This window comes from Rattus norvegicus, chromosome Y (assembly GCF_021556685.1).
Source record: "Rattus norvegicus strain SHRSP/BbbUtx chromosome Y, alternate assembly SHRSP_T2T, whole genome shotgun sequence".
NCBI classification, from domain to species: Eukaryota; Metazoa; Chordata; class Mammalia; order Rodentia; family Muridae; genus Rattus; species Rattus norvegicus.
The window spans coordinates 34,822,185-34,894,273 of NC_141555.1; the positions used below are offsets into that span (position 1 = coordinate 34,822,185).

The 72,089-nt window shown below is 36.7% G+C and overlaps 1 long non-coding RNA gene across 2 annotated transcripts; it reads right to left on the reverse strand.

The window, feature by feature from the left end:
• Nucleotides 1–11,544: 11,544 nt before the first annotated feature.
• On the reverse strand, nt 11,545–51,984 carry LOC147998007 (uncharacterized). 2 transcript variants are annotated; one of them, XR_015647437.1, is made up of 5 exons: nt 51,943–51,984; nt 30,937–31,001; nt 26,283–26,342; nt 24,769–25,764; nt 11,545–12,334 (listed from the first exon to the last, which is right to left on the reverse strand). It is a non-coding gene; the product is annotated as an uncharacterized LOC147998007 (long non-coding RNA). The 2 variants fall into 2 exon arrangements; XR_015647436.1 differs by lacking the exons at nt 24,769–25,764; nt 51,943–51,984 and having other exon boundaries at nt 12,250–12,334; nt 30,937–31,004.
• Nucleotides 51,985–72,089: the final 20,105 nt, after the last annotated feature.

Genomic DNA, 72,089 nt, shown 5'->3' on the forward strand with positions numbered 1-72,089 from the left:
GAGAAGCCATGGCAGGTGAGGTTACTATTATGCTCTGTGTATTTACAGGTTGTTATTAATATTCCTAAGGGATGGATGGTAAAGTGCTTTGTATATTTAAGTGGGCAATTATATCTTATCAATTGGGTCAAAATGATTGTGTTATGTGTTCTTCTATGTGAGAGTTTGAATATAGAAAAGTGTGTGGCGGCAAGGGAAACTGGACGGACAGGGAGTAGGGATGTGTTTTCACCAAGATATGTACCAGATATATTGGGACACTCCGGTGCTAGTGATAGCAGGGTAAAAAAAAACAAGTTTTCTTTTTTCTTTTTTCTTTTTACAACAACAGATGGCAAACCAAGGTGATGGGCAAGAATCCACTAGTAATCATAAAAATAAAATTTTTATTTTCTAAGTAAGAGGACTCTGGTGCCCTATTAATTCTTGATAACTTAAGAGCAGAAAATCAAACAAAGAAATGGGGAAACATCCTGGGCTGACAGGATGTTGGTACGATTCTGTGTAATAAGTAATGGCAGCTCAGAGAGTTAAGATATTAAAGCTGCTTTTTAAATAAAGTTGTTTAGAATGTCTTTCAGGATACTCATTTTCTTTTTAACATGGGCTCCACATGGGAATTTTGGGTGGAAATCCTAGTTACACAAGGTATTTCTTCTTTTCAGGTATTATTAACAAGTGATTAAGTTTGTTTTTAGAAAGAAGAGAGTAGAGAGATTACCTGAATTAGGTGGGGATTTTCATCTACTGCTCAGAACTTAGGGAAAAAATTAGGCACTACCAAGTAGAGAGTTGTGATGAAATGTCTGTAACACCAGGGAAAGTGAATGCAGACATATATTGTAGAAGTTATTAAGGGTAAAGAAAAATCTGTGGCTTCCAGTTAGAGAGCTTAACAGATTGAGATATTTTGGGCAAAAGTCCTGGTTTAAAGTGTTCCTTATTGATATTAGAATTGATAGAAGGTATGAATTACCCCACTATATGGCTCGTTGATGAAGTCTAGCGATGGTTTTCGGTTACTTTTGATATTTACGACAATAGCAAGCTCAAATTCTCTTAACATGGGCTCCATGGGAATTTTGGGTTTATTTCCTGATATCACCAAGAACGGATTTATATCAGAATCATTTTTACATAAATTCCTTTTTTAAAAATTGTTTAATCTTTATGATGGGTGTGAATTTGAGTTTTATGCTTATATTATTACTCTGGGAGGGAGTGTAAGATACAAGCTTCTCTTGTTTCAGATTAAGTAACAGATTATTTTGGGAGAAAGATTTTGTCCTTCTGTTTTTAAAATTTTTGCTTAGGATTCTGGAAACCTCACAGAGTCATACTGATCAGGTTTGATAGTGGTAGACCGCCTGAAAAATATATTCAGGAGAATCAAACAAAAAGATATCTCGATTCTAAACCTTTGTCTTGAGAGTTGTGTTTTGCAGACTGTGACTACTTGGAATCCTGGTCTCAATGACTTTCAGCTGGGACCAGTCAGGACATATCGGCTATTGCATTTGCTTCATTCTTCCTACCCCCTACCCCTAAGGATATCTCAACGCCCATGTACAACTCATTTCCCTGGAATATTTGGGGTGGGGCTGGAAGTGTTTATTCTAAAGTTGTTTTTTATGAAGAATTGAAAAATTGGTTGAAATTTAGCAAGGAGTAATAAGCTAGATTGAGTTATACAGTCATAATCGCCTTTGGTAACTAAGCTTAATCTTTTCTTTGTTTAGGTATAGAAATTATTGGACAGAAAAATTTAAAATTACAAGAGACAGTCCTATTATTGTTTTCATTACAGACTTCTGAGGTGCTTACACCTGTGAGTTAAGATTCAAATAGCGAAGTCATGGCTCTGACTTTGTAAGAGTACTATCAAAACAAAATTAATATATAAAGACAACAGTCCAGATTGTCTTAGATAGATAGATGCTTTTCAAAAATGTCAGAAATCCACAAAATTTGAGATTTAAAGTTATTACTTATCTTTTGTTATTACTTATCTTCTCCTAACTGTTCCACTTTGGCAGATTTAATGATGAATTTGAACATCTCTACCTCCAAGTGAGGCAATACTTTGTGGCTAGGCAGTCACTGGAAAAAAATGCCTGTTTCATCTGCAGATTAATACTATCCAGAAAAGGACAAATTATCCAGAGGATTTGACTGATAAACCCTGCCAATACAGGATAGTGAGCCCTTCCGAGTCTACATTTCAGTAGGCTGTCAGTTGATCTTGTGTCAGAAGGCTGAAGACTTAAACTCACCTGTTGTTAACAGGGGATTGTGCTAGTGGAGATTTGTCTCTACAACCTCTCAGTTCTAGAAGTCCTCTTAGGCTTCCTATGTGTATAGATATTTGGTCATTCTCAGATTTCTGACAGGGTTGGATACTGATTATAGTCTCATTGTTTATCAGGCTGTATAACTCTGACTATACATATTTTATTGGATAGTTATCAGATAGTATACAAGCTAGCCAAGACATAATATAGATTTTAAGCCTTGATGAAGCTGGAATGAAAAACTAAATGTACTTTCTAACTGGTATAGTTTTGGACTGGGTGTTGAGTATATCAAATGCTTTATAAATTGCAGAACGGTAATTATCTTACTCAATTGATATATAAATGACAAGTCTGTTTAACTGGACAAAAAGGGAGAAACGTTGTTTACAGTGAAGTTATCTGTATTTTGATCCTGATCCACTGCTTCAAGGACAGCTGCCTTGTCCTGTACTCAGAACTCAGGTGAATTCCCCAGAACCACTTTCCCATTAAATTTGTGAAGTACAGGTGAGGGGCAGGTACAGGATAGAAGGAGGCCTATCATTGGAGGAAAAGGAAGGATGGGCAGGAAAGAAGTTTGAAGGAAATAGAAGAGACTAGAGGAAAAAGGAGAGACAGGAGGAGAGGTGAGAAGCCATGGCAGGTGAGGTTAGGATTCTGCTCTGGGTATTTACTGGTTGGAATTAATGTTCCTAAGGTATGGATGGTACCAGGTTTTGTATGCTTAAGTAAGGTATTAAATCTTATCAATTGGATCAAAGTTTATTGTGTTGTGTGTTCTTTCATGTGAGGTTTTGAGTGTAAGATCATGTGTGGGACTATGAGACACTGGGCAGCTGAGGAGTGGGGATGTATTCAACCAAGATATTTAGCAGAGACTTGGGAAACTACAGTGCCAGAGATAGCGGAATATAAGACAATTTTTTTTATTTTTATATTTTTGCAACAACACATTCACTTCTGTATTTGACATGCTCTTGGTGTGTCCCTTAGGAAAGATCTATATCTGGTTCCTGACAGAATGTGCTTCTTAAGATCATCAATCTTATCTAGTTTTGGTGGCTGATTATGTCTAGCTACAGGAGGCAGACTCTAGTGGTTCTATCTCTTTGCTGCTTGGTATTTCAACTACCATCATCCCATTAGGTTTATCAGAACCTCTTGCATACCTGGCACCTGTGACTTTTCTGGGGATACCCAAGTTCACCCCCAACCACTTATGTTTATTGTCATTTATTCCACTTTTCCTACAGCTATGAGATTAGATGGAATTTAACATGGACTCTGAGCAGGTATATCAAGAATGTAGAATCCACAAATGGCAATGCCAAATAGACTCGCTCCTGTTCTTATGATACTAATAAAGTTGAGGATTCATTGGAATTCAAATTCTTCCCTCCCTGGCAATCCTCCTGTATCTTATCTTTGGCCTGAAGAAAGAATCATCTTAAAACATCCAAAATCCTGAAATCTCACCCTTGGAACAAGGGAAGGTAGATTTTACAGAAATGATATCTAATGGGACTACATAGTCCACGCTGTCCTTTGATTTACTCAGGCAGTTATTTTTTTTGCATAAAATAAAAATTTGGGAGTTTATCATTTTATGTAGGTACACAATATTTACACTGTTAAATTCACTTCATAGTTTGGCCATGTTTGTTTCCAAAATCATTGCCAAAAAACTGGAATTTGAAAACAGTATATTTGAGTACACATTCAGGAAAATCTATAAAGTCCCCTTTCAAGGAATGAACAATTAGAAAATGAAATAAAAAATTCACTCAATTAAACATCTGTAGAGAAAAAATAGCCTGTGGGAAACAGGGAAAACCTAGGAAATTGAACTGTTTGTCACAGGAATGGACCTGGGAATAGAATTATTATCCAGAAGAATCTCCTACATCCCATGTTTCTAGACCTTTTCTACTCAATATAAGCCCGTAACTGACTTTCTCCATGTAGATCCTGTAACCACTGATGAAGCAAGAGAAGTTTCCAGCTGTAGAGAGGTGTAGTACATAAATGTTACCACTGTGTCACAGTAGACATTCCTGGAAAAGGCAAACTCGAACCTGGTGAATGTAAAGAAAGCTGTTTAGCAGGTAGGTCATGGCAGTTCTAAGTGACATCGTCATTTGGCCCTCCCTGAAAAATATCTTGTACCCTGGAGAGCCCTAGCTTTTGTGATGTCACAAAAAAAATGCATAACATATATTCCCGCAGTACCTCTAGGGATTACTAAATGGCCTCTATTTCAGTGCAAACAGCCATTTGGGAAAGAGAACAAAGACGATGTACATAACAAAATGAGTAGAAGAATGTTGGCCTTCTGTTTCAGTTTAAAAAAATGAAGAAATATGTGGAAATATTTAGGAAATACATGGGAAAGCTCAGTGAGTGCTGAGCAGGGTTTGTGAGGGTTCACTGAACACACAACCTTGATTTGAGCCTTTCACATATGGGATTGAGGAAGTGGTAGCCTTTTAGTAGCATCTGGATTTCCTTGTTTGTTATGGTTCCTGGAAGTCAGAGATTTTATTATCATTAATTTCATTATTACAAAAGCCAGGTGTTGGGACGGGTACAGTTTTTTTTTTGTTTGTTTGTTTTTTTTTTTTGTTTTTGTTTTTGTTTTTTTTTTCTTTCTGAGAGTGCATGGGTTTTATTTTTTCTCCCAGAAGGAAAAAGTCCCAAGGAAAGAGGGAAAGACAAGTATTGTATCCTCAGCTCATAGTAAACTCCTCCATGTTTTTGATTCCTACATCGCAGTTTGTGTCTGACACAGATATCTGGGAGAGAGAAATACTTCTAGTTGAGAGTTCATCATCTCAGTCTTTCCACTAGTGTTATGCTGACTACCATTCCCTGACAGTGTCCCTCTAGATTTATGAATCAATATGTCTGATTACCTTGCAGTTTTATTTACTTTTATTTCTTTCATTTTTTTTAAATTTTAAGTTAATTTTAATACTTTTTGGATATTTCTATATCTATATTTAAATGTTATTTCCATTCCCAGTTTCCTCTCCGTAAGAGACCTAAATGTTTCCTTTCCTTTACACTTAAACCACCCTTACTACCCGTTGAAATTTCCTTGAACTGGGAGTCAAACCTATGGAGAACCAAGGGCCTCTCCTTCCTTTGGTGTCCAACCATGCCATCCTCTGCCACACATGCAGTTGGAGCAATAGGTCTGTCCATGTACAGTCTTTGAGTATCTTTATAGTACCAGAAGGTTCTTGTTCATTTGCATTATTCTTCTGATGGGGTTGATAATGTCTTCAGCTCTTGTAATCCTTTCTAAAAATTTAACAACAAGAGGTCCGTTACACTTCTCTGGTTTGCCACTAGCATTCACTTCTGTAATTGACATGCTCTAGCTGTGACTCTCAGGGAAGATATATAACCTGTTACTGGCAGCATGCACTTCTTAGCTTTATTAACCTTAATCGTATCTAGTTTTGGTGTCTGATCTATCTATCTATCTATCTATCTATCTATCTATCTCTGTCTCTGTCTCTGTCTCTAGCTCTATCTCTTCTCTATCTCTATATCGATTTATCTATATTATATATAGATAAATATATATATATATATATATATATATATATATATATATATATATAAATATATATATATATATTTGGTGGCTTATACATCTATGAATTTAGTTGAAATTTTAACATGGATTCTGAGGTCCTAGGTCAAGAATGGAGAATCCACAAATGACAATATCAATCCTGGTCTTATGTACCTATTGAAGTTTAGCTTTTACTGGACCTCAAGCCATTCCTCTCCCTTCCCATCATCCTGTATCTTTAGTATGGCTTGAAGAAAGAATCATGGTAAAACATCCAAAAGCTTGAAGTCTCACACTTGGAACACAGGAAGGTAGATATTACTGAAATGATATCTAATGGGACTACATAACCGCATTGTATAGTCCATGCTGCCCTTTGATTTACTGATATCAGGTAATTTTTGCATAAAATAAAAATTTGGGAGTTTATCATTTGAAGTAGGTACACAATATTTACACTATTACATTCACTTTTTAGCTTGGCCAGCTTTTTTGCAAAAATCATTGCAAAAAACTAGAATTGCAAAACGGAATTTTTGAGGACACATTCAGGAATATCTATAAAGTCCGCTATCAAGGAATGAACAATTAGAAAATGAAATTCAAAATCCACTCAATTAAATATCTGTAGGGAAACAAAGGCCTTTGGGAAACAGATAGAACTTAGGAAATTGAACTGTTTGTCACAGGAATGGAAATGGGAATAAAATTATAATACAGAAGAATCTCCTACGTCCCATGTTCCTAGATATTTTCTACACATGCCATACCCTTTATAGCTTTCTTCATTCAGAGCATGTAACCACTAATAAAGCAAAGAGAACTCTCTAGCTTTAGAGAGATGTTCTACATAAAGTTTTCCACTGTGTCAAAGGACACACCTGGAACATCACCCTAGAATCTGGTCGATATAAAGAAAGCTCTTTAGGAGGTAGGCCATGCCAGTTCTCAGTGACATGATCATTAGGCCATCCCTGAATAATCTCTTGTATACTGGAGAGCCCTAGCTTCTCCTGTGATGTCACTAGTGTTTTCCTGACTGCAACTTCCTCTCAGACATTCATTCAGTACCTCTAGATTTTATTAATAGGCCTTTATTTCAGTGTAAACAGCTATTTGGGAGGGAGAACAAATAGAATGTAGATATCAGAAATGGGGAGAAGGAAGTTGGCCTAGGGTTTTAGTTTAAAAAACGAAAAATATATGGTACATGGAAAAGCACAGTGAGTGCTGTGTAGGGGTTGTGAGGGTTCACTGAACACATAGACTTGATCTGAGCCTTCCACATATGGGATTCAGAAGGTGGGACCCTCTCAGTAACATCTGGATTTCCTTGCTTGTTATGGTTCCTGGAAGTCAGAGATTTTTTATCATTAATTTCTTTATTCCAAAAGTCAGGTATTAGGAAGTGTACAGTTGTTTTTCTGATAGCTCATGGCTTTCATTCTTTTTGCCCAGGATAAAAAGGTCCTAAGGAAGGAGGGATGACAAGTATTGTATCCTCAGCTCAATGTAAACTCCGCCTTGATTTGGATTCCTATACTGCACTTTGTTTCTGACACTGATATTTGGGACAGAGATGTGCATCTAGTTAATACATCGTCATCTCAGTCTTTCCACCTGTATTACTCTGATTACCATTCCCTGATACATACCCTTTAGATTTCTGCATCAATATGTATGATTCATTGATAGTTTTCTTTTCTTTTACTTCTATCATTTTTTAGGAATTTTTAATGCTTTTTTAATTGGATACTTCTTTAATTACATTTCAAATGTAATTTCCTTACCCAGTTTCCTGTCCATAAGAGCCCTAACCTGTCCCCTTCCCCTTTTTCTATAACCCATCTTACTGTCTCTTTACATTCCGTTGAACTGGGAATCAAACCTAGGGAGGATCAAGGGCCTCTTCTTTCATTGGTGCTCACGAAGGCCATCTTCCGCTTCATATGCAGTTGAAGCCATTGGTCTGTCCATGTGCAGTCTTTGAATATTGATTTAGTACCAGAAAGGTTTCATTCATTGGCATTGTCCTTGTGGGGATTAAAGCCCCATTCAGATCTTGTAATCATTTCCCAACATTTACCACAAGAAGTCCATTTTCATTCAGTTCATGGGTTTGTCACTATCATTTACCTCTGTATTTCACATATTCTAGCTGTGTCTCTCAGGAAATGTCTATATCCGGTTCCTGGCAGAATGCACTTCTTAGCTTCATCAATTTTATATCATTTTGGTGGCAGATGTATATATATACTTTTTGTGGCTCCTACAGCCAGGTGGTTAGTTGGAATGTTAACATAGAATCTGCCCAACTAGGTCAAGAATGTAGAATTCAGAAATGACAATGTCAAATAGACTCCCTCCTGTATTATGAACATATTGAATTTGAGGTTTGACTGATAACCATGCCGTTTTTCTCCCTGCCTATCCTCCGGTATCTAAGGTTTCTACTTAAGAAAGAATAATGATAAAACATCCAAAACCCTTAAGTCTGGCCATAGGGACACAGGAAGATAGGTAGTGCAGAATTGATATCAAATGGGACTATAGAACCGAATTCTGTACCCCATCTTGCCCTTTGCTTTGCTGATGCCTTGTAATTATTACATAAAAGAAGCATTTAGGAGTTTAATATTAGAAGTGAGTACACAGTATTCATACCGTTATGCTCACTCTAAAGATGGGCACACTTTGTTGTCAAAATCATTGCAGAAAATGGAATTGGAAAACAGAATTTTTGAGTACACCTTCAGGAATAATTATGAATTCCCCTGTCAAGGAATGTACAATAAGAAAGTGAAATACAATATTCATTTAATTAAAGGTCTGCACGGAAAATACTGGTCTTTGTGATACATAGATAACGAAGAAAATTGAACTCTATGTCTCAGGAATGAACCTGGGAATAAAAATATTATCTAGAATTATCTCCTACACTACATGTTCCTAAATCTTCTACCCATGGCAAGACCCTGACATACTTTCTCCATCTCAAGTAACAGCTAATAAAGCAAAGAGAAGTCTCTACCTTTAGAGAGAGGGAGTACATAAAGGTTTCCCCTGTGTCACAGGAGACATATGTGGAATGGGCACCTTTGAATCTGGTCAATGTAAGGAAAGCTTTTTAACAGGTAACATCTCAATGACATAATCATGAGGCCCTCCCTGAAACATCTATTGTAACCTGGAGAGGACTAGCTTCTTCAGTGATGTCACAAGTGTTGTTGTTACTGCAACTCCATCCAGATATCCCTTCCGTACCTCTAGTATTTACTAATTAAACTCTAATTCAGAGTATCCATTGTGGAGTGAGAAGAAAGAGGATGAAGAGACCAGAGATGGGAAGGAGGAAGCTGGTCTTCTGTCTTGGTATAAAAAAAGGAAGAAATACACGGTCCTTGGGAAAGCTCAGTGAGTCCTTGGTAGGAGTTCAGTAGGATCACTGAAGAGATAGACTTGTTCTGAGCCTTCCACATATGGGGATCAAAAGCTGTGAGCCTCTCACAAACATCTGGACTTCGCAGTTCTTATGGCTCCTGGAAGTGAGAGATTTTATATCATTCATTTCTTTATTCCAAAGTTTTTGGAAAGTCACAGATGTTTTGCTGAGAGCTCATTGCATTTATTCTTTTTGTCAATTATAAAAATGTCCTAAGTAAGAAATGAAAGACAAGTATTGTGTTGTCTGCTCAGAGTAAACTCCTCCATTCTTTGGATACCAATAGTGCAGTTTCACTCTTACACTAATATCCTGGAGAGAGAAGTGCTTCTAGTTGAAACATCATCATCTCAGACTTTCCACAATTATTTCCACTGAATAAAACTTTAGATTTCTGAGTCAATTGGTGAGATAAGCTTGCAGTTTTCCTTTATTTCTTTTCTTTCCTATTATTTCTTTCTTTTTTTAAATTTTTTAGCAAAACTCTCAAAACTCATCCTTGGTGATGATGTACATTAGACCCATCAGATGAAATGAATTGAAAAACTCTCTAGGGAATGAGAGTGGTAAGGAAATCACATTGATGTATCATAAATGCAGTGCTAAGAGCAATATTCAGACTAGTCTGTGGAGATGCTGCCTTCATCAGAGACCACAGACCTTTAGTGGAGAATGATTCAGAATTAAACTGGGAAGGGAAAATGATGGTTGATATTGTTCTAGTAGATCTCACAACATTAAATAAGTGTTTCTTCCAGATCACTGAATGATTACTGTAAAGCAAATACCGGAATGAACTTATGAGACCCACCATCAGAAATAATTTGTGAAAGAAGAAATCTGTGTCTCTCCAGGGACAAACTGTTGCTTTCAAACCAACAGTAAAGTGTCCATTCTATGAATGATACATAGATATATACATATTATAGCAGGATGGATACAGAGTTTCTTCAGATCCATGAATGAAGTATTCAGCAATTGTCCTGGCTCAGCAATAAAGGTAATTTTTGCCAACTCTTGAGAACTGAGCTCCTTCACTAGGAGCTCCATGATTGAAGGAAAGAACAAACTTCAGACAACTTGTTTCAGATTTTTATGTAGTTCAGGTTTCCTGGTCTTGGTCCTCAGAAGGAAGGACATCTTGCTTTCCAATTCTTGTTTATCCTATAATCCTTCTCTCTGCTGCACTCATGCAAATAAATTACTGTGCATTTCTTTAATAGGATACAATGCTCTTTTAATTCGGTTGACAAGAACTATAGAATATAAGTAGGACTGTATCAAAGCAGCGTATGAATATCAGACTAAGGGTATGTGGCCATTGGAAATTTGTAACTGAGCTGAAACTCTTGCTAGACTCAAACTGCAGTAAAAGGTCTTCTCTAGATACCTGGTGTAGTAGTTCGTGTTCCCTAAGAGATAGTAAAGGATGAATCTCTCTGTACAGAGCTATCGAACTAGTCACAATTATCACACACTATGGACCACATACTTTAACACTGGCTGACTATTTTTAAAGTCCTAGAATCCATTATTTTATTAGTTCAAAAGGCTAGATGTCACATCTGGTCATTTGTATATGGATACATCTTCAGTATGCAGGTTCTTATGTCTTTGAGTGTTTGGTAGCATTGTTAGTGCAAAAATGAAAAAGTAAATGCTTCTTTCTTCCATGTTTTCTATAGGGATTCTACTAGAATGCATGGTTTAGAATACATTGGGTATGCCACTCTCAAACAGACCAGTATCTTCAACTGAACATTCTATTCTGGGAAGCTGCACCCTGTCAGCATGGCTCATGTGTATGTGAACTGCAAGATCAAGTCTGAGAAAGCGGTCCTGTTCATCGATCCCACCTGCCCCTATGAAAGAAATACCCAAGACTTCCTCAATCAACTCCTTTGCAAACATGGTCTTCTGGGATTTGAAGACATTACATCTACTAACAACACCAATGCGATTCAAAATTACTTTCAACAGCTGCCTGGAGTGAGATTTGTTCCTTGGGTCTTTATATGTAGAGAAAGACTGCATAGGCAGACACAGTGATCTAATCTACCTGCAACAGAATTAAGAGATGATGATGTGGCTGAAGCAGATTGGAGCTCTGCAGTTATAAAAGGGATGTCAGTAAAAGCCCATGCTGACAGCAGACATTCAGACATCCTGAAACCATGCTGAGAGTTGATGTTTGTCACAGATGATTTCAGTATTTTCTTATGATTGGGATTTTCAACAAATTGGCTTTTATTCTATTCCTCAGTGCAAAAAATCTGTTGCTGTTGGCCTCAAACCATGGGTTAGGGAAACTTAAGAGACAACAGTGTTTTCATTATCCAGTCTTCATGTGCTGACATGTCTCTACCTCTAAGTCCATGTTTCACAATCCAGTGGATTTAAATCTCCAGGGAATCAGTTACTGTTTTTCTACCATGCTGGTCTGCTGAAGTCATTTTACAGAAGTCTACTTCCTAGTAATTATTAAAGTATTGAATATTGTGAAGTTGTTTATGATTTACACACAGGCCTTTCATGATCCAATCATGTACCATCCCACTTCTGCATTTGCAGCTCTCAGCCAGTGTTCTCAACCTATCCATCCAACGACCCACAGAAGTCCACAGTTGCATGAGGATGCTGTTTGAAAAACAGATGAATAGCTTTAGCATAGTTGTTCTTCACTGTAGCCATATTAACACATACCGCAGAGCACTGATTCATAACAGCTCTGTTTGTAGTATTTTATTGCCCATAAAGCCCCAAACAGTTGTGAGTTGATTTTTTTCAGAGTACCAGCAAAGTCAAATATGAAATGCAAAATTTCAGAATTCTCCTTCCAAGGCTGTTTGTGAAAGAAGTTGTTTGCAAAACACTGTACTAATAAATTTATTCCATTCTCACTTTGATATTTTGATTTGATATCTTGAAGTGCCATTTAATTATCATTGAAGTGCAGGTTCCGTCTATTGTCTCCTGAGAAGGATTCATTCCTCAAAAGGTAGTATCTGCAGATGCCTGAAAAAATAAATATAAAGACGAGATATTGATGAAGTTCTAGGTTAAAGAAGCAACATCCCACCCCAAAGATCCATATAAGAAATACATTTTACATTGACCTTATATTATGCAGAAATTATTCACATATTCCCTCTATCTCTGGGGTTTAATTAATCTCAGATGAATAGTTGACAACCAAGAGTAGCCTTTAGTATCATTTTACCCTCTTCACTAATAATTTTGAGCAAATGGAACACTAAAAGATCACAAAGAAGAAATGGTTATATCAAAAGATACATGTGGGTCAGCTTTAACTCTCATGGTCAAGGTGACTTTGGACACGGTCGTTATGGTCATGGATTGCTCTCATAAGACTCTGCAGAAATTGTTCCTACTGCCTCACTTTAAGCTCAAGGAAGTCCAAGCTCCCAGAGCTGATCAGGTTCCCTTATAATGCACTTGAAAGCCACATACGCTTAAGAACATTTGATGTGCTTTAGCTCTATTTTCAGGATTTTTAAGCCTCTACCAAATAGCAAACTGTCCTTTTTACTCCCTTCTCAACACCTCTAAATCTGCCCTATCTCAATTGCTCAGTTGTCATTAGTCATAGTGCAGCACCCCAAATATGAGCTTATCTTACTGTGTTTCTAACATCCTGCCTGCTACACCAATGGCCACTCCATACTAGATCTCACATGACTGGTAGCTCTTACTCCACCCTTAAATCCTTTCTCCACCCTTGTGTCTACTAGCCTGTTTGCAGGAATACTAGATATCCTCACAACTGGTTGGCCAAGAGCATCTTTATTGAACTATAGAGAATCAATTTGGGAACAGGACCTTCAGTGTTTGCAGGAAGATTCCCGATCTAAGAATCAAAACGTGACCAAACAAGACTCAATCCATGTCTCTGGTTTTGTGTGGGAGATAGAGGAGTTAGAATTTCAGAGTTGAAATTCAAATAATTGTAATATACATGTAGTATTAATTATGCCAGGATAAAAGGATCCAAAAAGTGGAAATGGGCAATATGAAAGGCAAGAGAAAAATCCCTAGTACAGCAAACAATGTGGACCTGCTAGAGAGACTGGGCTCTTTCCAGCCATCTGAATTTGTACTTGAAATTCTTCTGACCACTTCTTGATCTCTGCATGTAGAAAAGAACAAAAAGAAAAAGAAAACATAATAAAACAAAAAAAAATCACCAAAATGAAACTAAAAGCAAAAGCAAAAGCGAATCAACCCCAATCCTAAAAGAAGAGGACCAAGTGAAGATTGCTTGAGGTCCTCATTTTTAACTACAACTACAAGCGACCAATAGCTTTCAATTCAAATTTTTTTTCATTATTTTATTTGAAACTTCTCTGTGGGTCAAAGAAACAAGGTTTATAAGCTGCAAAAACAGGAAACAGAAACAAACCATACTATAGAGCTCACCACTGGTATTACTATGGTGACTGTGGGCAATGCGGAGAATACTGCTGTTTGACAATGGGTCTTTTGGTTTTATATATGCTGGCAATATCTATGATTCTGAAATGAATTAGAGTCATCACCGAATCATGACTAAATCAACTGTTCCTTTTCTTTGGATAACAAGATATGGCAAACTATTGACTGACTATCATTTGTATTTTGGACCTAGCCTCTGTGGTAAAGCTAAGGTTTTTGATGGAAAATCCTCCACCAAAACACTGTTTTGTCAATGGTGCTGCCAGCCAAAAACCATTTCCTGAGGCTAATCTGCAATCTCCAGAAGAGGAGATTTTATTTCTAATAATAATCTTCTACCAGAGAAGCTTTCTTCAAATCCCAGACATACAAGAGAGAAAAATTTAAAGCAGGTCCACTACAAGCAGCAAGAAGACAAGAATATACACTGGTTTCACAACTATGTATTACAGTATTTGGAATTTTAGCTAGAGGAATATGACAACCGAAGATGATCCAGGGAATACAAATGAAAAATTAAGAAATCAAAATGTTCTCGTTTGCAGATGTCATGACACCATTTTAAAAACTCTAAAAATGTATCAGTCTCTTAAGACTGAAAAAATACGGTCATAAAATCAGAATATCATACGAACACACAAAATTCCTTAGCCTTCCTTTATTAATTAATCAAAAATTGACATTATTATGCTATCTACTTATTCTTAAAACTATAAAAGTTTGATTTATTCAAGTCTTTAAGGTCCTTCAGAACATCAGCTGGAATGTTCTTATATGTTTTCTGGATGGATCATGGTTACTTCGTATGTCTTCTCATAGTATGCTTTATATCTATGCGAATTCAGGGTATTTTGTTATATATTTTAAGAGTGTTTCAAGTGGAATACTTCCCTTGTTTCTCTCCCATGGTTTGAAATTGGAAAACAGAAACGATAACGTGTTTTGAGTTTTCACTTTGAATTGTGAATATATTTTCAGCTTTAAGAAACTTAAACTTTTAAAGAACAATTGTCTCTATTCAGGATCACGTCTAGCTAATTCATAGTGGTCTTTGCATTTTTAATATTTTCATCCACAATATTTTATTTATATATTCAGATTATTGTGCGGGGAATTTGACCCATATTTCCTCAAAGTATGGTTTGGATTGGCATAAAGGAAGGCTAAGGAATTTTGTGTGTTCGTATGATATTCTGCTTTTATGACCGTATTTTTCAGTCTTAAGAGACTGATACATTTTTAGAGTTTTTAAAATGGTGTCATGACATCTGCAAATGAGAACATTTTGATTTCTTAATTTTTCATTTGTATTCCCTGGATCTTCTTCGGTTGTCATATTCCTCCAGCTAAAATTCCAAATACTGTAATACATAGTTGTGAAACCAGTGTATATTCTTGTCTTCTTGCTGCTTGTAGTGGACCTGCTTTAAATTTTTCTCTCTTGTATGTCTGGGATTTGAAGAAAGCTTATCTGGTAGAAGATTATTTTTAATGTTGACTTGAATCTGTTCACAAGTATTTTATTGAGAATATGTGTGTATAGGTTTAAATTAGTGTGTAAAATACTCCCTCTTCCTCTCTTTGTGTCAGTGGTCCGTACCTCTTTCTCCCTCTCTCATTACCTTCCCTTTTGCCAGATTGTCCCCCTGTCTCACTCTCTCTCCTTATTTTCTCTATCATTGTTAGATAATACCAGATTCAAAATAGAATTTTAATGTATTAAATCCTTTTGTCTACTTTATGAATTAGTCCTAAAAACTTTAAATGCTATTTAAATGTATATTCATTTCTTTTCAACTGAATACATGTGAATCTATGATGTTTGAGGTGGGAGAAATTAAATACCTGATTCTATGTAATTATTTAGTATAGAGCTGTTTTAATTATGCAAAGTGAGCTGATTTAATATTGCTATACCCAATACATCTAGTATATACTCTCACTTCCAACCCCGACCAGCAGGAAAGGAGCAACACCACACGTTCTTCTCAAAGCAGTTTATTCAGGAACCCTTTTGTCTGCAAGCAGGAACAATGCCTCCATCCAGCCCCCGAGGCCACTCCCTTATATCCTCCCTCAACGACCTCACCAGTCTGTGTAACCTCTGTTCATAGGTCCACGTCATATAATGTTATGGTGCTTCTGCGCAGTTCTCACAATGGGGCATGGGCTTAATTTCAGGTGCTATTCGTGAGACGTGGCAGCAGTCCCGGAATCCATCTTGGGATTGCCACTACGCCAGCTCCCCACAGTAAATCACGAATGCTTTAAAAAATATTCTAGATTTGGGACTGTAAATCTAAATAATCTGTGTTTTCTCCATGTTTCCTATATTCTCTATCATTTTATTAATTCAACCCTTTCATTACCTAACATGGCCAGAGGTTATGACGATCTTGTTAATACTTTCCAAGAGTGACCCCTTCCTTTCATTCATTATATAGTTGTCTACATTTTACTGATTTCAGCCATGATGAGTTGGATATACATGTTATACACCTTCCACAAGGCCAAAAAGTCATTCTGAAACAAGGTGAAAAGAGACTTTAGGTGTAGAAAATTGTGGGAGGGATCAGACATAAAGTGTGTCTTCTGGATACAAGAAGTATTGCCCTCATGTCACATAGCAGCTGTTGTTTCCTGCACAGCTTCAAACCAGTCAACAGGGAAGAATGCAGGGAAAAGGCCTGAAAACTGCTATACCTATCTGACATACTATGGACAGTTAGTATCTTCAGTTGGAGGATTGAAAATTATTTGTAAGGGTTTATCATAGAGTTATTAAACAGTACTTTAATGTAGAAGATATACACAGGAAGGATTCAAAGAAATAGAGTGATGTGGAAAAAATAAATGGAAAATTATCATCAACATTCATTGGTGGAAATTCTCAAAGAGTAAAATATATAAACTATATTCCTCAGTATAATGTATGTAGAAAATGTTTTATTATATAGGGATATTTCATGAAGCGACCTTATGATTTCAGTTGGTTAAAACAGATCTGCCAATTCTGTGAGTTTAATGAGTGCATTATGTAATTTGATCTTAATGATTTTAAAGTGGCTATTTTCAAAAATAGTAAGCATTATTTCCATGTACATGTTCAAAAACGTGCTTCTATAAATAATATTAGAAAAACTAAAACACTATATATCAAGAAACTAAATTAAATTAGGCTACATATCTAAACAAAATATTCAAAAGTGAAGAAACTCAAGTGACTAAGAATCGAAAGTGAAATATTTATCATCCTTATACAATACAGAAATGCAAAACAAAATTATTCTGAGAATTTTTTCCTCCCTTTCAGAAATTTTAGTTTTATAACACATGAGTCAACTTATGTTTGCTGTGTTATGGAGAGAGGGGAACATTACTATTCTCCTGGTTGGAATGCAAACTTCTACAGCACCTTTTGAAATCAGTATGATGTTTCTTCAGGAATCCGGAAATGGATGCGCTTAAAGATATAACTCGAGGAAAATATATCCAAATTTTGATTCATCCTAGTATAGAGACCCTTGAATAATTAGAAATATTCAAGTTGTTCCTTTACAAATGAATGCATAAAGAAAATGTGGGTCTTTTACAGATTGAAAAAGGAAAGCATGTAATTTTCAGGACAATGAATGGATCTTGTGAAAGTCATCATAGATGAGATAATCCAGATCAAAAAAGAAAAATGGGAGACATTTTCACTTTAATCTGAATGTTAATTCTCCACACTATTTCGGTTTGATTAGTTTAGTGTAAATTCAAGGGATGCGGTCCAGACTGTCCTCACTTTGGGACGTACAAATGAACTTATGGATTGCAGAGGAACACTGTCAAGAACAGGAATGTCAAACGTGAAGAAAGAGGGAAGAGGATGACAATGGAGGGAATATAGAGATGTACAGTTAAGTTGGGAAACATTTGAGGCATGGAAAGGAATCCCAATGCAACAGAAATAAAAAATATTTTTTTTTGCAGTGGTAACTAAAGATTTATAGCTATAAGGACAGGAGATAAAACATTGATTGGGTGTATCTATGTGATTTTCAATAGTAAGAAACTCACGAAAATTATGGATTTCAACTCTCAACAAACCTATAGTACAGAAAATGAAATATATAGTCCTTAAGGAGACAGATGTGAATATCTCTGTTGTAAACATAAATGTGTTATATTGTACACATTATATGTATAAAATAATATATTTATTTGTTTACATTTCAAATGTCATTTCCCAAACTGGTTTTTCTTTCTTAAATTCCCTAAGCTATTCCGATCCTCATTTTTCTAATATGGTGCTCCCCACTTCGACTTTTGCCCTCTAACATCCCCCTTCTCCTTGATATGACATCTCCACAGGACCAATTGCTTCCCTTCCCAGATATGGCAGTTGAGGCAGTTGTCTTCCCCATATGCTCTGGTATCTATGTAGCAGAAGTCTTGGACTGGCCAAAGCATATACTAGAAGGTGGAAAATTTCCTGAACCTCTGAAGGGTAAGCTTAATTGATACTGTTGTTCTTCATATTGGGTTCCAAATCCCTCCAGATCCTTAAGTCATTCCCCTATCTCTTCCTTTGTGGCTGTCAGGTGCTGTCAAATGCTTAGGTGTTTCTGCATCTGTCACGGTCAGGTGATGGCAGAGCCCCACGGAGGACAGACGTATTAGGCTCTTATCTGCGAGCACATCTTGACCTCAGGAATAGTCTGAGGATTTGGAGTCTCTGGATGAAATTGTTCTTCTGGTCGGGTGGTCTCTGGATTGCCTTTCCTTCAGTCTCTGCTCCATTTTTGTATTTACATTTTTTAGATTGGATATTTATAGGTAAAAAAAAATGTGAGCTGTGTGGGCAGCACCACCCCTTCACTGGGGGGCATGTCTAGCTACAGGAGGAAGTCTCTAGTTGTTCTATCTATTTTCCTGCTCGGTATTTAAACTACCACCATCACAGTAAGTTTCTGGGATACACTTGCATCTCCGGCATCTGGGATTTTCCTGGGGATACCCAAGTTCACCACCCACCACTGACGCTTATTGTTATTTACTCCACGTTTCCTCTGAATTTCTCTCCTGTCTCTTTTAATTGGTGCAACTCCCACCACTTTATCCATCATTTTCCACATCTAGCTAGATTCTTCCACTCCACTGCATTCCATGACTATTTTGTTCTCCCTTCTAAGTGGGTTCCAAGTATCCGCCATTTGGCCTTCTCACATGTTACCCTTCATGTTATAAAAGATTTGTATAGTGGGTATTCTGTTAGCAGGGCTAACATCTACTAGTCACTAAGTCCATCCCATGTTATGTCCTTTTCGATTTCTGTTACTTCACTATTTTCATGTTCCATCATTTGTCTACAGAGTTCTTGGTGTCCTCATATTTAATACCTAAGTAATGTTCCATTGTTTACATATAGCACACTTTCTGTATTTATTCCTGAGTGGAGATGAGGTATATCATGGTTCTTTCCAGCATTCGACTGTTATAAGTAAGACTGCTGTGAATATCTTCAACCACATGTCCACGTTATGTATGGATCAAGTTTGAGTATATGTGTTGAAGTGAGTGGTAAAGCTGGGTTTTCAAGTAAAGCTGTTTGCAATTTTCTCTGGACCTCCACACTGATGATATCCAAAGTGGCTATCAGCTACTAATCCCGCAAGCAGTGGAGGAGTATTCCAATTTCCCTACATCCTAGCCCACTCTGCTACTGCATTAGTTTTTTTGTCTTAGCCAATCTGATTGTTTTAAGGAAGACTCTTATGTTGATTTTGATTTGCCTTTATGTGAACTAAGGATGTTAAACATTTCTCGATATGTTTTTCACCTATTGAGATACCTCAGTTGAGAATTCTTGGTTAGCTCTCTAATCCAGTTTAAAAGTTGGGTTCTTTGTTGTGTGGGAGTTTACCTTTCTGAGTTCTTATATTTTTAATTTTGGCACTCTCTCAAATGTAGGGTTCGTAAAACTCTTTTCCAAATGTGTAGGTTGTTGTTTTCCTATTGGTAGTGTACTTGGCTTTAAAGAAAGTTTTCAGAATGATGGGATTTTGTAAATTGACTGGTGATCTTAGAGCCTTTGGTGTACTGTTCTGAAAATTTTCTCCTGTGTAAATGTGTTCTAGGCACTTTCTGACACTGCCCATTCTATTGGCTTCTGCATATGTGATTGTGTGTGGATTTCCTTGATGTGATTTGACTTGAACTTTGAAGAAGGAGATAGAAATTGTTCAATTGGCACACAGCTATATACAGAACAACAGTTAGGGTAACATCATATCTTAGAACGATTTGGTTTATGTATAACCTACTTAGTCATAAAGGAAATGCAAATCAAAACAACCCTGTGATTCTATCTCACATCAGTCAGAATGGCTAAGATCAAAGACTCAGGTAACAGCAGAGGCTGGAAAGGATGTGGAGAAAGAGGAACACTCCTCCATTGTTGTTGGGATTGCAAACTGGTACAACCTCCCTGAAAATCAGACCTGAGTTTCCTCAAAAATTGGTCATTGCACTTGCTGAAGACCCAACTATACCTCCCCTGGGCATATACCCAAAAGATGCTCCAACATACAACAAAGACAAATGTTAAACTATGTTCATAGCAGCCTTATTCATAATATCCAGAAGCTGGAATTAACCCAGATGTGCTACACGAGAAGAATGGATACAGAAAATGGCCTATATTTACACAATGGACTAGTACTCATTTATCAAAAATAATGAGTTCATGAAATTCATAGGCAAATGGATGCACCTAGAAAATATCATCCAGAGGGTGGTTACTCAATTACAGAAAAACAAAGTATGCACTCATTTTTAATTGGTTATCAGTGCAAATGCTCAAGTTAACTATGATACAAGGCACACACCACATGAAACTCAAGAAGGAGGACCAAAATGCAGATGATTTACTCCTTCCTTGAAAGAGTAAATTAAATATCCATAAGAGGGGTAGGGAGATATTGTTCTTTGGAGACTGAAGGAATGACCATTCAGAGTCTGCTGGACATGTGACACACACACACACACACACACACACACACACACACACACACATATGCACCACAACTATTGTGGATAAAATAAGGCTTTCAGAGTCTATCATTTGAAGGAGGTACACAATATTTACACAGGGAACTAGGAGAATTCAGCTGAAGGACTTTTTTGTTTTCTGGCTGTACTGAGAGCTGAAAACCAGTTGGTAAGAGTGCCTACACACTTGAAGGCAGAGATAAGACCACCTTTTCTGCTCCAAGTTACCTGTTGTTTGGACTCAAGGACACAATGAGAAGATTGAGTGTTAGAATAAGAAGTATAAAAGAGAGTGAAGAATCCCAACTTATAGGGCCAGTAAATATCTTCAAAAAAATTTGAAGAAATCTTCCCCAACCTAAAGACAGAGATGCCGAAAAACATGCCAGAAGCCAAAAGAGTTCTAAGTAGATCTTACCAGAAAAGAAATTCCTCACATCGCATGATAGTCAAAATACTAAATGCACAAAATAAAGAAAGAAGTTTAAAGGCAATAAGGGAAAAAGGTCAAGTAACATATAAAGTCAGACCTATGAGAATTACACAATGTTTCTCACCAGATACTATGAAAGTCAGAAGATCCTGCAATGATATACTCTAGACCATAAAAGAACACAAAAGCCATTCCAGTCTACTATTGCCAGGAAAATTCTCAATTAACACATATGGAATAACAAAGATATTCCATGACAGAACGAAATTTATACAGTATCTTTCTACAAATCCAGCCCTACGAAAGATAATAGGTAGAAAACTCTAACACAAGGAGGGAGACTACACACTATAAAAAGCAACAAACTAATCTTGCTATGAAACCAAAAGAAAAGAGACACACAAACATGATTCTACCTCTAACAACAAAAATGACAGAAGCAACAATCACTATTCCTTAATATATTTTAACAACAATGGAGTGAATTTCCCAATAGAAAGACGTAGACTAAATGAATGGATACATAAAGAGTACCCAGCATTTTGTTGTATGTAAAAAGCACAACTTAGAGACAAAGACAGACACTACATGAGAGTATTAGGCTAGAAAACAAATTTTGAAGCAAATGGTCTGATAGACGGAAGCTGGATTTGCCATTCTACTATGGAATATAATTGATTATCAACCAAAAGTTTTCCAAACAGGTGAGGAAGGAAATTTCATATTTATCAAAAGATTATCACAGCAATAGGAACTCTCACTCCTAAATATTTTTGCTCCAAATACATGGGGAACTGCATTCCTAAAGGATACCTTACTAAAGCTCAAAGCACCCAATGTTCCTCACATAATAAGAGTGGGAGATTTCAACACCACGTTCTCTTCAATGGACAGATCATGGAAATAGAAATTAAACAAAGATCTAGACAAACTAACAGAAGTTGTGAACAAAATGGACATTACAGATATTTATAGAATATTTCATCCTAAAACAAAATAATATGCCTTCTTCCCAGCATCTCATAGTATTTTTTCCAAAACTAATCATATAACAAGTCACAAAACAGGCCTCAACAGATCTAAGAAAACTGAAATATGTCCATTTATCCAATCAAACCGTGACAAACAAAGGCTGATCTTCAATATCCACAAAACATCAGCGAGCCCACACATACCTGTAAGTTGAACAGTGCTCCACTCAAAGATAACTTGTCAAGCAAGAAATAAAGAAAGATTAAAGACTTTTTAGAATTTAATAAAAGTGATGGCACAACATACATATGCTGTACTCAACAATAAAAGAACCTCTGGGAGAATCACCATTCCTTACCTCAAGCAGTATTACAGGGCAATAGTGATTTAAAAAAATCAATGACAAAAAAAAGTTGTATTTGTACAGATCTAGGAATGTTGATAAGTGGAATAGAATTGAAGACCCCAAGACAAACACACACATCAATGGTCACTTGATATTTGACAAAGAGGCCAAAACCATCCAATGAAAAAAAAAATTAGGATTTTCAACAAGTGGAGGGCAGCATGTAGAAGTATGCAAATAGATTCATTTTTATTGGTCTAATCAAACCTTAAGTCTGAGTGGATCAAAAACCTCTACATCAAACCCAATAAACTGAAACTATAAGTAGAGAAGAATCTTGATCACATGGGCACTGGGAAAAATTTCCTGAACTAAACACCACTGGTTTGTACTGTAAGATCAAGAATCAGAAATGAGACTTCATAAAACTGCAAAGATTCTGTAAGTCAAAGGACACTGTTATTAGGAGAAAACAGCAAACAAATGATTGGGAAAAGATCTTTATCAATCCTACACCTGATACAGATCTAATATCCAAAATATACAAATAACTCAAGAAGTTAGACACCAGAGAGCCAAATAATCCTATGAAAAATGGGGTGCAGAGCTAAACAGAGAATTCTCAACTAAGGAATAACAAATAGCTGATAACTGTGTAAAGAAATGCTCAACATCCTTAGTCATCAAGGAAATAAAAATAAAAATAGTCCCGAGGTTCCACCTCACGGCAGTCAGAATGGCTAAGATCAAAAACTCAGGTGAAAACAGATGTTGGTGAGGTTATGGAGAAAGAGGAACACTGCTCCATTATTGGAGGGATTGCAAACCTGTATGATAACTCTGGAAATCATTCTGAAGTTTCCTGAGAAAATTGGATAATGCCCTAACTGAGGACCCAGCTGTACCTGTACTCTGCATACACACAAAAGATGGTGCAACATACAACAAAGACACATGCTCCACTATGCTCACAGCAGTATTATTTATAATAGCCAGGAACTGGAAAGAATCAAGATGCTCTTCAACTGATGAATGGATACATAAAATGTGATACATCTGTACAATGTTCTACTACTCCACATTAAAATCAATGAATTCATGAAACTTATAAGAAAATGGATTGACCTAGAAAGCGTCACCCTTAGTGAGGTAACCCAATCACAGAAAAGGACACATAGTATGCACTCTCTGATACGTGCATTTTAGTCCAAAAGTTCGAATTCGGCAAGATATAATCCACAGACCACATGATGTTCAAGAAGAATGATCAAATTATGCAAGCTTCACTCCTTCTTAAACGGCGGAACAAAAAACATTCACGGGAGTTTATGTGGAGGCAAAGGTAGAAGTAGAGACTGAAGGAATTCATGCCCCACCTGTGGCTCATATACATATATACAGTCACCAAAAGTATATAAGATTATTGACGCTAAGAAGTGCATGCTGACTGGAACTGGATATAGATGTCCCTGAGAGACACAGCGAGAGCAGGTCAAATTCATAGTTGAATGCTAGCAGCAAAACATTAATCTGAAAATGGAACACCAGTTGCAGGAATTAGAGAAGCGGTTGAAAGACCTGAAGGGGCTTGCAACCTCATAGGACAACAATGCCCAACAACGAAAGGCCCCAGGGAGTAAAGCATCACCCAAAGTATATACATGGATTGACTCATGGCTGTAGATGTATATGTAGCACAAGATGGCCTTTTTGGGCAACAAGGGGAGGAAAAGCTCTTAATCCTTCCAAATGTGGACTCTTAATATAAGGAAGGTGAGAAAGATTAGACGGGTGGATGATGTGGATGGGAACACCATTATCGAAGAAGGAGTGAGAGCAGATAGATGACGTATGAACAGGAAACCAGGAAATGGTATATTTGAAACTTAAATTAAAAAATCATATAAATGAAAAGAGGATCCTCAGATTCCTTTGAATAGGTGGAGGAATATCTAATTTCCCTGTGTGCAGAAGAGGAATTTTTGCTGTCCCTCCAGGAAAAGGTGATAGATTTTTGATGTTTTAAAGTATAAGGGTGAAATAGGATCTCCCCTGGACTGTATGGAATGTGCATAGCTTCTCTTCCTCTTATGTCTGGAGTACTATTGAGCAGAAGTTGAAGGTTGATTGATACCTTGGAAATTATAGAACATTCCAGCCACACACTACTTCAGCAACTCCAAACTGAAAATCACAGTAAAGAATACACACCTGAATATCCATGGTAGGCAGTCAACAGTCTTAGAAGTCTTGTACGAGGCTCTAATGCAGTAGTCTTAGGTTCAGTATCTTATTCAAATATATGTCCATCTACACATTCCTCTGCATGTGAAAGGACACCTCTGTGTAAGGGAACACAATGAAGATAGTAGTCTGATTTGTGCTGGCTTTTAGACTCTTGTTTGAGAACTCAGTCCAGATTTCTCTGAGATCTATTCGTCAGAACAGTGTTTCTCAGGACAATAAACTTAGAAATTTTAGAGAGGAAATGGATTTGGCATATGGGGAATGTGTCGTAATTCCTTGGCCTTCTGGAGTCCTCTTAATTGTATAAGTCTAAATCTTACTCAGTAAGATGGTGGAGGTAGGGAACTTGCACAGAAGTAGGACTGTTGTGTCAGTCATCAAAAAGGTAATATACCAGACTTCATGGGAAAAAGTTGTTATTGCACCGTGGACATCACCGGGATTTCTGAGAAAATGTGCAAAGGAGATATTGTATACCGGTTTGTTAGAAGTTTAAAATCTCTGGCTACTTCTAAAATTATAAAAAAAAAACATTTTATTCTGGAGAAAATGTTAGTACCTCGTGGAGCAGAGGAAGATCCAGTATTGCTTGATCAGCTTCCTATTCTTTATCAGTATTTAGAATGTCCATATATTTTCATGGCATTTGAAAGTCCAGGTAGCAATTCTTCCATCAGTCCTATAGGTTGCATTTCATTCCAGCAGTTGTCTTTGGGCTTTGAAGACTTTTGTCAGACAAGAAAAGATCAACACCCCTTCCTTCCATGGAGGAATGTCTCAGAATACATGTAGCAGAAATAAGTTTGTATGTAATCCTAAACAGTTGGGATATAGCAGGCTCACAAAATCAAGAGAAGAAGTGCTAATGATGGCCACAAGAGAGTGCAGGCATGAGTACGCCTTGGGCAAAAGAAGATATTTCAGGCCAATGTGGGCCTTTGGTGAAAGTGCTCTTGTCCACTATACAGAGAAAAAAGGTGAAATACTTGTGAGTAGATGTGGAGTGTTGATGCTCCCATAGGGAAAGGAGAGACACTGAAGTTCTTCTATGAAATGGTGACATTACAGATCCCATGGACAGAAGATGTGAATTTGAGAACAACTGGAGCAAAAGGTATCATTCTGATGTCCCTCCTAGAGGAAGTTTTGAATGTGAGACACAGTTAAGTGTTAATTTTGTGACATCTTTCATCAAAAGTAGCATGGTTCAGAATCATTCTTTGTCAAATAGGTTAGCTGCTGAGGACCTTTTTGAGTGGAAGTGGAGTTTGAGACCTGGGTGCCAGAGATGACTTCAGGAATTGTAAGTCTTATAAGACAGATATCGGACACTCTTATATACAGAATGTACATTTGATATATACTGGACATAAATCGATGATCTAAAGTAATGACGTTTAAGAGTAGAATATTAAAGAAACGTAGAATCTGCTTAAAGTGACAAAACTATTTAAGGATAATGGAGTGTTCAAGCCTACCTTGAGCAGGCAAGCTAGGGCTACTTCACATATCGTATCTTCAGTTACACCATGGGAGGCCTGTCAGGGATCCAAGCATTAGTGTTATTCAGCAGTCATGATTTTCAGTCTCTAAATCCTCTTGAAGCTAATCATCGACGACGGTTATAAGCATGAAGGATGGTATATAGGACAAATAATGAAAGTTTCACGATTTACTAACATAGATCATAATTAAGTGAAGTGCCTTTGGTCACATCTGTATTTTCTTAGTGGCCATAATTAGATGGACATGATCTAAAACTCCCTATTAGAGGGTTACATTTGATCTAAACATCCGTATTAGAAGGTTGAGTATGCTCTAAGGACTCTTTAATCTTGGTCCTCTTGGGCAAAAAAAAAAAAATTCTGAGATCTCAATAGTAAACTATAGTCATTCTTATAACAGATCTTGGACAGAAGGGGATGGTGTAAGGTATTATTTGTCAAAGAATAAAAACCTGAAGGCTACCAATCAAAGTGAAGTGCTGATTTCCCTTCATCTAAAGTGGATGGTGTTGAGATGGCTTGGAAATAGGTGCAGTTTGAGTAACCTGTGTTCATAACTGCAACTTATGGGGTCATACTGAACTGTTTTGCTAAACAAGAAAGTGCCTGGCCATTTTTAACCAATTACCAAGATCCAGTCACCTAACTGTGAAGAATGAAAAATTCTAGCTCACCTTTGGTGGTGGGAAAACATATGGTATTGCATAATTTTCTTCCAATTATTCTTTCCAGCTTCCATTAGTCAGCATGCTCTTCTATCAGGGTGATTGTCTGAACTGTGATGCTCCATTGATACACACACACACACACACACACACACACACACACACACACATACACACACACATATGTGTGTGTGTGTATGTGTATCTGTACGTGTACGTATATGCATATGTATATGTATATGTTTATATAAGATGTATACATGTGTATATATATATCATATATGTATGTATATGTGATGTATATATGTATACCTATGATGTATATATATATATAATGTATATATACATATATACATATATGTGATGTATATATGTATATATGATGTATATATTTATAAGTGTACATGTGTACACATCCATAAATGAGAGATGGAAAAATTGCATTTCTGAGAACCTTCTGTAGTAAGGTTGCATATATTTTAATTTTAGCTATCTGTACTCTGCCCTCTGATCTACACCAAGAATCTTATGATGTCCCACTGGGAAATTGGAATTATGATTGCCTGGCAATCTTGGTCAAGTTTGGCAATTAAGAAAAATGAAGTTAAATCAGGTATAAGATGTCCTTGTAATTAAGTGATGCTCTTGGGGCATCCAGAGCTAGAGGCTACAACTGAAACTCCTCACAAATATAGATGGAATCAATGAGACTTGTCCATAGGAGCCAAACCTGAGATTTCTCTGTGAGCATCAATCCATACCAATACTCCCTTGGCCAGGAACTGGATGTCTATAGTTTTTGTGGATGAAGATCCCATTTTGTACTACATTGAACTGCATGTTATTGAATCTGATTCTGGCTTCTACAGAGGTATGCCATGAGACCATGGGGCCTCTTTCGTCAGAAGTGAAGTGAATTGAGCCCACTTTCAAATAATCAAAGTTTGGGGGTCTTTCCTTTATATGAGTACTTGAGAGGACATAAGGCAACCAGGGAATGTGTAGAGTAGGCTCAGTTGTAGGAGGGAGGTCTGACATTCTGTTCAATGACTTAGGTAATTGATGGAAAAAGGAAGATCTTGACGCCTTTAAGAAAGAGAAAACTTTGAGATCTGATTGTGCAAAGGTATGTGTTAGAAAACCCTTGGAGTTGGAGTTGGTAATATGAAACATCCTGTGAAACATGAATGTCATTATTACCTGATTTGGTAAAGGATTTTCCCCAACAATGCCGTTCAATTTCTATACTTCTTTAGTTGGTAGGAATTTTACATCTTGTATTTAATATGGGGAAGTGCAGGTAACATCCCAGGCCTTTTTTAAACAGCCTGCATGACTGTCTCTGGATCTTTTGCTCATTCAGTTTGTCTTAATATGTCCATATATTGGCAGCAACAAAGGGTGCTCTTGATTTCTAGTGATTGGATTGATTCCATCAATCAATGATTCTATATATAGGAACTGGGACCTCAAACCCGAGTGGAAGAACATATTTCTCTACCCACCATGGTAAAAGGTAAAAGCCTTGAATTTCTATTATTTAGAGTATATCCATGTGAGGTAATTCAAATTCGTGAGGGACTGCTTTAGAATACAAGGTATGGCATACTATTTTTTGGAAAAGCATGTCTCATGTCACCTTGTGAATAAAGGAATGTGTGAATTTCCTTTGGTCAAAGGAAGTGTACTCCATCAAGAGGTGAGAAAGATCCAAGGCCACACTGATGGGGAAGGAGTCACATCATCATTCATGGTGGTTCTCATGGCCTCGTCAAAGAGGAATGAGTCTAGGACGTATATCAGAACAGTAGAGTTCTGAGAAGAGATTCACAGAATGGGAAGTTCTGAGAAGATCTTTAGCAAAAGTGAAGTCCTGAATGTATTGGTTCAGAATGTGGAGGTCCCTAGTCATATTTTGAAGAAAAGAAGTATCCACTTCACCCATGGTCAGCAGGGGAAGGTTATCGGCTACACTGGGTCTTGGAGAAATGTTCTGCCTCTATCTCAGTAACTTCTAAGTATGTTCTCTATATGTATACCCTATATATCTTTTAGTCCAGGCAATGGTCACAACAACAGTATAAGTGGTTCAGGAAGCGGTGATGTTTCTTCATGGATGTGTTCAGCTACTCACATATGTGAATAAAATATAGGAATGGTGTATATTTTGATGACCTACTTTAAGGCACATAATATAAGAGTCAATTTAGCTTTGTGTCTTCTGAACTAGGATTTAGAAGCAGAGAAATATAAGATACCATTGTTTGCATATGTGTTGTATGAATACCTTGAATAAAGAGGTTAGTTTTAAGCAAACTTTCTTAATAGCTGTGTTCTGTGGCATAGGACGAAGGGCAGCTCTAGTGATTCTTTAGTTCCACAGGTACTCCAAAATTCCCATAGTACACAGGGAGGAGGTCTGAGACAATTGATGTGCACTGGGAATAATTTTTAGAGCCCTTTCAATAGAATTTGATTTCCCAAGCTCCCATTTGCAGAAGCTGAGGGTCTAAAATCTACTGGGTGGATTGAAGTAGAAAATTGACCCACAATCCTACTGGAAAGACAGGGAATGTTAGATGATCATTCATGTAGGATGCGTGGTATAACACTCCCTTGGTCTGGCAGCTCTTTAAGGAGAAAAGACAACACCACTTGATGGGAATAGGAATATAAAAGGGCCATGTAAGTCTTCAAGCAGGTTTTAAGCCTCTTTACCATAAAGGATCTAGGGCAATGCTGTACTTTGGCGAGTACTGACATGCTCTACAATATAAGAAGAAGGAGTAAGTTAACACTGGGTAAAGTGAACCCCATGTAAGAGAGGAAAACTCTAAAGCACTATTGAAAATGAAGAGAAATTTCTTCAGGCATAGTGTATATAGGTGCCATACACACTTCTGTCAACAGAAAAGTTCCCTGGTACCTTATACCAGGATAAAGTTTCCAGCAGTAATCATAAGTTTCAAATTCTCATTCAGAGTTTTATATATTCATAATTTCTGTTAATGCAAGAGAAAAGACAGGAACATATTTCTTCTGCCAAAGGCTTTGGATAATTGTTTCTGGCTAGGTTAATCCTTCTGGTTCGTTCAGCTGTTAAGATCTAAGCAGAAATGTTGAAATTATTACATTTCTATTGATTTGCCTGATTGCAGTTTGCAAGGGTTATATACTCTGATTCCAAACTTCGACTCTGGGACTTCAAACCGGAGTAGAGTCGAGTCCCTGGATTATAGAAGGAGTCACTTTTGAAAATATGTCTGATCAGTTAGGTATACAACTACTTTGTTGGAAATTCAAGGGCCCAATATTCAGAGAGAACATTTAGGAGGACTGGAAAGAGCGAAATGGTCACAGAATCCTTCAGGCAAAGGATTACCTTGGGTACTGGAAGAAGAGAGTCAAGTGCAACTGTTTTTACAGTCCAGAATAACCATGTGTCTGGGGACTATGAGGCGTGCTTGCCAGAAATTAGGGAATTTGCTCTTACATATTGGGTGGTAATCTCTGGATTTATCTTTTCCTCAAGCTGTTAAGCAGCAGGATAATCATGGACAACAAAGATGAAACTGCTCCATTTTATGTTACAAACCTTAAAGGCAGAACGTAGGTTAGGGCACAGATTTGCACTGACATGTCTGAGGACATCATGTCCATGTGGTCTGCCATTCCTTCAAACATTTATGTATGCCTGGCCACCCAGGTCAGAAGGAAACATTAAGACCTCTTAGAAGAATAGAACTGAGATTCTCTGGATAGAGGTGGATTCTCGGAAGAAACCATTGTCAGGGGATATTAATTTAAAGTTTCCTTAAGAAAAAATAAACATCTGTATGAGAATTCATTTCATTTGCTTCTCTGTATGTTCTTTATCAGAAGAATTTGTATTAAGCCACGTTCAACTTTAAGGGTATGTCTAGATTTTCTTATTCAAAGAAAGGGGAATATATTCATCTTACTTTGAAGAATATGCTTGTCAGGGGCTCTTCATTGCATCCCAAGTGAACCTCCAGTTTACCTTGAACTGACAGAGAAACCAGGGAAAAATTAGGAAACATATCTGTGGCACAGTCCATAATATCAAGAAATAGTGTGGGTTTCCTCACCCTAAATTAATATCTAAACTTCCTTTGGACAAACTAGAATGATATGAAGTAACCTTTCTTTCAGGGATAACATATGACACCTCCTTAATCAAAGAAAGAATAGATGAGTACCCCCGAGTAAAGAAGAGTTGCTGATGTCCCTGTGACAGGAAATTGTTTTGAGTATTCAAATTCCCCTAGTATTTGAGAAAAAATTAAATTGCTTACAATAGCTCAAGAGGTCCTACATTGCTTCATCTTCTAATGGTACTTCACAGTCTAGCATATACACATCTTTAGCTGAATCTGCAAGAGACTGAATATAGATTCCATGATTCAAGAAAAGTTGGGGGTGTCCTAAGCCTGATTGCCTCCTAAAAACTATATTCAACCAAAAAGAAATGAGCACCAGACTGATGACTTCACAACATATCATGTGACCTTACACAAGGAAGTAGCATGAGATTCCAGGATTTGCTCCCTCCTTTTGGATTTCAGTGAACCTTCAACAGAGGGATCAATGCTCCATGGTCTGAGGTAAAATATTCCATGGGCCCCAAGCAAAAGGGATGGTTCTGAGAGACCATTTGGTCAAATGAGTAACTCTAAGGCCTAATCATCCTGAGCAGAAAAAAATACCAATGTTTTTGAAAGGAGAAAGGTCTTAAACCAGTTTGAAAGTAAGGGACTATTCCTGATTACCTTCTATAGAAGACTATGGTCCCAGCACTCCAGGGCTCCATATTTTCAGAGAACTCAAGAAAATTCTTATCTCCAAGGCCTCCACTACAGACTTGACAGCAATCTGAGTTTTATTCTGAAATCTTGTGTCAAAGTCACTGGATCTAAACCCTATTTAAACTTACTATAAGCCGCACAGATATGGGTGTGAGGGATATTGGCCTTTCTGGTGAGAATCTTAGATAAATGGCCTTGGATCCAGGCTGGAAGTTTTATTCATTGGCCAAGGGACCTCAATCCATTGTTCTTGGAGATTTTTTGGTGGTCAGAGTTGTATTGGCTATGCAATAAGGTTTGAGGAACAAGTTCTGGTCAGCCACAAACAAAGTGAGAATCTTCTATGGATTCTTGTTCACAAGGATTCAGTTTCAGGTACACTACAGCAGAGGCTGAATGTTTGAGACACTCCTCAGTCACAAGGTCAATTCTAGATTTTGGTCCATCAGATGGCCATGTCTCTGACCCCTCCATTGCAGACAGAGGAAGAATAAAGTGTTTTTATTCCAGGGCAGTTGACTTCTAGTGTTTGTCGTTTTATAGGTATTTGAGTCCTTTGATGTTTAATGATATCGGACAAATGATTGGTTTTGTCTATTATTTTTCTTGTTAAATGTCGAATTATGTTTCTGTGGCTACCTACTTTATCTCTTTTTTGTGTTTTTTAAAAGTAGATTGTGTTCTTTCTTTTTCTGGGTGTAGTTTCCTGCCTTGTACTGGAATTTTCCATCTATCATCTTTTGTAGGACTGGATTTGTGGAAAGATATTGTGTAAATTTGGTTTTGTCATGGCATATCTTGGAATCTCCATCTATGGTAGTTGAGAGGTTTTACAGTAGCCTGGGCTGACATTTTTTTTCATTTAGGATCTGTGTGATATATGCCCAGGATTGCTAGCTTTCACAGTCTATTTTAAGAAATGTGGAATACTGATTGGTCTCCCTTTTTATGTTACTCGACCTTTTTCCCTTACTGCGTTTAACATTTTTTTCTTTGTTTTGTGCACTTTATATTTTAACTATTATGTGATGGAAGGAATTTCTTTTCTGCTCCAATTTTTTTGGAATTCTTTTTGCTTTTTGTACGTGCAAGGTTGTCTCTTTCTTTAGGTTAGGGAAGATTTCTAGTATAATTTTGTAGAAGATATTTACTGACCCTTCAAAGTGGGAGTTTCATTCTCTTCTATACCTATTATCCTTAGGTTTTATCTTCTCATTTTGTCTATGATTTCCTGGATGTTTTGGGTTAGGAGTTTTTTGTTTTGTATTTTTGGACAATTGTGTAACTGTTTTCTATGGTATCTTCTGCCCCTGAGATTCTTTTCTATATTTTATATTCTGTTGGTTGATGCTTGCGTTTATGACTTCTAATATCTTTCCCAGGTTTTCTATATTCAGAGTGTTCATCTTTGTGTGGTTTGCTGCTGTTGTTGTTGTTTTTGTTGTTGTTGTTGTTGTTGTTGTTGTTGTTGTTTTCTGTTTCCATTTTTACTTCCTGATGGATTTTTCAATTCCTCCAGCAGCTTGTTATGTTGTAATGTAATTCGTTAAGGGATTTTTGGGTTTCCTCTATGAGGTCTTCTATCTCTTTACATCTGTTGTCTTGTATTTCTTTGATGGAGTTATTTATGTCCTTCTTAAAATCCTTTAACCTCATCATGTTCAGTGATTTGAACTACAAACTTTTCTATCTCTTTTCTGGTGTGTCAGGGGTATACTAGGCTAGCTTTGGTGGGAGAACTGGTTTCTGATGATGTCTAGTAACATCAGTTTATGTTCCTTAGGGAATTATACTTGCCCCTCACCATCTGGAGTTAGCTGGTTTTGCTGTCTCTGAAAGTGGCTTGAATTCTCTCTTAGCCTGTGTGTCAACAGTAATGGGACCGTTGTTCTCTCTTGAATTATCTTGTGTCCAAGAACTGTGGATAAATTTCAGCTATATGGAATAGATAGAAACAAAAGTATGCTGTAACAGACTGCACCTCTTTTCGTGGGTTCTGAGCACTCCAGGAAGTTACCTCTGAGAAGAAAAAGTCTTTCCTGTGCTCTTGAGTGTGTCAGCACTCCTGGAAGTCCATCTATTTCCTCATTGGATCTGGGGACAGAGAGCTGAGGTACAGGTTCAGCTCTGGGAACACAGCTCTGGGTCCTCTTGGTTTTTAAACTTTCACTGGAACAGCTCACAAAAGAAATTTGACTCCCTGATAAGTAAGTGCCTAGGAATCATCATCTCTCTGTCTCTTCAGAGATGGGACCACAAACATATGGCAGCTGGCATTTTCACATGGATGCTGTGAATTAAACTTAGGAATCTCATTCTTTCATGTCAAATATATTCCCAGCTGAGATAATTGTTCAGTGAACAAAGTATTGTTTTGAATATGACAGAGACTATCTGTGACAAATTAAAATGTTTAGGCAATGTCAACTAGGTCATTGAATTGAAGAACTCACATAATTACTACATGATGGTCTAACCAATGCACGGGATGCATATTCATTAAAATGAAGAATAGTATAAAGTTTATTTATGCAACTTACTGAATCATGTAATAAATAATAAGTCTCCACTAATGTACCATGTCCATAATAGTGTATAGATTAGGAATGAATAGAAAGTATTATGAACTTTCTTCTATAAAGATTGCATTATAGTACAAGAAAAAAGAAAAAAATGAATGCATAAATCAGTGTGTTGGAGTTGATAGTATGCAAGTAGTTGAAGAATCTATTTTAGAAATAAGGTCATGGAGATTGTCATGAGGAAGTGACATTTAAGTTAAATTAGATGAAAAATAATTGATCTATATTTTGGGCAAAATTACAGTAAATATAAGGATGATAAGAGGACAAAGACCTTGACATATCCAAAAAAGTAAATATGAGAGTAGTTTGCATTGATTAAGAGATAGAAGAACGGTCCAAATAAAGCTGAATCTCAGGCAATGTCTCATATGGGAATATAGAAACAATGTTAGACATATAATTTTTATTTACTGAAAATGTCTTAGAAATCATTGAATAGTTTTAAATAAGTTTGTTTAACTCACAATGTATATAGTAAGGGACTGTGGTTACTTATGAATTATGATATGATACAGAGAATGATTTTAAGGATGTTTTTGAAGTCTATCTGGAAGTAGTGTCAATGATAATGAAAAAGAGTCATATCAGAGAGCTATGATGGAAATTGTTGTGTTTGGTAGTAGAATGAGGGTGGGTTGAGTAGGAAGAAAAGAAACCCAATGACTTTTTTTGAGAAAATGAAAAGATGTTGGTGTTATTTACTCTGATGTGGAATGTTTCATGATAAGTGGATTTAGGAGAATTATAAAGGAATTTATTTTAGACCCTTGAAGATGCTTGAAAGAACCTCTAACTCACTAGACATTCCTACTTACTGTTCATGGTTTGTTGATTTAAACCATTACTCAGACCATTATTAGCTGTTATATAAAAAAAAACTTACATTACTATCTGTATTTTTTCAAGGTGTATCTGGGAGTACTTATTTAATTAAGAGCAAACCTATGATTATACTACATGCTTATTTAGTATATTCAGACAAATTATTTGCCCATTTACTTACTACAAACATTTTGTATTGCAATTAGAATTTAATCCAAGTTTATTGGTGCTGACACACTGTTTGATTAGAATATAATAGCTCATGAATGTGAATTTCACAGAAAGAAATCATTTGCTCAGATTTTGTAAACTTACAAACCCTAGAAGAGTAAAAACGTAATAAATTCTATCTCTTCTACTTTTAATCTTTAGTATTTTAGTGTGTTATGATATACATGCAAAAATTCCTAACCCAGATGATTTTAACTATAATATCCAGTACTATTAAACATATCAATAGTATTTTACAAATATGAATAATCTATGCTTTCAGAAAATTTTCATCAAAGGAGCAAGAAATTCTTCATAACTTCAACACAACATGGCCTTTGGGAACAGAATAAAACACAAATAAGGAAAGGCGGAAAATGATTGACACATGCACTGTTCTTGGTTTGAAATTTAACAATCATGCTAGTTATAGGATACAGCTTTGAAATTCGAGTCAATGAGAGGATGAAAAATACTGAGGAAGAGTAGGTAAATTGAATTCTTGCTACATGAACAAAAACACTGGATCTGAAGGTAAGGTACATTTTATATAATGACCCTCGTCTTCTGACACTATTTATTCAATGCTTTGGTATTTGTTCATATATTATGTTCCAAAAACATATCAATGATTCTGGTTATTCTTAATTAATGAACATGCATTTCAGCTGATTTAATATTCCACATTATCTTAATATTCTTCTGTATATTTCAGTATGAAAATATAGATAATTATTTTGATTAGAGTAAAATTTTATTTTTTTATCTTATGAGAGAAGAAATTATTAATCAAGAATGGATATTTGATATTTTCTAAAAGATGTTAATAGAGGTTGAAACCGTATATATAAGATCAACCATTTATACCTTTTTCAAATGAAAGTCATTGAAATGTCAGTACACATGTAGTACATAAATGGAATGATACATAGGAATAAAAACATCCCCTATGTATCCAGAATCATCTATTATCACCATGATGAAAGCCAATATTAGGAAGAGAAGATGGTACAGCCACTTTGCAGGAAAATCAGCTTCATTCAAAATGAAGATTGAGCTGGGAAGTGATTTGACTAAGTGTAGTTAAGAATAATGTAAATGCCCAAAAATTGCAATCTCACTAAGTGGTATTTCCTCGTTGCAGGAGGTATGTTGTTAGGGGTAGGCTTTGAGGTTTCAAAAGACTGAAGCTATTTCAATCTAGTTTTCTCCACCTTCTGCTTATGGTCTGAGATGTAATCTTTCAGCAACCTCTGCCTGTTTATCTTTACTCTGATATCATCCATCACTGACTCTGATATTCTGGATTATAAGCCCAAATAAAGTATTTCTTTTTAAAGGAAAGAATAATATAAATGAGTTTAATGTTATGAGAAGCAGACCTTGTTTACCTGATATGGTTGCCTTTTCCTTTCTTAGCTTGGGCCATCAAACTTCTGCTATGTTGAATGAGAAATCTCCATATTCTCTACTCTCACATATTGCAGTTTGTCACTTGGCCCTCAGGACCCCCTTATACCTGGGGCTGTATTTTTGTTCTTGGAAGTTAGAAAGTTTGGACTTCCTGACTTTGGAGGCAGGGTTAGAAGTAAATGGGAAGTGAGTGATATACATACCACAACTCTTCTATTTTAGTATGTAAATGGGGGTTATTAGAGGATGGGATTACTGAGGTGAGCATAAAGGAAAGGTGCTGCTTTATTTGAAATGTTTTCTTACCTCATTCTGTGCCCTTGTAAAGGACCAGTCTTATCTCTCAGGCCTGGCCATGTTCCTGTCACTCCTCACCTGCCTATCTCTTGCAGCTCTTAATTCTAGTTCCTACTTCTCACTCTAGGTTTCATCTTGACCAGATTTAGTTCATTTTTCAGTGCTCCTGCTCTGAAACGTACACAAGTTCTTTTTCTTTTGTTTTATTTTCAAACTTTCAATGTTTATATTCGTTTTTGTTTTACCTCTTTTATGGAAGCCTTAGAGGAGAATCATTCATGGATGTCTCTTTTGATTGGAATGAGAAAATAATGAAAAAAATCTTTTTTTTAAATTACAGGACATTTTCATGTCTAAGTTTTTCTCTTACATACACCTGCCATGCTAGTTTATCTCCCTGTCTTGTCCTTAGTCCTTTCCTCCCCTTGCTACTTGGATACTGCCTCTTAGGACTTACTGCAGAACCATAAATGCTGGCATACACAAGGGAGGTGTTGATTCTTCATCACTTTTCTAACTTTTTTTCTCCCTTCTCTCTTGATCTGTTTGAATAAATTTTGATCTCTGTACTCAATAGTATATTGCTATAGTGCTTGGGCCATGAAAATATCTGTTATTGTTGCGTTGTCATAGTTTTACAGCTCAGGTTTGGCCTAGTTACACTTTGGGATCTAAGTCCAAGAAGTTTGAGGACTTTAATAAAAACTTGTCAGGAGCTAAAAATACTTTTAAATGATTTCTTAATACATGACGCCTAGAAAACCCTTTCATAAATCATGGATAAAGCAATCTGAGATTCTTGTTTCTGTAAAGTACTTAAAAATATGAAAGGGAGAAAGGCCATGGCTTGCTCACTCTTGTCATTAGATAGGGCGCTCAGATATGAGTTTTCCTGCGATTTCTGCTTAGAACATAAAGATGTCTTTGGTAGTTTGCATTACCAGATTGCTTATATTAATTCCCCCTTTTTCTATTGTTTTGGTTTTCTGTCTTCATTGTTTCCAATAGGACCATAGCTCCCCACTCTGTGTAGATAAAAGGTGGGTCCAGTACAGCTGTTATTGTTCTGGCACACAAACTACTTTTTGGGAACAAATGTTCACCATTGTATAGTTGACAGTGGTTTGAAATTCTTTCCTTGTCCTCAGTTTCTTGTAACAACATGTTCTTTACATCTTCTTTAATTAATTGTATTGACCTCCCTGTAATCGTATTATGTATCTGTGTGTATGGAAGAAAGATTTTCTTTAAATATTCTGTGGTTTGTGGGTTTATTCTTCCATAAAGTATTTCCCAACACCACATGACCTCAGGCCATTACTAGGAATTACTGTATGCTGGGAACATTGTGGGAGGATAGTGTGAAATTAATCACTGTCCTTTGTTTCAGAGATTTTTATTTTTTAATAAGTAACCAATACTATACAAATAGCTAACTAACTCTTGTGTTCCCCTTCCTGTATGGCTGCTGGTGTAAATAAAATGCATTTTTTCATTGATAAACAATAATAAAATCTCATAAAGGCACAAACATACTTAAAGACAGAAAATATTCACAAAGGAAAATCCATTTAAAATGGAGATAAAATATAAACAAAATGAGATCAAAAGACCCATTCAGAAACATGATATTAAAAATGTCATTGTCAAGTTACAAATTTTTAAGATGAGATAATAATAATATATACTTAAGAAGAGAAGAAAACCATTAAATGCACTGTGTGCCCAAAATGTTCACTCAAAATATAGTATATACCAAACAATGGAATGGAGCTCTCATTCTTGCTACTATAGAGGCAAAATGGAAGAATTACTATTAGGCTAAACCCAACCTAGATTTCATAGTGCCAAACTATCAAGAAAGCTAGTGTTTCAAAAAATACCACATTAAGCAAATATCGATAATAAAAACAAATATAAAAATAAGAAAGTATTGAAGACCAGCACTAGTCCATGATAATCTGATAGGGTGCATGGGATTATTTCAATATTCTGGTATCTATATGGACCTGTTTAGTGACACAGTATATGGTAAGTTTGGAGAAGTTACTTTTAGGTGCAAAGAAAAAAGGTATATTCTCTAGTTTTAGGATGAAATGTTATTTAAATATCTGCTAAATCCATTTGGATGATTATTTCTGTTATTTTTAATGTATCAGTTTAGTTTCAGTTGCCACAAACGGTCAATTGATGAACTTGGGTATTGAAATCTCCTACTATTATCGTGTTGGCGCCAATATATTCTTTGAGGCTTAGTGATTTTCTTTTGGTGAATTTAGGTGCCCTAGCATTTGAAACATAGTTGTTCATAATTGATAGTTCATCTTACTATTATTTTTTCTTTGACAATTATTTTGTCCTTCCTTATCATTTTTGATATCTTTGGTTGAAAGTCAATTTTATTCAATGTAAGAAAGGCTATTTCTGTTTTATTTCTTGGGACCATTTGCTTGGAATTTCTCTCCAGCCTTTTACCTTGAGATAGTGACTGTCTATATAATTAAGGTATATTTCCTGTATGCAGCAAAATGTTCGGTCCACTTTATTTATTCAATCCCTTAGTTTATATATTCTTATTGGAGAATTAAGTCCATTGATGATAAGAGATATTAAATAAAATTTATTGTTCTTTCCTGCTATTTTTATTGTTAGAAATGGAATAACTTTTGTGTGGCTATCATCTTTTGGGTTTGTTGAAAGATTAATTCCCAAATTTTTCCTAGGGTGTAGTTCCTTTCTTGTGTTGGAAGTGTCCATCTACTATCCCATGTAGGGCTAGATTTGTTGAAAGATGTTTTGTAAATTTGGCTTTGTCATGGAGTATCTTGGTTTCTGCATTCATGGTAAGTGAAAATTTTACCAGATATCCAAGCCTGGAGATCCAGAAATAAATGCAAACACCTATGGTCACTTTATCTTTGACAAATGTTCTAAAACCATTTAATGGAAAAAAGACAGAATTTTCAAAAAATGGTGATGGTTCAACGTGAGGTCAGCATATAGAAAAATCAATTATTTAAACAAACTCACAGGGTGGGGGAACAAATGATCACATTGTTAGATGGTGACAAAAAATGAAAACAATCAATACCTCTTCATGTTAAAAGATTTGGTACATATTATAAATTCAAGGTCCATACATAAACTTATTAAAAACAATATTACAAAAAGAGTACCCAACATCAACATAAATGGAGAGAACCTTGAAGCAATTCAATAAATATCTGGGAATAGAAAAGGTTGCCCAATCTCCACTTACTTCTTTAATATAGCACTAGAAATCTTATTCACAGAAATTAGACAACCAAAGGAGATAAAGGGAATTCAAGAAGTCAAAATATCATGATTTGTATATGATATGATAGTATATTTTAGTGACCCCAAAAATTCAACCAGAGAACTCCTTCAGCCAATAAACAACTTCTGTAAAATGGCTGGATATAAAATTAACTCAAACAAATCATTATGCTTCCTCTACTTCAAGGATAAACAGGTTGAGAAGAAATTAGGGATATGACAATTTTCACATTAGTCACAAATAATAAAAAATACCTCAGTGTGACTCTAACCAAGCAAGTAAAAGGTCTTTATGACAAGAACTTCAACTCTGTGAAGAAAAAAAAATGAAGAAAATCTCAGATGGAAAGATTTTCCATGCTTATGGATTGGTAGAGTTAATATTGCAAAAATGGCAAACTTGGCAAAAGCAATCAACATATTCAAGGCAATCGCTATCACAATTCCAACTCACTGCTTCATAGAGTTAGAAAGAGCAATTTGAAAATTCATTTGAAATAACAAAAACCCCATGACAGAGAAAACTCTCCTCAACAAGAAAAGAACTTCTTTACTTTTTCTTTTTTTTCTGCTTGTAAAGTTTATTCACCACAAGGGCACCCCTAAAGGAAGAAGCAGGAGCTGATATCTGATCTGTGTTCTTCTTGAAAGCCTTGCATGGTAACACAGCATAAGGTTAGCAAAAGGATGGGAAGGTTTGCTTTTCATTTGTGGAACATTCCGTACATGTAATACAATGTGCTCTGATCAAGTGCACCCACAATCCCTCCTGCTCCTCCTAGACCTGCCCGCATCTCATCTCCCTTCCAAATTTCTGTAGTCTTTCGCTTAATTTTTTTTGCATATTTCTAACACTGGATCCTTTCATTTCTTTTTTTTAATTAACTTGAGTATTTCTTATTTACATTTTGAGTATTATTCCCTTTCCCGGTTTCCAGGCCAACATACCCCAACCCCTCCACCTCCCCTTCTTTATGGGTATTCCCCTCCCCATCCTCCCCCCATTGCCGCCCTCCCCCCAACAAACATGTTCACTAGGGGTTCAGTCTTAGCAGGACCAAAGACTTCCCCTTAAATGAGTGATCTTACTAGCATGTTCAATGCTACTATGAGGTCAGAGTTCAGGGTCAGTCCATGCATAGTCTTTAGGTACTGGGTTAGTCACTGGAAGCTCTGGTTGCTTGATATTGTTGTTCATATGGGGTCTAGAGCCCCTAAAGTTCTTCCAGTTATTTCTCTGATTCCTTCAACGGGTTTCCTGTTCTCAGTTCAGTGCTTTGCTGCTGGCATTTGCCTCAGTATTTGCCATATTCTGGCTGTGTCTCTCAGCAGATATCTACAACTGACTCCTGTCTGCCTGATCTTCTTTGCTTCATCCATCTTGTCTAATTGGGTGGCTGTATATGTATGGGACACACGTAGGGTAGGCTCTGAATGGATGTTCCTTCTGTCTCTGTTTTAATCTTAGCCTCTCTATTCCGTGCCAAGGGTATTCTTATTCCCCTTTTAAAGAAGGAGTGAAGCATTCACATTTTGATCATCCATCTTGAATTTCATGTGTTCTAGGCATTTAGGGTAATTCAAGCATTTGGGTTAATAGCAACATATTAATGAGTGCATACCATATGTGTTTTTCTGGGATTGGGTTACATCACTCAGGTTGATATTTTCCAGTTCCATCAATTTGCCTATGAATTTCATAAAGGCATTGTTTTTGATAGCTGAGTAACATTCCATTGTGTAGATGTACCACATTTTATGTATCCATTCCTCTGTTGAAGGGCATCTGGGTTCTTTCCAGCTTCTGGCTATTAAAATAAGGCTGCTATAAACATACTGGAGCATGTGTCTTTTTTATATGCTGGGGCATCTTTTGGGTATATGCCTAAGAGAGGTATAGCTGGATCCTCAGGCAGTTCAATGTCCAATTTTCTGAGGAACCTCCAAACTGATTTCGAGAATGGTTGTACATTCCCACCAACAATGGAGGAGTGATCCTCTTTCTCCACATCCTCGCCAGCATTTGCTGTCACCTGAGTTTTTGGTCTTAGCCATTCTCACTGGTGTGAAGTGAAATCTCAGGGTTGTTTTGATTGGCATTTCCCTTATGACTAAAGATGTTGAACATTTCTTTAGGTGTTTCTTAGTCATTTGGCATTCCTCAGCTGTGAATTCTTTGTTTAGCTCTGAACCTCACTTTTAATAGGGTTATTTGTCTCCCTGCGGTCTAACTTCTTGAGTTATTAGTACATTTTGGATATAAGGCCTCTATCTGTTGCATGATTGGTAAAGATCTTTTCCTTCTTTGGGAATCACTATCCCTTACCTCAAACTGTATAACAGAAAAATAATGATAAAAATTTAATGGTTATGGTACAGAGACAGATACTCACATCAATGGAATAGAATTGAAGACCCAGAAATGAAGGCACATCCCAGGCACTTGATATTTGACAAAGGAGCCAAAACCATCCAATGGAATAAACATAGCATTTTCAACAAATAATGCTGGTTTGACTGGAAATTAGCATGCAGAAGAAGGGAAATCAATCAATTCTTATCACCGCATGCAAAGCTCAAGTCAAAGTGGATCAAGGGTCTCCACATAAAATCATATAACCTAACACTAATAGAAGAAAAAATGTGAAAGAATCTTGGACACTTGGGCACTGGGGAAATTTCCTGACTATAAAACCAATGGCTTATGCTCTAAGATCAAGATTTGACAAATGGAACTTCATAAAATTGTAAAGCTTTTGTAAGGAAAAAGGCACTGTCATTAGGAAAAAGGAGCAACCAATCGATTAAGAAAAGATCTTTACCAATCCTACATATGATAGAGGGCTAAATTCAATCTAAACAAAAACTCAAGGAATTATGTTACAGGGAATCAAATAGTCCTTTCAAAATGGTGTATAGAGCTAAACAATGAATTCTTAACTAAGGTATATCAACATCCTTACCCATCGGGTAAATGTAAACCAAAAAAAAAAAAAAAAAAAAAAAAAAAACCTGAGGGGTTCCACAGCACACCAATCAGAATGGCTAAGATAAAAACAAATTCAGATGACAAATGATAATTAAAAGGAGGTAGAGAAAGAGGAACACTCCTCCAATGTTGGTGGGATTGCAAGCTGGTATAACCACTCTGGAAATCAGTCTGGAATTTTCTAACACAATTGGTAATACATGAGGATCCTGCAATACCACTTCTTGGTTATTTACCCAAAAGATGCTCCAACATGTAACAAGGACACATGATGCTATATGTGTATAGCAACAATATATATATATATAATTATATGTGCATACATACATATATATTGTATTATAAACAGACACACACACACAAACATATTCATAAGAAAGAATCCACAGGTCATATGAAGCCCAAGCATAAAGAAGACCAAAATGTGGATGCTACATTGTTTCTAAGAAAAAGGAACTAAATATTCATGGGAGGAAATACAATGATAAAGAGTCAAGCAGGGACTGAAGAAGGGTTAACCAGAGACTGCCCCACGTGGGGATCCATCCACTATGCCGCCACCCAATCCAGACTTTATTGCTGATGCCAACAAATCCTTACTGATAGAAATCAGATATGGATGTCTCATGAGAGGCTCTGACAGATCCCTACTGATATAAATGAGGATGGTTGCAGCTAACCATTGGATTAAACAAGTGGGTTTCAATGGAAGTTTTAGAGAAAATACTTAATGATCTGAAGGGATTTGCAAAACCCCAGGAAAAACAACACCACCAACCAACAAGATCCCACTATAAATTCGGGGGATTAAACAACCCACTAGTGAGTACAGATTGAGGAACCCACGATACCAGCCACATGTGTGGCAGAGAAATGCACTGTCGAGCATGATTGGAAGGAAAAGCCTTTAATACTGTGAAGACTTATATCCCCAGTGTAGGGTAATGCCAGAGGATTGAGGTTGAGGTGGGTGGGTGGGAATGGGAACATCCTCAAAGAAGCTGAAGTGGGGGTTTATGGGAAAGGTAGGAAAGGATATACCATTTGAACTGAAAATACATAAAATATTCAGGAAAAATTATTAAATAAAAATGACACTATGTCTCATTAAATTAATAGTAAAATATCATTTCCCATTTCTGATATTGGCTCAAATATTAGAGTTTAGCATTAATTTCTTTGGTCTCTTTTGCTGTCTATAGCCAATATGTCCCTATTTTCTATGCCTTATTTTAAAAGAACTGTATTTTACAATTTAAATAAATATAGAATGGAAAAATACTGACATCATTTGTGACTCAAAGATAATAACAATTTTACTATATTTCCCTTTAGTAAAAGTTAGACATCTCCGTGAAGACACTTTGATGGATAATATCAAAATATGTTTATAGGAATGGTACATCAAGTACTTTTTGTTAATAGCGTCAGTCAGGAAATGGTTCTAATATTTATGCATTATGGTAGCTGATTATGGAAGAAACTAAATGTTCTTAGATTTTGTAATAATGCATATAAATAATTAATTCTTAATGTTTGTTGACAGAAGGAAGTTATCAATGAATATATATATATGTATATATATATATATATGGCACACGTTTCTAATATAAATAGAGCAAATTAAATATATAATTTATGAACTAAAGGTGAGTAAAAGTAAGATCTATCATTGATTCTACCTACAGTTGGAGTTAAGACATGATTCATGGATCCATGTATTTCTTTCTAGACATCCAATGAGATAAAATTAGTGTGGAAAAAGATAAAAATGCAATTAGCATGTGTGATCTAGTGTACATATTTAAAAATTGCTTTTGAAAAATACTCAGAAAATATTTTCAAGGTTATATATACATCATATACAAAAATTAACTATGTCCATAAATTGTCAATATCACTCAAGCTACTTTCTCTGGTCTTATTTTATTTGAATTATCAAATGAACATGTATATGTATGTATGTATACTCAAACAGGCACACTCACACACACACATACACACACACACACAAAATAATTCTAAAAATTTAAAACAAATTAGTAAATAATAGTCTTTCAGAGAAAATAATGAAAAAGGATGAACTAAATTCCAGTACTCCCAAAAGTGTACATTTTAGCATATAAAACTTTGCCTTATAAGTTTTAGAAAAATACATATGTGGCCAATATATGTAATCAGATCCCATTTGGACTTATTACTCAGAGTTAAAGTAGATAATAAAATGGAGTGGGAAAAATATTAAATAACAAGATTTAGCTATACTTTTTCAATTATACAAAAAAATCTGAGAAACAGTTAAATGACACAACATTTAAAATTGCTTTCTATTAAGCATTGATATCTACGTTTAGTCTTCATAGTCTAAATAATAGAGAGAACTAAGTCTCACAAGTTGTTTCCTGGCTTAAATACAATTTTCTTTGCTTGTGAATGTACACAGAATCAATTAATATAATAAAAATGGATAGATGTTGTGTTACAAAAAGTAAAAGACCTTTTGTTTATTTATTCGGTATGAATTTATTTTTGTAGAATGTCTTCCCATGTTTCTGTTGGATATTTTATAAATCCTTACTTTGGTGCGGTTGGTGCTTAAATTTAACTGAACATGGCTGCATATGTCAATATAGTAGAAATGGATTCTTGGGGCAGAGATTACCTTTGTGTTAAACCTGATTAAAATGAATGGTGGTCACAGTGTGCACAACCAAATAGAAGGTAATAAACTGTGGCTTCGGGTACCCATCTTTTTATGAGATTTCACTTTGTAGTGTTGGAAGAATTGTTCTGTGATATCATGAGATTGTGCAGTAAACAGTCCTTTTCTTTATTCCTGTAATGAAAGCAAACATTTATTGTTTTCAGTTCCTTCAGAGAGCTTGCTAGGAGACTAGATCAAGGAGGAACTTGGGAAGAGGGACTTAGATATGCAAAATATATTTTTGGTATTGGATTTCTTCTAGGTACTTTAGGGAACTAACTTCATAAGATTTGGAATATAATCAGAAAAGAGCTTGTTAAAGATGTAGAAAAGCACGTGGTGTGGTTGCACAGGCCTTTAATCTTAGTACTAGGGAGCAGAAGCAGGCAGAACTCTAAGTTCAAGGCCAGCTTGGTCTACAGAGAGAGAAAGAGAGAAAAGGTGAGAGAGAGAGAGAGAGAGTTTTCTGGTACTGCCAGGGATATAAAAGAAACACTGTCAAAAAAATGTTCAAGAATAAGTTCCGTATTATACAGAGAAAAAAATTCTCATTTTATTTTAGTAAGATGTTAATAATTTTTTCTTCATTCTAATGAAATGACTTAGCTATAAAATAATCTGAAGGCACCGAAAATGTAAGAAAAGGTGCTTTACATCACTATTCCCTTAAACTATAAGTTGAATTTTTATTAAATAAACCTATGTAAATACACTTTGAAGGCTTTTCTGTGATTAGCTAAAGGGCTTTACATTGTGAATTAAGAATGGTGAATTTCAGGCCAATCTTGAAAGGTCATCACTAAGGTGTAGAAGCATATTAAGCATACAAAATCAAATATAAAATTTTGCACAATAAAGAATGAGAACCTTTAATTGGTTTTCCTCTAATGTAAACACTTTCTTTTTGTTGAGTGAAGATTTTATGATTTGAACTAATTTTATGAGAAATACCACCTGCTTTCAGAAGATAAGAAACAGAGAAAGATGAGGAAAAACATATGCTAAGGAACAATGAACTGGGATAGAGTATTCTAGGTAATATATAGATCAATAAATTTGACCCGTCTGTTACTGGTAAGGTGGGGACTTCATTACGCATATTTATGTACTTAAAAATGTTTTCTTTTCTTCTTAAGTTGTATGGTTGCTCTGAAAACACTGGGTTTTGTGTTAAGATCTTTGCATATTTAATGATAGTTTTGAAATATTATGTTATAATCAAAAGCCGTGCTTTGTACAAACTTTTTAAGCAACAAAAAAGAGAATTGTCCGCTTGAGTTTTATGAAGAAAGTTAGTATGTTAAACATGAATAAATTTTTCTGATATATGCCTTCTCTTCATATACCATGCTTATTGATGAATCCTTAGCACATAGGAATGAATAGTAACCATCTTAGTATAGTTTCAGGATTTTATAGTATATTGTTTGACACGTGCATTTCTATTAAAATGCTATCACTTTTCTAATTCTCTTAATTTAACTGAAGAGGTTTTCCATAACTTCTAGTCCGTTTTTAATTAATTTAACAGGTCTTTGGTGTTATTATTGAATTTTATGACAGTATCTTCTTAATGTTCTTTATTTTTAAGGTAAATAGGTAAATATATATATATATATATATATATATATATATAACAAAAATATTTTATAAAATATTAAATTATTAGTGGAAAATCACTTAGTGATGGACAATTTTATAAACATTCTCTAAAGTATGAATATTCTACAATTATAATTAGTATTAAAACATTATATATACCACAACCTTTATTAACCTTAGCATACACTGATCTAGTTAACATAACCACAAATTTTTATCTGTAAAATTTTTTTCTTAGTTTGTCAGTAATTAATCTTGACTTCTCTATCTGAGCTTTCTCATCATTATTCACAAAAAAATCTATTGTTGTTTTATTGAGAATAGTAAGGAATGTTCATTGATATGTAGATACATAAGAATATGACAATATACGAAATGGTATTTCATTAAGCCCTAGGAAAACTAAACTATCATGGTTTCAGGAAAATAAACGTAACTAGAAAATATACCGAGTAAGGTAGCAAAGACTCAGAAAGGCAAATACCATGTGTTCTTCCTCATATAGATCATAGAATCTCCTTCTAATATACTTGTATTTATGTGAAGCTGTGGATGGTTTGAGTTTATTTAACTGATATAGGTCGCAGACATTAGAAAGTTGGGTTTTAAACAGTGTGCCATGGAAGATATTGAACATGTGGGATATGGATGTAGATGTAAGAATAATGAAGTGAGACTAGTATAAGTGGTGAGGGACATAGGACAGGAAGGAATAAAGAACTGAAAAAGCGAGGATGAGGTTGAATGTCAACAAGAATAAAATAAGACAACCTGTTACTTTATAGGTTAGGTTAAAATAAATATTAAAATTTAAATCTAATACCATTATGTTTAATGCTATATACATCATGTTTGAGGAAAAGTGCCAGCAAGTGATATCAAAATGGAAATAATATATTTATCTTATTTGATCTTAGTCAAATTATCCATAATTATTTGGTAAAAACATCATTTGTCTGCCAAATTTATTGTACCACTTAAAAAATTGCCTGTGATATAATCAAACTTTATGATAGTAGACAATTTTATTATTAGGTCAACTTTTAAAATCTGTGATTTGATCTATGTTTTAAGTTTTTTTTTTTTACTTAAATTTGTTCCTCCAGACATTCACACATATTAAATTATCATTTTCAAAGTTGAATACTAATATAAAAATATGATCCAGCAGGGTTTTTGAAATTGCTCAATTATAAGTAATATTATCCGTAAACTACAGGACATTCTCCACTAAGCTCATAGATACAAAGAAGATACACAAGAAGAATGCCCCAAGTGAATATGATTGAGTCTCATGTAGAATGGGCATAAAATTGTCTAGGAGGCCGATTGAGGGAAGGAACTAGATGGGAGATGGAAGGAAGAGGAAAATGGATCCTGTGTTGGAAGGGAGAGGAGATATGACCCGATAGTCAGGAGAAGGAAAGGATATCTTGAACTTTTAGAGATGAGGAGGTAGGGGAAATCTCCAGGAAGAGAAAGAGTCCGGGATAATGAAGGTACGCACGAATCAATGGGGTTTACCGAAGCTGTGACTTACATTGGTGATATGGAACATTAAGAGGCCAACTCCTGTAGCCCGGAAGGACACCAGTGGAGGGATAAAGACACAAATACAACTACAAAACTTTCTAGGCAAAATTTTTCAAGCCTAAAAGAAATTTAGAACCGTATTCTAGGGTCTATGTTCTCCTTTGCTTTATTGATGGCTGGTAATTTTTGTATAAAATAAGGATTTGGGACATTATCATTAGAAGTAGGTATACAATATTTATATTGTTATATTCATGCTTTAGCTGGGCCCACTTTGTTGCCAATATCATTACAAAAATATAAAATTATAATTAATAATTTTTATAATTTTAATTTTATAATTATAATTATAAAATTAGAAAACAGAATTTTTGAGTACACATTCAGGAATATATATAAAGTCCTCTTTCAAAGAATGTACAATAAGAAAATGTAATACAATATTCATTCAATTTAACGTCTGGAGGGAAAATATTGGACTTTAGGAAACAGAGAAAACCTAGGAACTTGAATTGTATGTCACAAAAATGGACGTGGAAGTGAAATTATTATCCAGAATATTCTCCTCCACACCATGTTCCTAGATCTTTTTTACCCATGCCAAGCCCCTGACCAACATTCTCTATTCCGAACATGTAAGTACTAATGAAGCAAAGAGAAGTCTCTAGCTTTAAAGATATATAATATGTAAAGGTTTCCAGTATGTCACAGGAGACACTCTTGGAAAGGGCACCCTCAAATCTGGTCCATGGGAAAGTTCAGTGAGTCTTGGGTAGGTATTGATTGGGATTGCAGAAGTAGTAGCCTTTATCTGAGCCTTCCACACATGGGAATCAGGTGCTGCGATCTTCTTAGAATCATCTGGACTTCCCTGCTTGATATGGTTCCTGGAAGTCAGAGCGTTTATGTAATCAATTTCTTCAATACAAAAGCCAGTTGTTGGGAAGGGCACATTTGTTCTTCTCAGAGCTCGTGGCTTTTACTCATTTTGCTCTGAAGAAAAAGGTTCAAAGAATCAAAGGAAAGAAAAGTATGGTCTCCTCAGCAGTGTAAACACCTCCATGCTTTGGATTCCTATTGTGTAATTTGTTTATAACACTGATATCTGGAGGAGAAGAGCTTCTAGTTGAGACTTCATCATCTCAGTCTTTCCACTTGTATTACTCTGAATACCATTCTCTGACAGTGACTCTTTAGATTTCTGAGTCAATAGGTTTGATTAGCTGGCAGATTTCTTTTCTTTCTTTCATTGTTTTTATTTTTTATAAAATTTTATTGCTTTTTTAGCTGGATATTTCTACATTTGAATTTCAAATGTTATTTCCTTTCCCAGTTTCTTTTCCATAATTAGCCTATACAATTCTGCTCCCCTTCTTCTATAACCCACCTTACTGCCCCCTGACATTGCCTTGAACTTGGAGTCAAACCCAATGACTTCTCCTTCCATTGGTGACCCCAAGGCCATCCTTTGCAACATATGCAGTTGGAGCCATAGTTCTATCAATGTACAGTCTTTGAATATTGGTTTATTACCAGAAATCTCTGTTGCATTTGCATTGTTGTTCTTATGGTGTTGAAAGCACCTTTAGCTCTTTTAATCCTTTTTCAAACCCTACCAACAAGATGTCAATTTTCAGTTCACTGGCAGCATAGACTCCTTAGCTTCATCACTCTTATCTACATCTGGTTGCTGAATGTGTGTGTGTGTGCGTGTGTGTGTGTGTGTGTTTCTGTGTCTGTAGAGCTAAACAATGAATTCTCAAATGAGGAATATCAACATCCTTTGCCATCAGGTAAATGGAAATAAAGAAAAAAAATCCTGAGTTTCCACAGCACACCAATCAGAATGACGAGGATATATTTGGTCCCTTGTACAGCTATGGTGTTTGGTGGATTTTTAACATGGATTCTGCACTACTAGGTTAAGATTTTAGAATCCACAAATGACAAAGCCATATAGACTCCTTCCTATTCTTATGAACCTACTGAAGTAGAAGATTCACTGGACTTCAAGCCACTCCTCTCCCAGCCCATGTCATGAACTTTATGTTTGGACTGAATAAAGAATCATGGTAAAACATCCAAAACCCTCAAATCTGGCCATGGAAACACTGGAAGGTAGATATTAGAGAACTGCTATCTAATGCCACTGCAGAACCACATTATATAGTCTATGTTGTCCTTTCCTTTACTAATGTCAGGTAATTTTTGGATAAAATAAGGATTTAGGAGTTTATCATTTAAGTAGATACAGAATATTTACACTATTATATTCACTTTAGAACTGGGCCCCCTTTTTTCTAAAATCAGAGCAAAAAAATGGAATAGGATAATAGAACATTGGAGTACACATTCAGCAATATATATAAAGTCCACTATCAAGGAATGTACAATAAGAAAATGTAATAAAATATTCACTCAATTAAAGGTCTGTTGGGAGAATACTGCCCTTTAGAAAAGAGAGATATCTGAGGAAATTGAACTATAGGCCAGAGGAATGGAACTGGGAATAAAATTATTATCCAGTAGAATCTCCTGCACTCCATATTCCTAGATCTTAGAGACCCAAGCCATGCCTCTGGCTAACTTTCCTCATTCAGAGCATGTGGCCATTAGTGGAGCAGAGATAAGTCTCTACCTTAAGAGAGATTGAGTACATAAAGGTTTCCAGTGTGTCACAGGAGACATACCTGGAAAGGACACCTTCGAATCTGGTAAATGTAAGGAAAGCTGTTTAGCATGTAGGAGATGGCCGTTCTCAGTGACATCATAAATAGGACCTCCATGACAAATTTGTTGTAACTAGGAGAGCCCTAGCTTCTTCTGTGATGTAACAATTACTGTCCTGACAGGAACTGCCTCTCACATATTCCCTCAGTAACTCTCCGGTTTGCTAATTGGCCACTTATTCAGAGTAAACAGCCATTTGGGAGTGAGAACAAAAAGGATAAAGAGATCAGAGATGGGGAGAAAGAAGCTGACCTTCTGTCTTTGTATGAAAAAAAAGGAAAAATAAGTGGTACTTTGAAAAGTACAGGGAGCCCTTGGAAGGGTTGGAGTGGTATCGCTGAAGAGATAGACTTGATCTGAGACTTACACATATGGGAATCAAGAGCTGGAAGCTTCACAGAAGCATCTGGACTTCCCTGTTCTTATGGTACCTGGATGTCAAAGGTTTTATATCATTCATTTCCTAATTACAAAGCAAAATTTTGAGAGGGCACAGTTGTTTTTCTGAGATCTATGGCCTTTTTTTTCTTTTTGCCCAGAAGAAAAAGGTCCTAAGGAAGGAGGTAAAGACAAGTATTGGGTCCTCAGGTCAAAGTAAACTCCTCCAAGCTTTGGATACCTATAGTGCATTTTGTGTCTGACACGGATATCTCGGAGAAAGAAGTGCTTCTAGTTGAGACTTCATCATCTTTGTCTTACTACAAGTATTACTCTGAATACCAATTTAGATTTCTGAGTAAATAACTGTGATTAGTTGGAAGTTTTCTTTACTTTTATTTCTTTCTTTTTTTAATTTTTTATCAATTTAAGTGATTTTTAAACTGGATGAGTCTATATTTACGTTTAAAATATTATTTCCTTTCTCAGTTTCCTGCCCATTAAAGCACAACCTGTTCACAATCCCTTCTTCTCTAACCATAATTCTGCCCTTTGACATTCCCTTAAACTGGGAGACAAACCAAGGTAGAACCAAGGGCTTCTCCTTCCATTGGTGCCAAAAAAGCAATCCTCTGCCACATATGCATTTGGAGCCATATTTCTGTCTATGTTCATTCTTTGAATATTGGTCTAGTACCAGAAAGCTCTGGGTCATTGAGAATGTTGTTCTTTTGTAGTTAACAGCACCTTCAACAATTGAAATACTGTCTCAAAATCTACCAACAAGATGTCCGTTTTCAGTTCACTGGTTTGCCACTAACATTCACTTCTGTATTAGACATTCTCTAACTGTGTCTCTCAGGAAATATCTATATCCAGTTCCTGGTAGAATGCACTTCTTAGCTTCATAAATCTTATCTAATTTTGGTGGCTGATCACCATATATATATATATATATATATATATATATATATATATATATATATATATATATATATATGTGTGTGTGTGTGTGTGTGTGTGTGATATACGTATGATATATATATAATGATATATATGTATATATATATATACATATATATATATATATATATATATATATATAATGATATATATGAATATACTTTTGGTGGCTCCAACAGTTATGAAGTTAGGGGGAATTTTAACATGGATTCAGTGCAACTAGGTCAAGAATGTAGAATCCACAAATTGCATTGGCAAATAGATTCCCTCCTGTTCTTATGAAACTATTGAAGATGAGGTCTCCCTGGTCCTGAAGCCATTCTTATCACTTCCTATCCTTCTCTATCTTATGTTTGGCCTCAAGAAAGAATCATGGTAAAACATCCAAAAACCTCAAATCTAGCCCTGAGACACTGGAACAGAAGAACCGAGATCAAAACGGACCTGAGAACCAAATTCTATACTACATGTGGTCTTATGCTTTACTTATATGAGGAAATGTTAGGATTTAATAGTAATTTGGTGTTTACCACTTGAAGTAGGTACACCCAATTTACAGTGTTATAATCACTCTAGAGCTGGGAGCCTTTGTTGCGAAAATCATTGAAGAAAATAGAAGTGGAAAAAAGAATTTTCAGTACACATTCAGGAATAAGTATAAAGTCACCTATCAAGGAATATACAATAAAAATTGAAATACACATGCATTCAATTAAAGGTCTGTAGGGAATAACTGGCCTTTGGGAAAATAGAAAACGAAGAAAATTGAACTGTGTCACAGGAATGAACCTGAGAATGAAAATATTATCTAGAAGAATCTTCTACACTCCTGTTCCTAAATCTCATCGACCCATGCCAAGACCCTGAATAACTTTGTCCATTCAGAGCATGTAACCACTAATGAAGCAAAGAGAAGTCACTAGCTTTAGAGAGATGGAGTATGTAAACATTTCCACTGTGTCACAGAAGACATACCTGGAAAGGGCACCCTCAAATCTAGTCAATGTAAGGAAAGCTCTTTAGCATATAGGCCATGGCAGGTCTTAGAGACATCATCATTAGTTCATTCATGAAAAATCTCTGGTATCCTTGAGAGCCAAAGCTTCTTCTGTGATGTCACAAGTATTGCTGTGACTGCAACTGATCTTCAGATGTTCCTTCATTACCTCTAGGGTTTACTAATTGGCCTCTAATTCAGAGTAAACAGTTATTTGGCCGTGAGAAAAAAGAAGATGAAGAGATATGAGAAGGGGAATAAGCTGGCTTTCTGTCTTGTTTTTTTTTTAAAAAGAAAGGCATATGTGGTCCTTGGAAAGCTTAGTGAGTCCAAGGTAGGATTTGTGTGGGATCGCTAAAGAGATAGCCTTTTTTGAACCTTCCACATATGGGAATCATGAGCTGCAAGTCTCTTAGAAGCATCTGAACTTCCCTGTTCTTATGGTTCCTAAAATTCAAATAGTTTATATCATTCATTTCTTTATTACAAAACCCAAGTATTGTGAAGAGCACAATTGTTTTCCAGAGCTCATGACCTTTACTGTTTTTGTCAAGAAGAAAGGTACTAACGAAGAAGGGAAGTACAAATATTGTGTTGCTATCTCGAAGTAAACAACATGCTTTGGACACCAATAGTGATTTTTTTGTCTGCCACTAATATTAACGTGACAGAAGTGCTTCTAGTTGAGACTTCATCATCTCAGTCTTTCCACTAGTATTACTCTGCCACTTCACATTTACGAGTCAATATGTGTGATTACTTGACAGCTTTTACTTTCTTTTATATCTTTCTTTTTTATTTTTAGCAAATTTTATTGTTTTTTTTAACGGGATGTTTCTATATTTAAATTTCAAATATTATTTCCTTTCTGAGGTTCCTGAGCATAAGATCCCTACACATTCCCATTTCCTTTTTCTCTAACCAGCCTTTCTCCCGCATGACATTCCCTTGAACTGAAAGATATACAAGGGAGGACAAGGGCTTCTCTTTCCAATGTTGATCAAAAATTACATCCATTGCCATATATGAATTTGGAGCCATTCCTCAGTCCATGTACTTTCTTTGTGTATTCGTACAGTAAGAGAAAGCCCTGGTTCATTGGCATTGTTGTTCTTATGGGGTTGAAAGAACCTTAAGCTCTTCTAATCCTTTTTTTAAGTTTACCAAGAGCAGGTCCGTTTTTAGTTCACTGGTTTTTTACTAGCATTCACTTCTGTATTTGACATGCTGTATCATTGTCTCTCAGGAAAAATCTTTTTCCGATTCCTGGCAGAATGCAATTCTTACCTTCACCTATCTTATCTAGTTAGGTTGGCTGATATATATATATATATATATATATATATATATATATATATATATATATATATATATATATATATATATATATATATGCTATGATTTTGGTGGCTCCTACACCTATGTGGTTAAAGGGAAAGTTAACATGGGTTCTGCCCAACTATGTCAAGAATCTAGAATTCACAAATGACAGTTTCAAATAGTCCTCTTGTGTTTACCTATTGAAGTAGATAATTTACTGTTCCTCAAGCCATGTTTCTCCCTTCACATCATCCAATATATTAGGATTGGCCTGAAGAAAGAATCATGGTGAAACATCCTAAATCCTCAAGTCTGCCCATGGGAAAACTGGAAGCTATGTAGTCTAGTACTGATATCAAATGGGAGTAGAGAACTGAATTCAACAGTGAAAAATGTCCTTTGCTTTCCTGATGTCTGGAAATTTTTTGATAAAATAAGGATATGGGAGTTTATCATTTGTAGTAGGTTCACAGTATTTACACTTTTATAATCACTCTATAGCTGGAGTCACTTGTGACCAAATTCATTGAAGAAAATGGAATTGGCCAACAAAATTTTTGAGTACACATTGAAGAATATTTACAAAGTCCCTTATCAAACAATATACAGTAAGAAATTGAAATACAATATTCATTCTATTCAAGGTCTGTAGGTAAATGCTGACCTTTGAGAAACGGAGAAACCCTCAAATATTGAACTGTATGTCACAAGAATGAACCTATGATATATAGAATAAAAATATTATCTAGAAGAATCTCCTACACTCCATTTTCCTAAAACTTTTTTACCCATGCCATGCCCCTTAATAACTTTCTGCATTCAGAACATGTAACCACTAGTGAAGCAGAGAGAAGTCTCTCCTTTAGATAGATGGAGTACATAAAGGTTTCCTCCGTGTCAAAGGAGACACACGAGGAAAGGGCACCCTCGAATCTTGTCAATGTAAAGAAAGATGTTCAGGAAGTAGGACATGGCATTTCTCAGTGACATGACCATTAGGCCCTCCCTGAAAACTCTCTTGTAACCTGGAGAGCCCTGGCTTATTCTGTGATGTCATAACTGTTGCCATGACTGCAACTGTCTCTCAGATATCCTTCAATACCTCTAGGGTTTACTAATTGGCCTCTAATTCAGAGAAAATTGGAGAGTGATAACAAAGTGGATGATGAGATAGGATGGGGGGAAGGAAGCTGGCCTTCTGTCTTGGTATAAAAAACAAGGAAGAAATATGTGGTCCTTTGGAAAGCTCAGTGAGTCCTTGGTAGGAATTGAGTGGGGTCTCTGAAGAGATAGCCTTGATGTGAGCCTTCCACATAAGGGAAATAGGAGTTGGGAGACTGTCAGAAGCTTCTGGACTTCCCTGATCTTATGGTTGCTGGATGTCAGAGGGTTTATATCATTTATTTCTTTATTCCAAAACCAAGTGTTATGAAGGACACAGTTGATTTCCTGAGAGCTCATGACTGTACTGTTTTTGTCAAGAAGAAAAGGTCCTAAGGAAGAAGGGAAAAACAAGTATTGTGTCCCTAACTCAAGTTAAACTCCTCAATGCTTTGGAAACCTATAGGGCACTTTGTGTCTGACACTGATATCTGGGAGAGAGAACTGCTTCTAGTTGAGACTTCATCATCTCAGTCTTTATACTAGTATTAACCTGACTACCACTTCAGATTTCTGAGTCAATATGTGAGATTGCTTGGCAGCTTTCTTTTCTTTTATATCATTCATTTTTTTTTTATATTTTAACAATTTTTTCTTCTTTAAGTAGATGTTTCTACATATACATTTAAAATATTTCCTTTCTCCATTTCCTTTCCATAAGATCCCTACCCATTCCATTACCTTCTTCTCTAACCAGCCTTTCTGCCGCATGAAATTCCCTTGAACTGTCAGACAAACTGTGGAGGACAAGGCCTCTCTTTCCAATGTTGCCCAAAAAGGCCATCTCAGCCACATGTGCATTTGGAGCCATAGGTCAGTCCATGTACTTTTTTTGTATGTTGGGCTAGTACGAGAAAGCTCTGGTCATTGGTATTGTTGTTAGTATGGGTTTGAAAACACCCTCAGCTCCTCTATCTTTATTCAAAATTTACCAAAAAGAGGTCCATATTCAGTTCACTGGCTTACTACTAGCATTAACTTATGTATTTGACATGCTATATCTGTGTCTTTCAAGAAATATTTATATCTGGTTCTTGGAAGAATGCACTTCTTACTTTCGTCAATCATATCTAGTTTTTTTGACTGATGTGTGTGTATGTATATATATATACATATATATATATATATATATATATATATATATATATATATATATATATATATATATATATTTGATGGCTCCAACACCTAAGTGTTTAAGTGGAATGTTAACATGGATTCTGCCCACCTATGTCAAGAACATAGAATTCACAAATGACCATTTCAAAAATACTCCTTCCTGTTTTTATAAACCTATTTAAGTAAATGTTTAACTGTTCCTCAAGCCATTCTTCTCCCTGCCCATCATCTGGTATCTTATGTTTTGCCTTAAGATAGAATCATGTTAAAACATCCTAAAACCTCAAGTCTGGCCATAGGAATTCTGGAAGCTCAATAGTGTAGTACTGATATCAAATGGGACAAGAAACCAAATTCATTAGTCCATGTTGTCCTTTGCTTTCCTGATGTCTGGTAATTTTTTTTATAAAATAAGGATTTGGGAATTCATCATTTGAAATAGGTACACCATATTTACAATGTTATACTCACTCATTACCTGGGTCCCCTTTGTGACCAAAATCATTGCAGAGAATGGAATTTGAAAACAATATTTTTGAGTACACATGGAGGAATATTTACAAAATCCCTTATCATGCCCAACCTCGACTAACAAGGAAGACATGACCAATGAAGATCTTCTTCAAGCAGTTTTACTCAGGAACCTTGATACAATTTTCAGACACTAGGGAACCCCCGGAGCACACTTAAATAGCTAGTGCTGGCCAATCCCAGCAAGCAACGTGGGCCATGCCGGTAGGCTGTCACTATGCAGAAGCTAGCAGACCAGGCAGGGATAGACAAATAAGAACCTGCTTACTACAAGGAGAGCGCACCATTGGGAGGGTGGAAGGTGGAAACCAGTGCCATGTTTGAGGCGGACCAAACACCGCTGCCTATAGTTCCCCCTTTTATTTAATTAACCAAGCAGGCAAAGGAACCACTGAGCATGGTGACCCCCCCCCCAACCACGTGTCTTAGGATCATCTCTTCATTAAACCAGTCTTAGGACAACTCATCTTCCACAAGTTTCCATGCCATAGATAGAAGGTAGGTTGCCCATCACTGTGCACAGTCACTCACACATACTCGGGCGTGAGGTACAACAAGGTCTTCTGAATGACCCTTAGACAGGCTTGAGGGGACTGTCCTGCTTCAATGGCTGCAAACTGTGTGCCACCTCTGAACAAACCTCATTCTAAAATAGAAACCACAGGCACACTAGGGAGACCAGCAGCAAGAGTCCAGCTAGGGTTTCCATACCCACCCATACCCTCAGATGATTCATAGCATTAGCAATCCAAGATGACAATCTTGTAGCCAGTCTAGCATCTGCACGTGTGGAGTTCATCTTCAGGATGGCTACATGTAGCTGATCCATTTAGGAGTCGAATTCTCCTGCCCAATTGCCTTGAAGATAATGTGACAACTGTTTAACCAAATTAGAGGAGTGGGCTTAAAAGTCATGACGTATCGGCATGAGTCTTGGGAACACCGGTAGTATCCCCCACCAGGGCTCTGTTTGAACCAGCATTTGGGTCACACCGAGGAGTGTCAGCAACAGCAGGATCATCATTCTTGTAGCACCTCCTGGTCAATCTTTCAGGGACCTACAAAGGATCTTGCAGATCCGGAGGAAACACACAAACAGACCCTCTTGCCCATGCCAACATGGGATCTGGTCCATGCTATAAGCCAGTGATCACATCTTTCCCTTTCACATAACTTTCAATGTGCCCGCCCGACACTGATGTCGGTCAGCAGCAGAAAGGCCATCATCATTCAAAATTAAAAAAAAAAAAATTAAGAATAAAAGGGGCTAAGGATATCTGTTCCTTGCGGCTTCTACCATGGCCTATTCCCCTTTTTTGTTTAATTATGCATTCCTTCAAGGTACGATGTGCTTGCTCAACAACACATTGATGTTGGGGATTATAAGGCAGGTCATGGCACATTCATCTGTTTATAAAAGGATTTGAAAGATTTGGCAGTTTATGCTGGGCCACGATCAGTTTTTAAGTGTTGAGGGTTTCCCCAAGCAGCCCAGGCTTAGAGGCAGTGTCCAACAACATTGGGTCCATTTTCTCCACTCGTAGGGGTAGCATGAATGACACCTCAACAAGTATCCACAGAAACATGAATGTATTTTAGGCTCCCAAATCCAGATATGTGAGTTACATCCATTTGCCAAACCTTTAGGGGCAAAAGCCCTCTAGGATTAACCCCTACACTAAGGGGATGGTGAAAAGTGATACACTGTTGACATCCTAAAACTATCTGTCAAGCATCTGCTCAAGACAAGTGAAACTTCTGCTCTAAGGTCTTAGTAAGCACATTAAATTGTTTATGAAACTGTTGGGCTTCATCCAATGATGAGCTTAGGAATATGAACTCCATTCGGGTACATCTATCCACAAGATCATTTCACTCACTGAGAGGAGCAGGCAAACCTTTATGTGCTCTAATATTTTGGACAAAAAACTTGTGACATCTTTCTCAGATCAATTCCTGAAGTTCCCTCAGCAGCTGGCATACCGTGCTGCTAATTTTAATAGGGCCAGCCACTTCTAATATCTTAACTGCATTAACATATATGACGAATCAGAGAGAAAATTAAAGCAAAGGAACAATTTTGTACACTTCCTGCACAATCTTGAATTCAATTATTTGTGGAGAGCCGGGTTGATATTGGCACAAAATTGTCTCTTTATGGTTAATCACATAAGCTCCACAGCCATTTTTGGATCCATCTGTAAAAATGTTTGGCGCCCCCTATATAGGAACACTGAAAGATCACGGGATGTTCTTTAAAGAAGGATAGCAAAGAGTGTTTTGGATAATGATTATCTATCTCTCCATGGAATCCACAGCATGATATAGCCCAATCATCCACAGTGCCACACAAGATCTTCATCTGCTGACCTGTATAGGGCACGATGATTGAGGTTGGGGAAACAACAAATTATTGTACGCACTGTTGGATCGCATTCAGGGCTAATCATGCAACTGCTGTATGGTAATACTCTACTGATCTAGCTGGAGAAGCCTTGGGATAAACCCAAAGCAGAGGACCATCTTGCCACAACAATACTGTGTGCTGCCTGTGGGTGGCTAGAATGCATAACACCCTCCTTCCATCGATGTAAAATTGTGCCTTGTAATCCTTTTTCAACCTTCTCTAAAGCTTCCTTTGCTTCATCAGTCAATTGTCTTGGAGATTACAAGGCCGAATCCACAACTAAAGTATTATACAATGGTTTTAATTCATTATTTGGTAATTTTAAATGACATCTGACCCAATTAATATCTCCGAGTAATTTTTCAAAATCATTAAGAGTCTTAAGATTATCTTTCCTTAATTCAACCTTCTGGGGGATAAAGGTATAAGGACTTAGTTTTGTTCTTAAATAATTTACAAAATTTCCCTTTTGTACCTTTTCTGGGGCAGTAATCAAATCCCCTACCTTCTAGCAATTTAACTAAATTTCCATATACTAAATCTAAAATCTCTTCATACTTTGCAGTTAAAAGGATATCATCTGTAAAATTGGGTGCAGGAAACTTCTGTCTTATTGGGGCAATGGCATTGCCCACAAAAAGTTGACACACAGAAGGGCTATTGGCCATACCCTGTGGTAAAACTACCCATTGTAGTCGTTGATCAAGTTCTTCATGATTGCATGATGGAACAGTAAAAGCAAATCTTTCACTATCTCTTGGACAAAGAGGTATGGAGAAAAAGCAATCTTTTATATCAATCACTATAACAGGCCAACAGTCTGGCAGAGAGGATAAAAGAGGAAGCCCGAGTTGCACTGGGGCCCATGATTTGCATCTGTTCATTAATAACTCGTAAATCATGCAACAGTCTCCATTTCCCTGACTTCTTTTTAAACACAAAAATTGGGGTATTCCAAGATAATACTGATGGTTTTATAAGCTTGGCACCCAGCTTTAGTTGTAGCAAACTTCTCAGAAGAAAGCAGCCACTGAGGAACCCAAACCGGCTCCTCTGTTTTCCAGGTAATGGGAACCCTTCTTCAGTGGCCCCATGGAAAAACCCAGGACCTGATTCCTTTCTCTCTGTTGGGCAGTTATAGGGTTAGTCATACCCTGCAGGTGTTTCCCTATTCCAATACCAGGAAAATAGCCAATATGTTTCATAATCTTTAGTGAAGTTTCAGAATACTCAGTGGTCAATTTGAAACCCATATCTTTCAGCAAATATCTCCCCCAAAGGGAAATGGGCAAATCCAACCCATAGGGTTGCATAACTCCTGAATGCCCTTCCTGATCTCTCCAACTCAGTTGTCTTGCCCTCATATCAGGAGCTTTTGTCTAATGGAGACCTTGTAATGTTTGAGATGAGGCCTGTACTGGTCTTCCAGAGGGCCAATCTTTCTTAGCTATTATACTTCTATCGGCCCCTTTATCCAACACTCCTAGGATCCTTTTACCATCTACCCTTAGCTCCATTACTGGGCGTTGGTTTAAACCCAAGGCTAAAAATGTAAGGTTGGGGACTGTGGAACGGAAACCATTCTCTCCTCTCCCTCTAGAGTGGGCTACAAATCTTTCATGAAGTCTAGGCATAAGTAATATTTGGGGTATTCTGTCCCCAGGGGAAATGGTACCAATACCTTTCAGTGATTCTACCATGATCTTGACTACCCCAGTTTAATCTGGGTAAATAACTCCTGGATGGACATGTAGTCCTTTTAAATATGTAGATGATCTCCCTATAAGTAACCCTACTGGCCCAGGTTCAAGGGGTCCTTTAAAATCAGATTCTATCAACTAGACCCCCATTCAAGGCGTTAGTACAGGTTTGCTGGTGGAGCAGAGGTCCAGTCCTGTGGAGCACTTAGTGGCTCACCTTGTCCTCTCGGATGGCGAAGGGACGGCCATATCTCGTGACTCTGTTATACGTCCTGATTCTCCAGTGGCCCATATATTTGTAGGTCCTGGTGTCCTGGAACCGGCTGTCCATTTTTTGGACCTGCTCCACCAAAACCCGAGCTAAGAGGCTGCCCATTGATGTCTTTTACCGAGTGGCACTCATGAGCCCAATGGTTCCCCTTTTTGGACTTGTGGCACAGACCTTGTTGCCTTGGGCGTTGGCCAATTCCTGTACTGAATAGACTTCTCCTTTCTCAACATTGCCTTTTTAGGTGCACCTGTTGATCACACTTAACACACACTCCTGAACTTCCTCCTTTTCTCTGCGTCTTCTGCATAACAGCATCCACAAATCCAGCATTAGACAAAGGTCCCCCTATTTCTCTACAGACCTTCATCCAAGCTTCAAGTCCCTTATTCTTGTAAGGAATGATAGCAGCTCGACATTCCTTTGTGCACTGTTCATAGGCCAACTGTTTAATCAACGCCATAGCCGTATCGGGGTCGCCAAAGACTCTCCCCGCTGCTTCCACTAATCAGGCTACAAAGTCAGAGAATGGCTCCATAGGTCGTTGAAGGATCTTGATTAGGTTTCCACTCACTTCTCCCTTATTAGGTAAGGATTTCCATGCCTTTGTTGTAACTTCTTAATCTGCTGGTAAACCTGTCCTGGATACCCTGTCTGAGCATTGGCAAAGCGTCCCTGACCCAGCAGCATATCTCTATCCCAGACAGACTGGCTGCCCCTCACCCTGCTGCCAAGTTAGAGTCAGCGTGTTCATTGGGAAACTCAATAAGACAAGTTCTCCAATACAAATACTGTCCCAGTCTAAGACAGGCCCTAGTAAGTTTAATCCAATCACTAGGAGTCATGCAAAATCTGTGTCAGACCTCAACCTAAGCTATGGTAAATGAGGCCATAATGCCATAAGTGTTACTGATTCCTTCAGGGACTTGATCACCTTAAAGTCTAAAGGCTCATGATACCTTTGTTGATTAGCATCCACATAAACAGGATAGGCCAGATTCACTTCTGTGCGGACTGGCTCCCACACTTCTGGACAGAATGGACTACCTGTTTGTTGCATGCCCAATGTCTCGCAAGAAGCCGTGGCAACAGGATTCCTCTGCGAACAAGCCTTTATTGTACAGCTCTCTTGAACAGGGACAGTGGGACCTCAAGCAGCAAGAGTGCTCACCTTATATAGACAGCAGCAGAGGCTATGCTAATTGTCCTTCAGGGATTGGTGGAGCATGAATTACCTCATTAGCATTGTGCTGCTCCCTCATTAGCATATTACTAGCCAATTGATGCCGGGTGAAAACCCTGCACATGTACAGTGCCGTTGTTAACCACAGGAGGACCCCCTGCACCTGAAACTTTATTTTCTCCCTCTACAACTTTGCAGGGAGGAGGAGCTGAGGGGACCCTCCTACGGAGTTCGTCCACCATTTTAGACTTTTTCCTTTTCTTCTTCTTAATCTGTTTCGTCTGTTTCTTCCTCTATATCTGTCTTTTCTGAGTCTGTCTCCTTTGTACTTCCCTGGTTTTCTGTACTTTCCTCTTGAAGCATTTCATGGGCAGCTTTCCCCTTCTCTATAGTTGCCTGACAACATTTTTGATCCTCAGGACAACTATGCAGTAAATGCCACACTGGATGGACCCCAGGTCTTAGAGTCCCCTGTTCCAATGCAAAATCAAGGTCTTTCCCTATTTTTTCCCAACTTGCCACAGTAAGGTTACCAGAGTCTGAGAACCAGGGAGCAAAGACATGGCATTCACACAAAAATCTCTCTATGGTGCTCCTTTTTATTTTTAGTTCCTTACGCTCAAACAGCTCTTGAAGAGCCAGAAAAATTGGATGAGACTGTGAGGTCCTCAGGATCAAAACTTTCTAGGCTGCTGTGACTTCCTAAGCGTCTTCCTAATTTCAGTTTGTTTCTACCGAGAACTTACTTTTTAACTACCCTGAGAATTTATAACCACTTATTTCCCACGGTCCTTATGGTCCCACCTTACCTTGGGAAATTTCCAGCGATGCCCCGACTGCAAGAAGTTCTGATATCAGGAGGTCCCTTTACAGGTCACCACTTGCCGTGTCCACCCTCAACCAGCATGGAAGACACGAATAGTGAAGATCTTCTTCGACGAGTTTTACTCAGGAACGTTGATACAATTTTCTGACCACAGGGAACCCCCAAACCAAACTTAAATAGATAGTGCTGGCCAATCCTAGCAAGCCAAATGGGTCATGCAGATAGGCTTTCAAAATGCAGAATCTGGCAGGCCAGGTGGCATAGCCAAATAAGGAATAGTTTACTAAAAGGAGAGCTCACCATTGGGAGGGTGGAAGGCAGAAACTAGCACCAACTTAGAGTCCTGGCACGTCGCAGCTGCCTACAGTTGCTTTTCAAGGAATTTACAATAAGAAATTCAAATACAATATTCATTTAATAAAAGGTCTGTAGGGAAAATACTAGACTTTGGGAAACAGAGAAAACCTAGAAAATTGAACTGTATGTCACAGGAAAAAATCTGTGACATACAGAATAATAATATTCTCTAGAAGAATCTCCAACACTCCATGTTCCTACATCTTTATTACCCATGCCAAGCCCCTGAACAAGTTTCTCCATTCAGAACATGAAACCACTAGTGAAGCAGAGAGAAATCTCTAGAATTAGACAGATGGAGTACATAAAGTTTTCCACTGTGTCACAGGAGACATACTTTGAAAGTGGTTACTGTTTGACATGTAATTCAGAGAAATTGGGGAGTGATAATAAAGAGGATGAAGAGATTGGAAATGGGTAGAAGGATGCTGGCCTTCTATCTTGGTATAAAAAAACAAGGAAGAAATATGTGGTCCTTTGTAAAACTCAGAGAGCCCTTGGTAGGGGTTGAGTGGGATAGCTGAAGAGATAGCCTTGATCTGAGCTTCTATATAAGGGAATAAGGAACTGTGAGGCTCTTAGAAGCTTGTAGACTTCCCTGTTCTTATGGTTCCTGGAAGTCAAAGGGTTTATATCATTTATTTCTTTATTCCAAAAGCCAAGTGTTGTGAAGGGCACAGTTGTTTTCCTGAGAACTCATGACCTTTACACTTTTTCGCAAGAAGAAAAGGTCCTAAGGAAGAAGGGAAAAACAAGTATTGTGTCACTAACTAAAGGTAAACACATACATGCTTTGTATACCTATCATGCACTTTGTGTCTGACACTGATATTTGGGAGAGAGAAGTGCTTCTAGTTGGGACTTCAATAACTCAGTCATTCCACTAGTATTACTCTACCACTTCAGATTTCTGAGTCAATATTTGTGATGGCTTTGCAGCTTTCTTTTCTTTTATATCATTCATTTTTTTATATTTAAACAAAATTTATTGCTTTTTAATTAGATGTTTCTATATATACATTTAAAATATTATTTCCTTTCCCAGTTTCCTGGGCATAAGATCCCTACCTGTTCCATATCCTTCTTCTCTAACCAAACTTTCTGCCGCATGACATTGCCTTGAACAGGGAGACAAATTAGAGGGGACAAGGGCTTCTCTTTTCAATGTTGCCCAAAAAGGCCATCCTCTGCAGCATATGCATTTGTAGCCATAGACTACTCCATGTACTTTCTCTGATTATTGGTCTAGTTATAAAAATCTCTGGTTCATTGGCATCATTGTTCTTATGTGGTTTAAAGCACGTTCAGTTCTTCTAATCCTTTTTTTTTTAAATTTAACCACATGTCTGTTTTCAGTTCACTGGTTTGCTACTAGCATTCACTTCTGTATTTGACATGCTGTATCTGTGTCTCCAGTAAATATCTATATCCAGTTCCTTGCAGAATGCACTTCCTACCTTCATCAATCTTATCTAGTTTTTTTTTTTTTTTTTTTGGTCTGATGTATACATATATACTTTTGGTGGCTCTTACACCTATGAAGTTAATTGGAAAGTTAACATAGATTCTGACCAACTAGGTCAAGAATATAGAATTCAAAAATGACAATTTCAAAGAGATTCCCCCTGTTTTTATGAACCTATTGAAGTAGACTTTATTTTTTCTCTTTTATTCAGAGCTGGGGAAGGAACCGAGGGTCTTGCGCTTGCTAGGCAAGCGCTCTCCATTGAGGTAAATCCCAAACCTGAAGTAGACGTTTAACTGGTCCTCAGGTCATTCTTTTCCCTGCACATCATCCAGTATCTTACGTTTGGCCTGAAGAAAGAATCATGGTAAATCATCCTAAACCCTCAATTCTGGCCATGGGAACACTGAACGCTAGAGAGTGTAGTACTGATATCAAATGGGACAAGAAACAGAATTCAATAGTCAATGTTTTCTTTGTTCTCCTGATGTCTGGTAATTTTTTGATAAAATAAGAATTTGGGAGATTACATTTGAAGTAGGTACACAGAATTTACACTATTATACTTACTCTATATCAGGGCCCCATATGTGACAATATCATTGCAGAAAATGGTACTTGAAAACAGAATTTTTGAGATCAATTTCTGAGAAAAATTTACAAAGTCACCTAACAAGGAATTTACAATAAGAAATTGAAATACAATATTCGTTCAATTATACATCTGTAGGGAAAATACTGGTCATTGTGATACAGAGAAAACCTAGAAAATTTAACTGTGTGTCACAGGAATGAACCGGGGATTAAAAATATTATCTAGGAACATCTCCTACGCTCCATGTTCCTAAATCGTTTTCACCCATGCCACGCCCCACAGCATGTAACCACTAGTCAAGCACAGAGAATTCTCTAGCTTTAGAGAGAAGGTGTATATAAAGGTTTCCACTGTGTCATAGGAGACATACCTATAAAGTGCAAACTTGAATCTGGTCAATGAAAGGAAAGGTGTTCATCAGGTAGGCCATGACAGTTTACAGTGACATCATTGTTAGGCATTCCCTGAAAACTCTCTTCTAACCTGGAGAGCACTAGATTCTTCTGTGATGTCACAAGTGTTGTTGTGACTGCAACTTCCTCTGAGATATTCTTTCAGTACTTCTAGGGTTTACTAATAGGCCTCTACTTCAGAGAACATTTGGGAGTGATAACAAAGACGATGAAGAGAATAGAAATAGGGAGAAAAAAGCTGATCTTCTTTCCTGGTATAAAAAACAAGGAAGAAATATGTGGTCCTTTGGAAAGTTCAGTGAGTCCTTTGTAGGGTTTGAGTGATATCGCTGAAGAGATAGCATTGATCTGAGTCTTCCACATAAGGGAATCAGGAGCTGGGAGACTCTCAGAAGCATTTGCACATCTCTGTTCTTATCTGGACTTCCCTGTTCTTATGGTTCCTTGAAATAAGAGAGTTTATATCATTAATTTCTTTATACCAAAAGCCAAGTGTTGTGAAGGGCACAGTTGTTTTCCTGAGAACTCATGACCCTTACTCTTTTTTTCAAGAAGAAAAGGTCCTAAGGAAGAAGGGAAAAACAAGTATTGTATCCCTAGTTCTGAATAAACTCCTCCACGCTTTGGATACCTATAGTAAAGTTTGTCTCTCACACTGATATCTGGGATAGAGAAGTATTTGTAGTTGAGACTTCATCATCTCAGTCTTTCCACTAGTATTACTCTGAATAACACTTCAGATTTCTGTGTCAAGATGTCTTTTTACTTGGCAGCTTTCTTTCTTTCATATCATTCTTTTTTTTTATTTTTTACCAAAATTTATTGTTTTATAACTGGATGTTTCTATATTTACTTTTAAAATATTATTTCCTTTCCCAGTTTCCTGCCCATAAGGTTCCTACCCGTTCCATTTCCTTCTTTTCAATCCAGCCTTTCTGCCGCAATGCATTCCCTTGAACTGGGAGACAAAGTAGGGAATACAAGAGCTTCTCTTTCCAATGTTGCCCAAAAAGGCCATTTTCTGCCACATATGCATTTGGAGCCATAGGTTAGTCCATGTACTTTCTTTGTAAATCTGTCTATTATGAGAAAGCGCTGGTCACTGGCATTGTTATTCTTCTCGGGTTGAAAGCACCTTCAGCTCTTCGAATCCTTTTTCAAAATTTACCAACAAGAGGTCTGTTTTCAGTTAACTGGTATGTCCCAGCATTCACTTTTGTATTTGACAGGCTGTATCTGTATCTCTCAGTAAATATTTATACCTGGTTCCTTGCAGAATGAACTTCTTACCTTCATCAATCTTATCTAGTTTGGTTGGCTGATGAGTACAAATATAATTTTGGTGGCTCTTACACCTATTTTTTCAAGTGGAATGTTTACATGGATTTTGCTGAACTATGTGAAGAATGTAGAATTAAGAAATGACAATGCAAATAGATTCCGTCCTGTTTTTATGAACGTATTGAAGTAGACGTATAACTGGTCCTCAAGCCATTCTTCTTCCTGCCCATCATCTGGTATCTTACATTTGGTTTTAAGAAAGAATCTTGGTAAAACATCCTAAACCCTCAGTTCTGGCTATGGGAAAACTGGAAGCTAGATAGTGTAGTACTGATATCAAATGGGATTAGATAACCAAATACAATAGTCCATGTTGTTTTTGATTTCCTGATGTCTGGTAATTTTTTTGTTAAAATAAATATTTGTGAGTTTATCATTTGAAGTAGTTTTACAGTATTTATGCTGTTATACTCACTATATAGCTGGGCCCACTTTGTGACAAAAATCATTGCAGAAAATGGAATTAGAAAACAGAATTATTGAGTACACATTGAGGAATATTTACAAAACCCCCTATCAAGGAATTAAACATAAGGAATTGAAATACAATATTCATTCAATTAAAGGTCTGTAGGGAAAATACTGGCCTTTGGGAAACAGAGAAAACACAGAAAATTGAACTTTATATCAACGGAATGAAACTGGGAATAAAAATATTATCTAGAGGGGCTGGGGATTTAGCTCAGTGGTAGAGCGCTTACCTAGGAAGCGCAAGGCCCTGGGTTCGATCCCCAGCTCCAAAAAAAAGAACCAAAAAAAATATTATCTAGAATTATCTCCTACACTCCATGTTCCTAAATCTTTTCTACCCTGTCTAATTTTCTCCATTCAGAGCATGTAACCACTTGTGAAGCAGAGAGAAGTCTCTAGCTTTAGAGAGATGTGTTATGTATAGGTTTCAACTGTGTAACGGGAGACATACTTGGAAAGTGAAAATTCGAATCTGGTCAATGTAAGGAAATGTGTTCAGCAGGTAGTCCACAGCAGTTCTCAGTGCCATCATCATTAGGACCTCCCTGAAAACTCTCTTGTAACCTTGAGCGTCCTAGCTTCTGTGATGTCACAACTATTGTCGTGACTGCAACTGCCTCTCAGTTATTCCTTCACCAATAGGTTTTACTAATATTCTCTAATTTAGAGCAAATTGTGGTGTGGTAACAAAGAGGAAGAAGTGTTTGGAAATGGGGAGAAGGAAGCGGGCCTTCTGTGTTGGTATAAAAAATAAGGAAGAAAAATGTGGTCCTTTGGAAAGTTCAGTGAGTCCTTTGTAGGGCTTGAGTGATATCGCTGAAAAGATAGCCTTAATCTGAGCCTTATAAATAAGGGAATCATGAGCTTGGAGACTCTCAGAAACAACAGGACTTTCCTGTTCTTATGGTTCCTGAGGGATTATATCGTTCATTTCTTTATTCCAAAAACCAAGTGTTGTGAAAGGCACAGTTGTTTTAATGAGAGCTAAGGACCTTTACTCTTTTTGTCAAGAAGAAAAGGTCCTAAGGAGAAGGGAAAAACAAATATTCTGTCCCTAACTCAAGTTAATCATCTCCTCTGTGCTTTGGACACCTATAGTGCAGTTTGTGTCTGACACTGATTATTGGGAGAGAATATTCTTCTAGTTGAGACTTCATCATCTCAGTCTTTCCACTAGTATTACTATGACTATGACTTTAAATTTCTGAGCCAATAATTGTTATGACTTTGCACATTTATTTTCTTTTATATCATTCATTTTTTTATATTTTAGCAAAATTAATTCCTTTTAACTAGATTTTTAAGTAGATATAAACATTTAAAATACTATTTCAATTTCCAGTTTCCTGATCATATGTTCCCTACGCATTCCATTTCCTTCTTCTTTTTTTTTTTTTTTTTGTTCTTTTTTTCTGAGCTGGGGACCGAACCCAGGGCCTTGCGCTTCCTAGGCAAGCGCTCTACCATTGAGCTAAATCCCCAACCCCTTCCTTCTTCTCTAAACAGCCTTTCTGGCTCGTGACATTCCCTTGAATTGGAAGAAAAACTAGGAAGGACAAGTGCCTCTCTTTTCAATGTTGCCCAAAAATGACATCCTCAGCCACTTATTCATTTGGAGCCATAGGTCAGTACATGTACTTTCTTTTTATATTTGTCTAGTACAATAAAGCTCTGTATCATTGGCATAGTTGTTCTTATGGTGTTGAAAGCACCCTCAGCTCTTCTAATCCTTTTTTAAGATTTAGCAACAATATGTCCGTTTTCAGTGCACTGGTTTACTACCACCATTCACTTCTGTATTTGACATGCTGTATCTGTGCCTCTCAGTAAATATCTATATCTGGTGCCTGGCAGAAAGCACTTCTTACCTTCATCAATCTTACCTAGTTTTGTTGGCTGATGTATACATATATACTTTTGGTGGCTCCTACACCTAAATGTTTAAGTGGAAAATTATCATGGATTCTGGCCAAATATGTCAATAGTGTAAAATTCACAAATGACAATTTCAAATAGACTCTCTCCTGTTTTTATTAACCTATTGAAGAATATGTTTAACTGGTCCTCAAGACATTTTTCTCCCTGTCCTTAGTCCAGTATCTTACTTTTGGCCTTAAGAAAGAATGATGATAAATCATCCTACCCTTATGTCTGGGCATGCAAACACTGGAAACTAGATAGAGTATACAGGAATGACCTGTGAATAAAAATATTGTCTATAAGAACTTCCTACACTCTGGACTTTTCTGTTCTTATGGTTCCTGGAAGACAGTGGGTTTATATCATTCATTTCTTTATTCCAAAAGCCAAGTGTTTGAAGGGCATATTTGTTTTCCTGATAAGTCATGACCTTTATACTTTGTCAAGAAGAAAAGGTCCTAAGGAAGAAGGGAAAAACAAGTATTGTATGCTTAGCTCCAAGTAAACTCATGCTTTGGATATCTATAGAGCACTTTGTGTCTGACACTGATATTTGGGAGAGAGAAGTGCTTCTAGTTTAGACTTGATCATCTGAGTCTTTCCACTAGTATTACTCAGACTACCACTTCAATTTCCTAGGAAATACATGTGATTACTTGGCATCTTTCTTTTCTTTTATGTCATTCATATTT